Source organism: Haliotis cracherodii, unplaced genomic scaffold (genome assembly GCF_022045235.1).
Source record: "Haliotis cracherodii isolate W230 unplaced genomic scaffold, xgHalCrac1.p SCAF_12, whole genome shotgun sequence".
NCBI lineage: Eukaryota > Metazoa > Mollusca > Gastropoda > Lepetellida > Haliotidae > Haliotis > Haliotis cracherodii.
This window is the reverse complement of record NW_027266267.1, coordinates 14,610,109-14,662,279: the sequence shown is the minus strand read 5'-3', so window position 1 is coordinate 14,662,279 and position 52,171 is coordinate 14,610,109. Positions and strand designations below refer to the sequence as shown.

Here is a 52,171-nt window from a genome sequence, read left to right as displayed (position 1 = left end):
AAAATTTTGAGTACCTGTATAGCAAACAGAATTAATATGACACTTAAAACTCTAAAGTTACATAATAAGCCTGGGTTACTATTACTTATAGACTTTGAAAAAACCTTTTGATACTGTTTCAAAACGTGGCTTTGGACCTATTATGAGAAAATGGATATCCATACTCATCTTTAATGATTTATCTTGTATCATACAAAATGGAGACTAATGATTCGTGATAATAATAGGTATCAAACTGAATAATGTGGAACATAAACTTGGACAATATGCTGATGATACAGAAATATTTCTAGATGTGACAGATGAAAGTTTAAGTATGGCTATTGACACCCTCAATGATTTTTATAAGATGTCTGGATAATAATATTGATATAAAAAAAGCAATATAGATCGGCTCAATGACAGGCTGTAACATCAAATGATGTCAAGATCTGAAACTAGACTGGCACAGTGGGGACGGTGAAATATTTGGAATAAAGCGTAATTATAATTTAAATAATCTGTTGTTAATCAATACAAAAAGAGATTTGAAATTATTTATCAAATTTGAGAGAATTGGAGGAAAAGAAAGTTAACATTGATAGTTGACTGTTGTCAAAACCTTGGCCCTGTCAAACTTAGTACATATATTGTCCTCTCTTCCAAACCCTCACAAAAAAGGCATAAAATAAAACAAACAATATTAATATCGAAGGCGGAGTGAGAATGATATAGAGGTAAGATTTTATACACATTCTTTAAAACTGTCAGTTCTACAAAAAAAACATCTTCGAAACAAAAACTGTAATAAGCCAAGCATCTTTCCACAAAAATACATATTCCTACATGGGGCCAATATTGAAAACTGTATACACTTCGTTAACCCTTACTGGAGAGACGTTTTGGCTGCACAGGGAACATTGTATAGAAGACACAAAAGTAACTCCACAAACATTGGAGGAGTACTATCAGAACCCCTGTGATGTAAACGTCACTGATTTCATTACAAGAAATTGTTTTGTTAAAGGGAATTTAAATGAACTTAAAAGAAAACACCAAATTTAAGTCACAATTATTGACTATTACCAGGTTCTATCAAACATACCAAAAACCTTGAAAGATACAATTAGAAATAATCACATTATGTAACAGAATCAACATCTTTGATGGACTAACTTGCAGCGCCTAAAGGCTCCAGATATTTTGATGATATAAGACTATAACTACAGCAAATTGCGAAAAGTATGTGGAAAATGGGATACCATTCTTGACTTAGATATTTCATGAAAGGACATTTTTATCAGAATCAGAAAATGTACAAAAGATGCAACATTTCTTTATTTTTAATATAAAATGAATTCATCGATCATCTATACAAAGAACGAACTGTTAAGAATGAGAATCCCAAATAAGCATGGCAAATGTAGCTTGCTAGTTTTCGTCACTTCTTAACATCATGATGTACACCTGTAGTCAACTAAAATTTGCCGTCTACTGTATAGGTATGTAACCTAAACCTTATATTAAATGTCATACTATTTTATGTAAAAATATGTCACATCATATACAGAATTGAATAACAAAAATAAAAACAAAACCCCCAAATTATTTGTTGGTCATTCATAAACCCATGCTCATAATAAAGCCGGAAAATACCATGCTTTTTGCAGAGATTTCTATTGTGTGATTGGTGGGTGCTACCACTAGAGCTGGAGATGCGTACCCTTTTCGCGAACACCTTGTGTCATCACTGATATGTAGTGATCCATTCATATGATTTCATATGTAACCTGTGTCAGCAGTAAATCGAAACTGATTATTCTCTGGCGTTGGCGTTTTATATTTAAAAATATGGAAAGAGCTTGGTCGCTTTACTTATTATATGGCGTTGACACTCCCAGGAATCTTATCAGGTCGAATTGAGTATCACAAGTCGCATGGTGTAATAGTAGTTGGATTCAACCCTGCTTTTAACAGTATTCCAGTTATATCACGGCGTGTCAGCTTAATGTGGGAGGAAAGCCCGAAGTGATGCAGGTCTTAGACGTTTACCACTTCGGTTACAAACCTAGAAACATAATCGGGGCGAACTGGGATACGAACCAACAATCATAGGTTTCTGGTGTGTCCAAGGGACGCAACTCTGCACAGCGAATCGCGGCGCCTTAGACGACTGGGCCACCAGTGCCCCCAGTTGTTACACGAGTACGTTGTAAATATATATATATAAAAGTAGAGATTTATTTATTATATGATTACCTGCAGTATTCCTAATAGCAGTAGTCGTGACAGCGCAAGTAGCAACAGCAGTGGCAGTAGGGCTCTCAGCAATGGCAGCAGTAGCAGGACAGACAGTATTAATGAGCTCGGTAGGCATATAGTGCACACATTTGAGAAGCTTTGCTCTTGTGAGTATCAATTTTGAGCCTGTTGGACATGCCATCACATTGCTTTTGTGCTGAAAGTGGAATATCTTTAATATTCAGCATAAAATTAATAATTGTTGGTCGTGTATAATGTCATTAGTGTATTCGTGGACAGTTAACATATCTTGATGCTCTTTCATCATAAAAGCACAATGTTTCAAATGAATAGTTGAATACGTATATTCATTACTCGCTACCCTGCACAAGAGATGCGCTGTTCAAAGGATGACTCACACCATTGTGACGCAAAAGGAAATCATTGGACTACCAGTTTGCGTTTATTGTAAGCGCTTGTTTATTGCCTGACGCAACATCACGCAAATTATGGCGCAAATCACGTTCAGAAAAATAGGTTTAAAACACCTTCATAATTTGTCAGGCCTCTTTGTTTCCTCATATTAATCATACACCTTCTTCCCAAATTCGATACGAAATTTATACACTTATAATACAGACTAAGTTACGTTGATGGGTAAATTGTGTCTAACGAGTGTGACATACCAGGCTATCCGTGAGACAGGAATCAGTGTATGTAATACTGTTGTTTACGAGGTATCGAGTGCTGCATTTGGGCAAAAAGGTAATACCCTCTTCAACAACACCAGAAGGCCACGTATACAACTTTATGAAAATTTTCAGAAACTGAATTAGGATTCAGTAGCTTTTCTTGGAAAGGATTCTCACCTATCAACATATGCCTGAAATATTGCCGATGTGACTATAAACCATAACTCACTCACTCACTCACTCACTCACCTATCAACATAGTTAGGATAAATGTTTTAACAAATTGCAAACAAAAGGTGCGTTTAGCAACACACCTGCATGACAATAAGAATGTCATCATCCACCTCAGCATTGTCACCATCTAGGTGGCAGATGAGTTCAGAAGCGGAGAACCTGAAAGATGGACAACTACCGATTTGTCGACACAGTTCCTCACACATCTTCGGACCAAATGGACTCCTACCAAAGACGATCGTCCTTCCCATGAATCCCAATCCAAAAACATTTGCAAGAATTGCAAAATGTATGCATTTGCAGGCATAGTTCTTCATTCTAAAGTTATAAATGTTGTTTTGTGCTACTGCAGACTTCAGAACGAACTGATCCCGAGTACGTTCATCACTGAGCTACAGTAGTGTATGGCTCTTATATATTATTTATGCCTTGACTGTAGATAGTGAGCGTAATGCCTCGAGAATTGATGAAATCACTGTGGGAAAATTCTGCTACTCCGCGCGATATAACGAGTCTTTGACGTACGTACGTGGTCATCGGGAGCGACAGATCTAAAAAAGGTATTTAAAGCACATTACCTTTCTTCAAGGCAGGAAGACTATTACAGAATAGAATAAGCTTTTCTTTCTTTTCAACTTATTTAAAGCACATTACTTTTTTCAAAACTGTCCAATGAACATGTTGTCCTTCAGTTTTTCCGGTATTTAATATCGATTTTAATATGTTACAGCACACACCATGCACTAACTTCAATATCTTAACTATGATGCTGAAATATCGCCTTAACCATTGATCCGTGTGGTTGTCTGGTACATATTTAGACAATATCTTAATTACACCAATAAAGTAAACGCTTCAGTTAATTTGTTTTATTATGGAAGGGCCTTTATTTGCTCGCACACGCACTTCTCAATGCAAAAGTTGAACGAGTTCTTATCACTTATTTGCACCTTGTCCCCCTGACTGTTAATCAAAATGCTAGCTATGATTCAACACAAGATAAAACTGATATTTATGACATATATTAGGTAGCAAGGAAATAAAAAACAACATTAATCGTGTTAAAAGAAGATGTTACAACATTGGTCCGTTTTGTCTCTCACAAATAGTACGTTTTTCCAGTGCATTCTGGTAGTCTCCTTAAAGTTGTCGCCACTGGCGTACTTAGATGATGATTTAAATTACGAATTAACAACATTCAGTTCTCTATAAATGTTTCCTATACTAATGTTGATATTGATGCACATTTATTTGAAAGATAAGGACTGCTTAAGTAGGTATGAAGAACAACATACTTTGATAGTATAACAGTAGTAGAAATAGTGGACATATGATGAAGACAAGTATAAATAACACCAGAGGATGTAGTTTCATAAGCTGATTATTTGGATTAATTGTGGATTTATCACTAGTATAACTGTAGTTAACTAAACCCAGATATCAACACTAGCGACAATAACAATAAAAGCGACAACACAAGCCAATCCTATTTTATTAAAATTAACCCATTGCACTGATCCAAAAGGAGAATAACATAACATGTACTGTCCCTGCTAAAATGGCACCTCGGGAAAAAATGAAGTAACTCAAACGAAAAAAAACATCCAATGGTCTATTGTTTCACATACACTGAATCATATCTGTACTGTCAAGTAAAGATCATATGTAACCAGTCAATGCAAACATTGTCACCTTCTGGGATCTTTGTGCCAACTATTCAAAACAGGTGTTAGGTAGATTTATAAATGAAAATCCATACTAACACGAGCTGAGAAGTCGAATGCTAAAATTGAACTTGTTGGTTTCATCTTGAACCCCTGAGATCTTTTTGTCAATTAGTTAGAAGAGTTATTAAGAAAAAAATATTAATGAAATCCTAGCCTAGTAACCTGAGCTGAGAAGTCCAAGGTCAATTGTTGGTTCCATCTTAATCAGTTTCTAATGTCGTCTTGCCAGATATACAAAAGCGATGCTGGGACAAATGATGTATGTAACCCAAGTCTGGTAAAATGAGCTTAGAAACCCACTGGTCGTTATATATGTCAGACACTAGGATATGTTAATCATCTGCATCATATCACAGAACTTATTAGTAAAAAGACAATGTTTGTTCTGTCTTCATCACAATCTGACTCCAGGGTACAACCGACTGTGGTCTTGTTCTGTCTCTGCAGAAGACACATTGATGTCACTATTCTCTGTATCAGTTAATGTTTTGGTCTGATCCATCATCTCTTTGACGTGTTCTTCATGGTGACCTGATGGCGGCGTGGTTATTCTGCACTCTGTGACACTGCTGCTGTCAATACCTCCTTTACAACAGCTATGTACCTCCTCATCTTGAGCTAATAAATATAAACCACAAATGTTAAAAAAACATGTTCTCCGAAGCTTTGATTATTCACCAGAATCATACCATTCTCTACATCATGGATACGATATGTGGTACATTACTTTGCCAACTGTAATAAGGTCAAAACTATGAACAGGAAACACGATTGATGACTTCAGTTCGATAAAGATATCTCCATATTCCTTACTCCATCACGTTTTCTTGAATGGTCTTTTTGCGGTATTTATACTGCTATTTAAACTCTTACAAATATAGTTGATATAGTTCATGGAATTAGAAAATATTCTCACCATTGATCGCATCATTTTCGTTTGAGTCAAGGGTGAATTCTAGGGGATCTAAGCTTGAGTCTGTGGAAAGGGAAAGGTCAACTGCGAGGGAACAATTGAGATCCCTGAGGCAGTATAGTCTATGTAGTTCTGTTCTCAAACACTTGTTCTCCTGCTGCTGACGCTGTGTAACCACCTACAACAATCACAGGGAAGTATGACTATGTGACTCGGTTGGTTGTGTCTTTTGCACTACAGCTAAATAATATATAAAAACAGTACACATAACACCTAAATAGTCCATCTTCAATCTGATCATCAAATCCGTTATAAAAGTAAGGGAACAACATTATGAGCGAGGCCAATACATCGTGATTACCTACTTGTAACTGTAACAGACACGTCGTCATTCGTGCTGTCATTTCCTTGAGTTGCTCCCTCGGGTTGGATACAGGAATTGTTGGACGTTCTTCCGTGTCTGTAAATATATAGCATATTAAACCAGAACACATTCATGTCAACAATCACTGCAATTGTTGTGTCGATGAAATTGACTTCCTCATATTGATGCAAACGTCTTTGACGTATAAGACATGGTTACAATTACTGAAAAACATGTGATTCTTGCATTCTTGATACATGGGTACTTGCTCTACAACATAATACCTGACTGGACAATCATGGAGAATGTTAGACCAACATACAATGAGGTGTTTGTGGAGTGGATGATGGGGATGCCATTGGGGCCTGGTTACTGTTTGAGTTAAACACAAGTTGCGTCAGCTGAGAATTTATTTCCTGTGCGGCTTTTATCAGAAAAAGGCTGCTGCTTTTGTTGTCGTCATGGTCACCGCCCATCCCAGTGTCAACCTGATAAGAACAAAAATCCCGTGTCACACAGTGTGAAAAATGACAAGGAAGGCAAAACTAATTGACTATTTCTTAAATATAGGTGTCAAAGAAGTGCTGTGCATTACACGATACAATAACTAAGGAGGCATTCATTCGGATTGTCCTTAATCGATCCATGTAATGTTGAAAGGGATGGTTGATGGAACCTTTTTCTCACAGGACTCTCCGAGACATTTTTAGAGCATTATTAAACATACAGGTCTGCTTTAACAATACCATACATTTGACCACACATGTTTCATATATGAATGTATTTTTATTTAATCTTTGTGTCTATGTTGGATATTGTGGCGAATACTTATTACCACTATCTATAGACCTGTTCCCTCAACGACTAACCTCAGCAGTAACTTTGTCGTCGGTCTTGCCTTCATTTTGTTTTTCTGCGAACGTTTTTGTTGGGCGTTCTACTTTTGCTTGAAGTATATCTGTTTTGAATAAACAAAGTAGCAAACAGTCACTCTCTAAAGGACTTCTTCAGTTCTGCATGAAAGGGAAATGGCAGCAATACGTGTCTGATTATTTTTTATAATTTTAATAGCTCTTGATTCTGGTTTTCATAACCATGTATACAAAATGAATGTTGTTTGAGGACCGATACTCACTGTCTTGGTTCAATGACACACCCAGTCATTGTGACAATGAACATGGCAGTTACGATAAATGAAGTTCTATATACTGTTAGCCACGATTTAAACAGCTGTATACAAAGGACCAAATTATCCTGTAGGATAATGGACAGCATTTGTTCTTGTTTTACCTCATATGGTTTCATTGATATATTTGGCCATTAACATTGAATCGATAGGTTCAATACCTATCCATTTATTGAAAGGCAGTTCTGAGTAGGTTTTGAGGAGAGAGGCACCTACCTAGTGGGGTGAGGACTTTGTCTCCTTTTCCCATGACAGGATGTGATGTGAGTTCTTCATGATGCTGTATCATGGACATGGCTGCTGTCACCGAGCTAATGCGGGTCGGCAGTTTCCCTGGAGCTGACATTCCCTTTCTCTCCCTCGTTATGTTTGCCCAATGACTGATGTCCTTAATCCACCTAAACACACCATACTTGATGCAGCATTGTCTACGTTAGTTACACGACATTGTGATCACATGTTTATATCAGGCTTCAAACCTTATTGACTACAATATCGAATATTTAAGAGTTGTTCCTTTACAGGCTTTGTTATATTTCGGCACAGAATGATTTATTATATTTCGGGGACAGGTGGTATATATGCTTACACTATTTGTTGTGTATATGATATCATTATTACAATTAACAATCACAAAAAAACCTTTGGTTTATCAAACCACCTGAATGACGATGTCTAGCACATCGCCTGAATGGCTGACTTTTTATTAGTTGCAGATTATAAACATTAACATGAGCTATTTCTCGACTTCATTCATATATATATCTGGTTGGTTGGTTGGTTGGTTTGTTGTTTAACGCCGCACTCAGCAATATTCCAGCTATATGACGGCGGTCTGTAAATAATCGAGTCTGGACCAGACAATCCAGTGATTAATATCATGAGCATCGATCCACGCAATTGGGATCGATGACATGCATCGACCAAGTCAGCGAGCCTGACCACCCGATCCCGTTAGTCGCCTTTTACGACAAGCATAGTCACCTTTTACGGCAAGCATGGGCTGCTGAAGACCTATTCTACCCTGGAATCTTCACGGGTCTATATATATCTGTAACTGTATTGGTAAACAATAGCTGTCGAGATTTATGCTGTAGTCTATCTTTCTGATAATAATTAAAAACAAGTACGAACCTATCCCTTTCTGACTGTGTAGGGGAAACAAACGTGTACATTTCAGGGACATCATCCTCATCATTGATAACAAAAAACATGGTATTGTCTGAAAATAAAATGTTAATTAGGCCCTCTCAGACGATGCTAATATAAGCTGTATTATATCACAATATTAGCTATGTACAAAAGGTGCAGTGTTATCAAGTAATGAATTAAACTGGACACAACATGAAGGAAAATATTATTACAACATGTGAGAATACTATGTACTTGCTTGCAGAAGAACATATACATTACAGTTTTTCCTGTACCTACCTGCAGCATTGCTTCTAGCAAGCACGTTCTCCAGATTCAGAAGTGGGCGGTATTTTCCCTTGCTTCCTGTTGCTAATATTTTAGTGAATGAACAGAGAGACGCCTTGTCATCTTGGGTCTGCAGCAGTAACATCTTGTCCTCTAACAGCACAACAAGTATCTCCACACTGCACATTGGCTGCATCCTCATCAACAACACTCCATCGAACACAAGTTTGTGCTGAGTGACATCCAACTCCTGAAACAGATGTCTTACCATCACATTGTGAGGCCTGGTTGATTGGCATGTTCTCCACACGTGATTTAGGGGTGCGTTTTGTGATATTAAGCCTTCTACATGCTGCACTGGATGCCTCATGAAACGCATTGTGTATAGAAGGGGACGTTTATGATGTATACCATGACAATGAATCATGATGGTATGAAAAGTAATAGAATATTTTGACCACAGTGACAACGCAATTAGAGACACTGGTCCTGAGAGAGAGAGAGAGAGAGAGAGAGAGAGAGAGAGAGAGAGAGAGAGAGAGAGAGAGAGAGAGAGAGAGAGAGAGAGAGAGAGAGAGAGAGAATTCATGGATGTCAACTTCTTTGAATAATCTCTGCTACCATCTGTCTGTCGCATTATCCCGCATTATCTTCCATTTGTTATTACATGTGCACATATATGTTCCCTGCATAGTAGCATTCATTCACCTGAAGGAGTAAACATATACGTTTACCGAAACGTTTTGTTCTTCATAATAAAGACGATGACATCCATACATTCTCTGTCTTATGTCTACCACTTCTAAATGTCATTACTCCAAAATGTTGTGTTCCTCATAATAAAGATGTTGACATCAATAAATTCTCTCTCATATGTATATCACTCCTAATGCTATTCAAAGACGTGACCCTGATATCAAATGCACGAACAACGTTTCAATGTTGTAATTTCAGGAGGAGTGATTTATCATCATGATCTTCAAGGATATCCAGTCGAATTTTCTGAATTCAATGCAGCAACACAGTACCAAAGAGAGCCATGTATTGCTTTTGTTCTTTTGCTTTGCAATGCTACAATTTAAAGGTTGCCTCTGTGCTCTCAGTGTTACATTCACCAAGTTGCATTGGCAATATATGGTGTTAGCTTGGGTTACATTCCATTCCTGAGGAAAATTATCACATTATTGTTCGAAAAGAACATAGTACCTTAACCTTATGCGTGCTGCATGTTATTATTATTATAATGTCAACACTCTTATACACCAGACACACTGCAACGTACCCTTGTGTGGTTGCAAATGGTACACATCATTAACATGCTCATAGCTGGTGTTCGTCAAGATAACTTTGGGTATCTTTTGTACTTTTCATGAGACCGAAAACAGCATCAAAACAATCGGTAAAGTTTTAAGCAGAACCATTTCAATGTGTGAGGTCATGTATATTTAAGTGGGAAATAAACCTTTGCTGCAGTAATCTATATTAAACAGTAAATGTAGATGACTGCATCTGACGAATGAAAAACATGCAAATATTGTTGGTCATATTCTTACCAATGGTTTAAAAAATATATGAGTTTTAGTATTATATGTTTTAGATTTACTGACTTATCGTTTAGTCGGGACTGTTTGGTAAATGAAAAATAATGAAAGTCTTGCCTTAAGTTCCTTATAGGACGGATGATGCGTGTTGATCTGCCTCTGAATACACGACAATCGGTAGTCATTCTCACACGTATGCACAGCCTGGTCCACATAAGCTAATATTTCTTTGCTTTTCACATGAACCTTTTCAAGCAGACCTTTCTCAAGTGCGTCTGTAAAAAAACAGAAGAGAATCATGTTTAAATAAAAACAGAGGTGTTGTGCAATAGCCATAAAAATAATATGCTCTTCTTAGGATGCCCAAAGCTGGTTCAAGAAATCCTGTCATCTCACTTTTCCGATGAACCTATTAAATAGAGAGAGTACCCTGATATTTTTCCAGCTCTGATGATCTTGTGAGTACCTCTTGAGCAATATTTGAGTGCATGGATCATCAGAGGGTATTTGGCCATCTAGCGCTCATCTCATGCACTCTTTGAGTGTGTGCTCGAGGGTGTCACCACAGTTCCTCCCCCATTAAGATAACACGCCAAAGTATAACAGGAATATTGTTAAAGCGGCGTTGAACCCAACTCACTCACTCACTTACCTTTTGAGTGTTTGTATCAGTAGGGGTTATTTGGTGATATGGCGTGTACCTCTGTTGCACTCCTTGAGTGTATGTACCAGAAGAGGGTATTTGATTACATGGTGTGTACCTCTGGTGCACTCCTTGAGCGTATGTACCAGAAGAGGGTATTTGGTTCTATGGCGTGTACCTCTAGTGCACTCCTTGAATGTATGTACCAGAAGAGGGTATTTGGTTACATGGTGTGTACCTCTGGTGCACTCCTTGAGCGTATGTACCAGAAGAGGGTATTTGGTTCTATGGCGTGTACCTCTAGTGCACTCCTTGAGTGTATGTATCAGTAGAAGGTATTTGTTTATATGGTGTGTACCTCTGGTGCACTCCTTGAGTGTATGTATCAGTAGAGGGTATTTGATTACATGGTGTGTACCTCTGTTGCACTCCTTGAGTGTATGTATCAGTAGAGGGTATTTGTTTACATGGTGTGTACCTCTGGTGCACTCCTTGAGTGTATGTATCAGAAGAGGGTATTTGTTTACATGGTGTGTACCTCTGGTGCACTCCTTGAGTGTATGTACCAGAAGAGGGTATTTGGTTACATGGTGTGTACCTCTGGTGCACTCCTTGAGCGTATGTACCAGAAGAGGGTATTTGGTTCTATGGCGTGTACCTCTAGTGCACTCCTTGAGTGTATGTATCAGAAGAGGGTATTTGTTTATATGGTGTGTACCTCTGTTGCACTCCTTGAGTGTATGTATCAGTAGAGGGTATTTGGTTACGTGGTGTGTACCTCTGGTGCACTCCTTGAGTGTACGTATCAGTAGAGGGTATTTGGTTACATGGTGTGTACCTCTGTTGCACTCCTTGAGCGTATGTACCAGAAGAGGGTATTTGGTTCTATGGCGTGTACCTCTAGTGCACTCCTTGAGTGTATGTATCAGTAGAAGGTATTTGTTTATATGGTGTGTACCTCTGGTGCACTCCTTGAGTGTATGTATCAGTAGAGGGTATTTGGTTACGTGGTGTGTACCTCTGTTGCACTCCTTGAGTGTATGTATCAGTAGAGGGTATTTGTTTACATGGTGTGTACCTCTGGTGCACTCCTTGAGTGTATGTATCAGTAGAGGGTATTTGTTTACATGGTGTGTACCTCTGGTGCACTCCTTGAGTGTATATATCAGTAGAGGGTATTTGGCTAACCGCTGAAACTCTACTGCCAAAAATTCCTCGAGTTTCCGATGCTGACAAAGTGAGTAGCTTTCTGCATCCTGTAATAAAACAAGTGCTTTAAAGTGTAACGTTTTATGAACAATAAAACATTGTTAATGACGTAAATAAATTGACATCCTCAACTTTTTAAATTATTTAAATAATTTACGTCATGTTTGCATTGTTATTATTTAACTCAAATTTTAGTTTCTACCACATACACATGTAATTAACATATGAACATAATCTCATAATGTTTGATATTTGTATGTTGAAAGTATCCTTACTTTCAGAAACGTTGATAGGGCATATTGTGTTCTTAGTTCCTTCAAAACGTCTTTAATCTGAAACTGGTTCCTGCAGTACTTGGCGCATTCTTGCCGGAATGTCTGCCCGTTGTCACCATCAAACTACAATGCAGATGTTTTAACCAGACTGTTATATAAAGTACACAGTGACATCCATTCGTAAACATCACCAGATTTTGCATATGACGACAATGACAAGACTTCAACAAAATATACACAGGTGGACTGACCCACTCAAGCTATGATGTAGACTCCCAAATCATAAAACAACACATTTGTCAAGAAATGTGAGTAATATCAGTGTTTGCAACAGTTACTAATACGCCTTGTTTAAAAGAAAAGAAAAAAAGGTGTTTAAAATGTCACTGGACCATTGCTGATTATGTGTAATGCATGGTCCATACGATCGTATTTAATCATAAGCGCAGTGGAATGCAATGAATTGTATATGCTGGACTTGTTAATCTATTGGCCTGTACTTGGATTTGATTTTAAATATGCTCAGGAATTAGGTTTCATGATAAAAGACTAGAAAATAGCTGCAAAGGTTACAAAATACAGTCAAAGTTGGTGACAGGGTAAGTGTACCATTTAGATTGATGCATAGTCTCTAATCTCACCATCCACAAGAAAATGTCCGCTATCCTGTGTATAATCGGTGTTTCCTTCCGGCGCCTCTGTAGTCTCATGTTTAGCTGGCCTGACGACGCATAATCAAAATGAATACTTTACAATGACAAAATATCCAAACATTTATTATTTTTCATGAAAATGTCTGAGAGCAAAGATTTCTTTTTCTGAGACAGGTACCGGGAAGAATGAGACAATGAACATTCTAAGGCAATACAAACAGCTTTGGCACACAGCTGAGAACACACAGACCCGCTAACTTAATAATATACTCAACAACAAAAGTTCCTGTGACATTGAATAAGATTTAATGCAAAGTTGTTTTTTTACCAAATCTGAAACAATTTCGGTTTGCAACAGATAAAAGACTCCTGTACGATGCAAGCAACACATCTTCATCTCATGGAATGGACCAGGCGTCGCACAAAGTCCTGTGGGATATCTCTCTATATCTACTGGAGCATGTTGCGAAGTTCCTGGAGTGTCTGTGGAACACGTGGTTGACGTCGAAGGCGCCGATCAATCTCACCCCACATGTGCTCGATTGGTGAGAGATTAGGGGAGCGAGATGGCCAGGGGATGACATTCACGTTGTTTTGTTGAAGAGAATCCTGAACAAGTCGAGCAATATAAGGCCGGGCCTTGTCATGTTGATAGGTAATGCCTGGGCCATGACGACGCAAAAACGGTAGAACAACAGGGTCGATGATCTCGTCGCGGTAGCGCTGTCCATTGAGATTTCCCTCTACCACCATCAAACGGGTCCTCTGTGTTGCTGTAATCCTACCCCTTACCATAACGCTGCCGCCCCCGTACCGATCTTTTTCCATGCCACAATGATTGATGTAACGTTTACCTTGACGTCAGTACACTCGAATCCGTTCATCGCTGTGACTGAGGTGAAAACGAGACTCGTCAGTGAATAGAACTTGTCCCCACTGCCTGGCCGTCCAGCGTAGACGCTGTCTGCACCATTGTAGACATGCTTGACGGTGATTTCCTGTCAAAATGGGACGTCTGGCGGGACAGTCCCTGCCTATCTTAGGCGACGACGTACGGTTTGTGAAGATATTCGTCAAAGGCCAGTGATGCCTCTTGCAGTCACTGTCGCTGGCTGGAATCGATTTCGGAGGTGTGTTGTTCGAATCCAGTTGTCTTGTCGATTATTGGTTACGCGTGGCCTGCCACTCTGAGGATGGTCTCTGACTGCATTCGTCTGTTGCCAACGTTGCCATAAACACCAAATGGTGTTTCTGTGGACGTTAAATTGTCTTGCAACATCACGTTGACTCGATCCTGCTACAAACATTCCAATGGCTAGCAGACGCTCATTTTCGGACAGGCGTGGCATTTGGAAATGTTGAATAATTGCGTAATTTTGTTGTTTTTCTGAGTGGTTGTTGTCAGCACGATGCTAAACAATGCATATGGAATCCTGTTAACGCACGTTTTTATACCTATTCTTGGGTAGTGAAATGCATGGGGTTTGCATAAAAGTCAACTTGTGCATGGAATGCATGTTTTCCTGTAGCAGTAGCGTTTTTGTGACTTGATTCCATACATGTACTACAATATTGAAAACCAAACTCTACTTGTTAAAAAAATACATTAAAATATTGGTGTCACAGGAACTTTTGTTGTTGGGTAAATAAGGTGTGTTGCATAATGCATATCGCTTGCAAGCGATGTACAGTCTTACAACGGAGGACTATCTTCTAGCCGATTGCAATCACACCAATCGCTGGCTGAGGCCTCTTCAGACTCAAATCAAAATGGCGGCTGACGGATTAATGAAGAGTAAGCAAAATAGCTGCGATCCAGATCCAATGGGGACGTAGGTTTAAAGATAACTCACTGTGTAAAGATATCACCTCATCGAGATTAGGAAACAAGGTCCGTGTCAGTTGAATGGGGCAGAGATTTTTAGTCACCATTGGTTGGTGAAACAGTAAGTCTAATATCATAAGTTGTCGGACGTGAGACCTTTCTGTGTGCAACAACTCTGTAAGAGATACATATTTGTAAATCAACGTACATAGCGTAAATGAAATGATATTATCAACAGTGTATGACCCTAAATCTTTGCTTCCAATTTCAAGATTTATATTAAAAATGGTACGGTTCGAATACCTAAACATTAAGCTGACTACAAAAATAAAAACGACGTTAAATAACTAAAATACTGAAAGAGTTGATTCCCTCCCTCTCTCACGGACACACTCACTCATTGTACAGTAACTGCAATTTTACCCCGGTCAAAGCATAACGTCATAAATCAATAGTTTAATTCTACAGATTTATAATATTATTGTTTTACTTCATGTAATTAACACTACCGTTCAACACTTGCTGGCGCTTCATGTCCTGTGGTGTGAGCGCCGTGATGGTATCTCCGAGAACATCTTCCAGTAGAGGAAGGTCCGGCCCAAATGTCGGATCTGGGTCTGCTGGAGTCTCTGTAAGGCCGACGAACCTTCAATAACACATAGCACCGGGTTAAATTTGTGTCTGTTGTATGGTCACTTAATCTACCGACCTGTCTGTTGATCTGTCTAAATGGTTGACTCTCGGTTAAAGGCAACTGAATCATCCGTCACATTAACCTTGCTATCATCCCGTTGCACAATTTCACCTCCTGTACGGGACCACACTAAAAATGGCGTTGAGGGTCTATGTTCATCTGCAACCAGCAGGTGAGGGTATGGATTGGATGTACGAGTCCTTTAATAAAGAACCCTGTTTCTTTTGTTGAGTGTCTTTAAATATATTACTTCAGACGGCACGTGAAGTGTGTAATGGGACCTTAAAATATTATCATGTGACATTTTTGGCTGCATCTCTTGCAAGATTTCTTCCATACGTAAAAAAACCGTTTCGACTATGAAACGGTAAAAAGTCATCTGTGGCTTGATTGGTTTGTGTAACATATACAGACTGACTGAAGGTGTAAGAAACGAATTTGCAACCACGAGACCCCATTCCATCTTTCAAATGTTGTAAAATTGTGCCGAAAAGAGCATGTTATTGATTTTCAGATCTCACATGTCTCCAAAGATCTGCCATCGGCAGTTGTGTATTATACGATTTGTTCTAATGTTTTTGAAAACAGCTCCAATTATATTTTTTATAAATATAAAACAACAACATGCAGAAGTATTCTTTGAGTACATTTCTTGTTCTCATATAAAATCACTAACTTAAGACATTTTCAATTGAAAATCAAAGATATGATAAATTCAACTGGGAGGTAAAGTTTCTTTTCTTCCTCAGTTCATCTGAAGTTAGATTTCATGGTCCATCATATATTTCGATTTTGTGAAAGAGAGAAGACACCACAGATTACAGGACGAACACGGGTATCTCCTATACAATGTCGGTTGGTTTGGGATAGTAAAATAGACATAGAACATCTTTGTTGTAGTTGTTGTTTATTGAGCGTTTAGATATAAAGCTCATAGTATTCGCGTATGCACATAGATATTGACAGGCCATCGCTGTATAAATGAAGCATTACCTCTAGGGACTTTTCATGAGGACTTAATGAGTTTTAAGAATATGTAAAAACAGCAACAACGCCTCAGGCGGCGTGGTATGACGAGGTTAAGTATGATGCAGCGGGGAAACAACTGATCATCAGTTGCAATTGCTAGCGTCGAAACATGAAACACATGTTGATAATCAACACCATTGACTTGCCATTTGGTTGATGCTGATTTGCTCCGTGAATGTTTGAGAGATTTGCTTAATAGATGACGATCCATGACAAAGCCTTTCACGGTACCTCTTGCTTGCTCATCTTCATTCTGAAACAAAGTATAGTGAAGTGACTATTGAACTCTTCACATGGAATTTTATTTGTATCGAACAATCTTGTTGCAGTTCAGTCTGATGCTCGATAGGGATGTGGCAACTAGGTCCATTGTTTGTGGAACGTTGATGACCTGTTTTCATAGAACCAGTCAGTAGTGCCAAGATACTGAAATCAATCCTGTATGTCTTGCTGCAGTTTGCTCATTGTCAACAAGGATGTCCCCAAGATGTATGTTTCGTCCCTAAAGGGTTTAGATAACCAAGTGATCTGAACTGCCGCAATTTGTTGAGGCCCTTTGTTCTCCCAGGATCTGCCATTGGTATGAATCACATATTTCGCTCCTTCGGGATCCTCGATCATGTGTTTCAACAAACTTTATGATCTGATTCATTTTCGTCCTAGATTAATAAGACACGCCGTATTGTTCACTTTGGTTTTGAACCCTATTCACAAACACATTCGTACAGTTCAGGCACAGCTATATCAGATGCGATACAGTCAATATAGCAGCATGGTATCACCACATATATTGGGGCATAACACCGGGCTGAAGGCGAGGCATACATTTCGGTGTGGGATGGTGTAGCTGATCAAACAAGCATCACATCATCCATCAAGCTCATATAACTGGTAGGCATAGTACGTGCCCATTGTTCCATCTACTTCATGTGTCATGATGTGGTAGGTGTGTACGGAAACAAGGCAATATAAATATGTCTTCAGGCGTGATGTACAGTCTATGGTTTCGTGTAAGGAGACAAAAAGTAGGTATTACTTGTCAAAAATCATTCTTTCAGTATCATACTACCATTTCCTTTTGCAACATAAAATCACAGAGTACAAGTCACACATCAGGCGAAGGTTAGCGACGTTGGTTGCAGAGAGTAGATGCATGGGTGAGGGTGTTCGTCAAGCCTGACTTTGTGTTCGTCAAGCCTGAATTTGTGTTCGTCAAGCCTGACTTTGTGTTCGTCAAGCCTGACTTTGTTCGAAATACGAGGGGTGACTGGAACGTCCCGAGCCTTAATCCGAATTTGCATGTAATAAATACAATACTTTCCATACATACATGCTGTATTTGAACCAAAAACACAAGCATGGTTGTATATTTTTCCAGGCATCAAAGTTACTCGGTATTCTCTGTAGGTGGAAATGGACAATACAAACTACTGGGCTGTAATCATGTAGAGGGGGTATTCAGAGGAATGAACTGGGGATGTCACTGATCAGAAAGGCTCAGGTTCATCATATCTCGAGATAATTTATGTCGAGACGAAACAACAGTCAAAGCAGTGGAAACATCTGACGTCTCCTCCATCAGCTGGCAAGGTGGCTTCAGTTATCGGAATTCTACGGATGAACTATCTCCCAGAAGGTGAGACCATTAATGGTCAATATAATGCTCTGCCTCGGGTGAAGCGTGAAAATATCAAGGTTAAATATCGTGGAAAATTCACAAAAGGTGTGTTGTTCAAACAGGACAGTGCACTTGTGCTCAAGTCTGTTGGTTGAATGGTTGCAATGATGAAAGTGACTTTAAACTCTTACTTGAAGAAAGCATTATGCAAATGATTATGACGTCCTTGCTTCATCTTCTTTCATAGTTTTATGTTCATTGGTAGAAATCATAAGTAAACAAAATAAACAGGATATCTACTAAAACCTCCTTTAATCAGTGACATTTTAAGAAAACAATATTGGTCTTAATCAAAATTTGTCACCCAATTAAGTTTATTTTTGTATCATTATTTGTGCTAAATGGTGATAGTAAACAGATAAAATGAACTGAGAGCTCACATTGTCTCGCTTATAAGTCTTTCACATAATCAGATTCACTTAAGGATGTCTGTCAAATTATAGAAGGAAGGGTATCAGTGTGCATATAGGGCAAACACTCATGGTATTAACAGTCTTTCATAAAAGTATAATTAATAGTATTTATCTTTTTAAAATATGTTAACGACATATGTAGAAAACGTTCATCGGTAACAAAACACCATTTTTTCTTTATATTGATGTGCACATGTTTTAAAATCGATAAGTAACACTTGATACGTGCATTTACGTATTGCTATAAATTTGTAAATTGCAGCGACATTCTAGTGATGACATCAAACAGTGCTATGACGACACACAAGGTTAAATGCAGTTAAAGAATGTTTCCACTCTTCTCTCACACACTTTTCCCGAAAGCATTACGCGACCGTCTTCACTTTCTTTTGGGTCTATTTCGCCGAATATTTGACGATTCGACTTTGAGCCTGTGATTGCATGTATGGAGGCTTCATCGCGTATTATAGGTAACAAACTGGCTTTAAGTAGGTCGTCAAAGGACTCCCGATACACGACATTTCGAGTTTCGCCTTGAACACAAAACCGCACAGGCAGACAACCTTAATCTTGTCGTTTGTCATACATGCACCAGTTATGAATAGTGCAAAACAGCAAAGCAATGAAAACATCATACTCTATGAAGGTCAGTATTTCACCATGCACGTTGCAATACGCTTTGGCAATTTACATAAAGGTTTCTTCTAAACAAGTTTACAGTGGGAAAGGTTTAAGACTTCAGATTTGACTGTGTGGGAGTTCATTGGTGTATGGACCCTCTCAGAGTGAAGTCAAACTGTAACACCGAGGCTTGCGACGACAACTATCTGGCCCTCATCTCTATCACTTGCACACTGTTACGTGTCGATTCCCAAATTTAAACAATATGTTAACCCAGAAATCAATACGTAAAAGAGTTTAGTGTGAAACCAACAACCAACAAACAAATGGTATAAATCAACAAATGTATTTCAAATTTAACTAGGTTTACAAATCAATAGAAATTACTGCACGGCAATTACAATGGCAGTGCACAAAAGAATGGTTATACAATATTCAATGGCAGTATCACATGCAAAATATGATGATAGTGGTGACATCAAAATGTTCAGTAATAATAATGTTCACCTATCCGGAACAGTTGTCAAGCTGCCGAGATAAGCCAAGGCTGGGAATCTGGGGAATAAGTGATTTTCACACAAAAGATGGCCCTGTGAAGATGACAGGGACACACCCGCTCCACTAATATAACCCAAACATTTTCTAGAATAGTCTCTATCGCTCCACATCAATCTACGCTGTTCCAAAAGTTTACACATAATTCGAGCATATAAAAAAGTAACTTCCTCACCACTTCTTACATTAACTAGTACAGTAAACTACGGTTATAACGAACACGCTTATAACGAACTGACGGATATTACGAACTTACTTTTTTGGTCCCGACTATCTGCCGTAGTTATACTATAAATATGCTTATAACGAACTACGGTTATAACGAACTAAAATTAGTAGTCCCTTTGAGTTCGTTATAACCGTACTTTACTGTACTACATTCCAATCATTGTCCAAATACAAGTAATGAGCTCGAGCTTCTACTGAATCTAAGACAATGCAATACAATTACAACCGTTGTTTAACAGTAAATTACACTCCCATATAGCAATACCCCACGAAAGCCACTGCTCTTTGCCCATAGTCTAGAACAGCGACTGTGTATGGCTCTGACAAAATGGACGTTTTAGACTCCGAGTTCACCGATACCTACAGAACTGTTGGGTAGTGTTCGCGTTGTGCGACATCAAACACTGTTGGTGTTTATGACCTGCCACGAAATGGGATAGACGTGCCAGCTAGTATCTGAGCATGACGGATGAAAAGAATTGCCTATTTCTATGTATTCATACGTTGTACGCCATTGTAATTAGACATCAGGATTTGAAAGCACTTGCATGTCACAGAAATGAAAATGCATTGTAAAGCTGAGGTTCACCTAGGCAGCATGTTACGTCATGCCAATGTCATATTCAAGGAACCCCTGCTTGAGGGCGAAGAGCACGGGTGTGGTGCTGACAAAGCATGGATAAAAAAAGGTAATCTGGGATTCGAAGCAACCATCAAGAGTTCCTAGCACCTATGGGATACAACTCTGCACAGCACCACTGTGCTTACCGTACGCCTCCAAGTGAAAATTGATACTGTCCCGAATGTGCTGGAACAAGCTTCTCCGTAGGTCTCTGTGTTATTTCAGAGTATTTGGTTACTTGTACGATACACGGGTAAATTTGATAATACTTACATTTTGTGTCATTAGAGCAATCGTCCATGTGAATAACCAGGCTGAATATGGGGATTTACTCCTCAGTCCCGAGTTAAACTGTCTCTAGTATACTTGACGTGCATGACATGCGTAACGAGGCCAGCTACAAGTATGTTACAAAGATATATCCTATGCTTAAATGCCTGTATGATTGTAAACCGTCGTACAGTGAGCCCAGGCGGGGCAGGTGAACACGTTTGTTGGGCTATTGCGCGGTCATTGTGTCTATTCGAATGCATTTATAACATTGCTTTTAAGCTGAACGGCATGGCATACTTCGGTCTGTGTGTTGTCCTCACAGCTACATATAAAGCCTTTATGCATATGGTGATAGAAAGAAGACCAGAGACATTGAATGGAAATCGTCCTTTGATCGTCCATTTGGGAAGTACTCTCAGGTGGTTGTATCGAGTCGTGAGAAATATCTCTAGGTGTTGTGATATGATCCAGGAAAGATGGTCAGTTGATAATTTCGAGTCCTGGGAAAGATCTATATGTGTTGTGCTAGGATCTAAATAAGTTCAATTGATAATATCGAATCGTGGGAAAGATCTATATGTGTTATGCTAGGATTTAGGAAACATGTTCAGTTGATAGTATCGAGTCGTGGGAAATATCTCTAGGTGTTGTGATATGATCCAGGAAAGATGATCAGTTGATAATATCGAGTCGTGGGAAAGATCTATATGTGTTATGCTAGGTTCTAGGAAACATGTTCAGTTGATGATATCGAGTCGTGGGAAAGATCTATATGTGTTATGCTAGGATCTAGGAAACATGTTCAGTTGATGATATCGAGTCGTGAGGAAGATCTATATGTGCTATGCTAGGATCTAGGAAACATGTTCAGTTGATAATTTCGGGTCGGTGGAAAGATCTATATGTGTTATGCTAGGATTTAGGAAACATGTTCAGTCGATAATATCGAGTTGTGGGAAAGATCTATATGTGATATGCTAGGATCTAGGAAACATGTTCAGTTGATAATTTCGAGTCGTGGGAAAGATCTATATGTGTTATGCTAGGATTTAGGAAACATGTTCAGTTGATGATATCGAGTCGTGAGGAAGATCTATATGTGCTATGCTAGGATCTAGGAAACATGTTCAGTTGATAATTTCGGGTCGTGGGAAAGATCTATATGTGTTATGCTAGGATTTAGGAAACATGATCAGTCGATAATATCGAGTCGTGGGAAAGATCTATATGTGATATGCTAGGATCTAGGAAACATGTTCAGTTGATAATATCGAGTCGTGGGAAAGATCTATATGTGTTATGCTAGGATTTAGGAAACATGTTCAGTTGATAATATCGAGTCGTGGGAAAGATCTATATGTGTTATGCTAGGATGTAGGAATAGGTTCAGTGGATAATTTCGAGTCATGGGAAAGATCTATATGTGTTATGATTTGATCAGGGAAAGATCCTCAATATTCATATTTGGTTGTGTGGTAGATGTCAAGGGGATAGGATCATTGTAACATACTTTATGATCAGGGAATGATCTTCAGTTGATCACATGGAGGGCTTGGTGAGATCACTCGCTGTTTATTTTTAGATAGGATCTAGCGCATATCTCCAGGTGATCTTATTTAGTCGTGAGAAAGACTACCAGGCCATTACAATATAATCAAACAAAGATCTTGAAGCGATTGCATAAAGTCTGCCTGTTGTTAATACATTGGTGAATCGTTCGGACATGCCTCAGACATTCATCGTCATCAAACAAGATGCTAACTTGTCAAGCAGTGGATTGTAAACTTTGTTATCATATCATCTCAGTACGGACCAGACAAACCAGTTGTTAGAATTATGAGCAAAGACCCACGCCTTTGGTGTACGATGACTGGCTATCAACCAAGTCACCAAGCCTGACAACCTGATCCGACGATGACTGGCTATCAACCAAGTCACCAAGTCTGACCACCTGGTCCGACGATGACTGGCTATCAACCAAGTCACCGAGCCTGACCACCTGGTCCGACGATGACTGGCTATCAACCAAGTCACCAAGTCTGACCACCTGGTCCGACGATGACTGGCTATCAACCAAGTCACCAAGCCAGACCACCTGGTCCGACGATGACTGGCTATCAACCAAGTCACCAGGTCTGACCACCTGATCCGACGAGCCGCTTCTTCGACCAGCAAGGGCTGTTGTGGACCTATTCTAACCTGGAATCCCCACGGGATGTTCGAGTACAATAACTATCGTGGGTTATCAGAGGCTGTCGTGTGAGTGAGTAAATGTGATATGGTTGGAATATTGCTCACTGTGTGGTAAAGCAATACTCGCTCACTCACGATTGCAGTTTGGGGGTTTAACATATGACATGTACTTATAGACAACGCCATGTTCATGAACAAAGAATTTAATACCAAGTTTTTATAAGTTTTCAAATGACATGAAGTCATATACGTCCCTTTTTTTCGTGGGTGAATGTGCTTGCACAGTATCTCAGTACGATGTGTACGAAACAAGGGACATTATGATCAGAGCATAAAGCCTGTCTACTTCAAGATTATGTAATTAATACCTAAGAAGAAAAGACAAAGTGTTTCGGGAATCATTAATTGCAAAAATGTTATACATACATCATACAACATTTGATCTCAGGGTGGTAATTCAGGGTGTGGGGGTGAGGTGGGGTGGGGGAGTGTGGGCTTGTGGGTGGGTGTTGGTGAGGTATGGGTAGGTCTGAATCAAACAGCTTTTAGCAATAATTCAGTAATATCCAGGCGGGGGACAACAGAATGGGCTTCACACATTGTAGGTTTACGGGGAATCTAACCCAGATCCTCGGCGTGACGAGCGAACGCATAAATCATAAACAACTCAACTTAAAAATAGTAAATATATGCAGTGTTTGGTTTCAGCTGATTCATGAAAAACTCGGATCGGGAGTGCGCGTGAGAGAGTTTGATAGAAACAGTAAACAAGGGTGAAAGAGATACCGGCTGTAGCACGATGAGCTTGAAGGGCGGCAAACGTATTACCTAGCATATGCCGTGTGACTTCCACAAATGATAAATGAAATAATTTATTTTTAAAACAAGGATCCATGTGCATGTGCAGTTGATATTTTTTAACTTGCTAATTGTATCGTACAGTAATGTATTTAGAAATCAGGTTCACTGTTTACAGGCTAAAAGCCAAGGATATCGTGCCTCATAGCGAGTATTTCATCAACCTTTCAGAGAACTGTTTTTGAGGTAAAATGTTCGATATTTCAGTTGCAATGTCAAATCATTCATAAAAAATCGTAACAAAAAAGTCAATATATTTTTAACGTATAAATCAAACAAACGACGGCAATATAACAATCGCGTGCAACAACACTTGCCAGCGCACCAACATCACAATCGGAAGTCCGGGTAAAACCGACTGAGATCCCCCGGCGACTCCTCTGAAGACACATTGGTGCCACTGTTCTCACTGTCTGGTAACGTCTTGCTTTGTTCCTGGACCACTAGGTCCTCAGCATATACCCCTCCTGGCAACACAACACCTTCCAGTGTCTGTATCGAGTCCATGTCTGTGTCCCCAGGGTCCTCCAGACGGATGGCAGAGGTGGAGATGGTTGACAAGGAACAGGATCTCTCTGTCGATATATCGTCAATAGGATCGGTTGTTGAAGCAGCCTCTACACTGGAGTTTTCAACACTGTCCTCCCTGTTGGTTTTGTTAGGTCTGGGTGATCCCAACTCTTCACTGAGCGGAATCATGTCATCAGATATTTCCACATCAAGGTCCATGTCATGTTCAGTCTTGCTTCCGGCAGTTCCCTGCTCTACATCGCTATTGGGTTCCTGTTCTCGTTCTTGCTCTTCCCCACTGTCTCCGTCTGATGCTTCTGAAACGACCAAACACATAGTGTCTTAAGGGTTGAGCGTACACGGTATGTGTATAAAGTGTTAAGGTATCCAGGATGGTTAGAACTTGCCTCAATGATCATTCATTCATTGGTTGGTTGGTTGGTTGGTTGGTTGGTTGGTTTGTTGTTTAACGCCGCACTCAGGAATATTCCAACTATATGACGGCGCTCTGTAATTAATCCAGTCTGGACCAGACAATCCAGTGATTAATATCATGAGCATCTATCCACGCAATTGGGATCGATGACATGCATCAACCAATTCAGCGAGTCTGACCACCCGATCCCGTTAGTCGCCTTTTACGACAAGCATAGTCACCCTTTACGGCAAGCATGGGTTGCGGAAGACCTATTCTAACCCGGAATCTTCACGGGTCTCATTAATAGAGAGATCACTACATGAGTGTAGGTGACAAGTATCATCCAAGGGCATGCGAATATGTGTATATCCGGCTCAAGAAAAGTACTTATTCTGAACTTAGTAAAACTGCTTATATGCACCCTTGTGATCATTATCACTTTCTAATAAACTGCTGTGAAGACGTGGAGGCCATATTATCGAAAACGTTCTTAGTATTTGATCAAAAACGATAGAAAGTCAGTATCCACTGTTATCACATATTACATCGACTATACTGTCTACAGATCAACACATATAGCATGTTTCTACGTTAGGTCAACAAAACTCAGTAATACGTGATAACATTAATCACACGTCTGCTTTTTCTCATTGATATTGAACCTATGAGTGAGTGAGTGAGTGAGTGAGTATGTTTTACGCCGCTTTTAGCCGATATCACGGCCGGGGACACCAGAAATGGGCTTCACACATTGTACCCATGTCGGGAATCGAACCCGGGTCTTCGGCGTGATGAGCGAACGCTTTAATCACTAGGCTACCCGACCGCCCCTTGAACCTATGAATAATACCAATATTTCTTCTCTCTGGAATAGGTTAACAACACATTGACAGGCATCATGTACCCAAGCAGTATCTGGCTCCTCACCATCTACAGAAGGTTGCATTGCTGCATCTCTGTCGGAGTCCACTCTCATCTCCATGGAAACGTCCGGTGTGAGTTGCGTCGAGCGACTGACACTTTCGAGTTTCTCATGGGTCTCACTCAACTCCCGCCTCAGTCTCTTCTTTTGGTGAGTTTGATTTTCTAGAACGAGCTATAACAACACAATGTATGTATCTGAGTTAGTGGGGAGTAGATTGAATGGCATGAAGGAGTGGGCGTGTGATCAGTGGTGTGGAAGAGCTAGTGGGGGTAGAGGGTGTGTGTGTGAGTGAGGGAAGGTGTGATCAGTGGTGTGGAAGATCTAGTGTGGGTAGTGAGAGTGAGAGAGTGAGGGAAGGTGTGATCAGTAGTGTGGAAGAGCTAGTGTGGGTAGTGAGAGTGTGAGAACGAGGGAAGGTGTGATCAGTGGTGTGGAAGAGCTAGTGTGGGTAGTGAGAGTGAGAGAGTGAGGGAAGGTGTGATCAGTAGTGTGGAAGAGCTAGTGTGGGTAGTGAGAGTGTGAGAACGAGGGAAGGTGTGATCAGTGGTGTGGAAGAGCTAGTGTTGGTAGTGAGAGTGAGAGAGTGAGGGAAGGTGTGATCAGTGGTGTGGAAGAGCTAGTGGGGGTAGAGGGTGTGCTTGAGAGTGAGGGAAGGTGTGATCAGTGGTGTGGAAGAGCAAGTGTGGGTAGGGAGAGTGAGAGAATGAGAGAAGGTGTGATCAGTAGTGTGAAAGAGCTAGTGTGGGTAGTGAGAGTGAGAGAGTGAGAGAGTGAGAGAAGGTGTGATCAGTGGTGTGGAAGAGCTAGTGTGGGTAGTGAGAGAGAGAGAGTGGGGGAAGGTGTGATCAGTGGTGTGGAAGAGCTAGTGTGGGTAGAGAGAGTGAGAGAGTGAGAGAAGGTGTGATCAGTAGTGTGGAAGAGCTAGTGTGGGTAGTGAGAGTGAGAGAGTGAGGGAAGGTGTGATCAGTAGTGTGGAAGAGCTAGTGTGGGTAGAGAGAGTGAGAGAGTGAGAGAAGGTGTGATCAGTGGTGTGGAAGAGCTAGTGTGGGTAGTGAGAGTGAGAGAGTGAGGGAAGGTGTGATCAGTGGTGTGGAAGAGCTAGTGTGGGTAGTGAGAGTGAGAGAGTGAGGGAAGGTGTGATCAGTGGTGTGGAAGAGCTAGTGTTGGTAGGGAGAGAGAGAGAGTGGGGGAAGGTGTGATCAGTAGTGTGAAAGAGCTAGTGTGGGTAGTGAGAGTGAGAGAGTGAGGGAAGGTGTGATCAGTAGTGTGGAAGAGCTAGTGTGGGTAGTGAGAGTGAGAGAGTGAGGGAAGGTGTTATCAGTGGTGTGGAAGAGCAAGTGTGGGTAGGGAGAGTGAGAGAGTGAGGGAAGGTGTGATCAGTAGTGTGGAAGAGCTAGTGTGGGTAGGGAGAGTGAGAGAGTGAGGGAAGGTGTGATCAGTGGTGTGGAAGAGCTAGTGTGGGTAGTGAGAGTGAGAGAGTGAGGGAAGGTGTGATCAGTGGTGTGGAAGAGCAAGTGTGGGTAGGGAGAGTGAGAGAGTGAGAGAAGGTGTGATCAGTAGTGTGAAAGAGCTAGTGTGGGTAGTGAGAGTGAGAGAGTGAGAGAGTGAGAGAAGGTGTGATCAGTAGTGTGGAAGAGCTAGTGTGGGTAGAGAGAGTGAGAGAGTGAGAGAAGGTGTGATCAGTAGTGTGGAAGAGCTAGTGTGGGTAGTGAGAGTGAGAGAGTGAGAGAAGGTGTGATCAGTAGTGTGAAAGAGCTAGTGTGGGTAGTGAGAGTGAGAGAGTGAGAGAGTGAGAGAAGGTGTGATCAGTAGTGTGGAAGAGCTAGTGTGGGTAGAGAGAGTGAGAGAGTGAGAGAAGGTGTGATCAGTAGTGTGGAAGAGCTAGTGTGGGTAGTGAGAGTGAGAGAGTGAGGGAAGGTGTGATCAGTAGTGTGGAAGAGCTAGTGTGGGTAGAGAGAGTGAGAGAGTGAGGGAAGGTGTGATCAGTAGTGTGGAAGAGCTAGTGTGGGTAGAGAGAGTGAGAGAGTGAGAGAAGGTGTGATCAGTAGTGTGGAAGAGCTAGTGTGGGTAGTGAGAGTGAGAGAGTGAGGGAAGGTGTGATCAGTAGTGTGGAAGAGCTAGTGTTGGTAGTGAGAGTGAGAGAGTGAGGGAAGGTGTGATCAGTGGTGTGGAAGAGCTAGTGTGGGTAGGGAGAGTGAGAGAGTGAGGGAAGGTGTGATCAGTGGTGTGGAAGAGCTAGTGTGGGTAGGGAGAGTGAGAGAGTGAGGGAAGGTGTGATCAGTGGTGTGGAAGAGCTAGTGTGGGTAGTGAGAGTGAGAGAGTGAGGGAAGGTGTGATCAGTGGTGTGGAAGAGCTAGTGTGGGTAGGGAGAGTGAGAGAGTGAGGGAAGGTGTGATCAGTAGTGTGGAAGAGCTAGTGTGGGTAGTGAGAGTGAGAGAGTGAGGGAAGGTGTGATCAGTGGTGTGGAAGAGCTAGTGTGGGTAGTGAGAGTGAGAGAGTGAGGGAAGGTGTGATCAGTGGTGTGGAAAAGCTTGTGGGGGTAGTGAGAGTGTGAGAAGGTGTTATCAGTGGTGTGGAAGAGTTAGTAGGGCTAGAGGGAGTGTGAGAAGGTGTGATCAGTGGTGTATAAGAGCTACAGGGGGTAGGGGGGATGTTAGAGTGAGAGAAGGTGGAGGAAAGAGCTAAGGGATGTGTATGATATTGGTAAGTTGCCAATACATAGTATATACGCTATACTACAAATATGTTATAGAAATCATCAAAACATCAATCCCATTTCGATTTAGATTCACAATACCCTAGACTAGTCAGATACTGGTGAGAACACACAGGATACGTACATGTAACTTGGTTATACAATGATTCATCTTTGACGTCACTTCCTGTAGTTGTTCGACGGGAATAGGGAGTGTAACTTTGTGCTGTTCTGTCCTCGCAGACCATGCTACAACACAACACAGCATTATATCAACACATCGCTACAACACAACATAGCATTGTAACAACACATCGCTACAACACAGCATAGCATTGTAACAACGCATCGCTACAACATAACATAGCATGGTATCAACACATCGCGTCACACAGCATAGCATTGTAACAACACATCGCTACAACACAACATAGCATTGTATCAACACATCGCTACAACATAACATAGCATTGTAACAACGCATCGCTACAACACAGCATAGCATTGTAACAACGCATCGCTACAACATAACATAGCATTATATCAACACATCGCTACAACACAACATAGCATTGTAACAACACATCGCTACAACACAACATAGCATTGTAACAACGCATCGCTACAACACAACACAGCATTATATCAACACATCGCTACAACACAACACAGCATTGTAACAACACATCGCTACAACACAGCATAGCATTGTAACAACACATCGCTACAACATAACATAGCATTGTAACAACACATCGCTACAACATAACATAGCATTGTAACAACACATCGCTACAACACAGCATAGCATTGTAACAACACATCGCTACAACATAACATAGCATTGTAACAACACATCGCTACAACATAACATAGCATTGTAACAACACATCGCTACAACATAACATAGCATTGTAACAACGCATCGCTACAACATAACATAGCATTGTAACAACACATCGCTGTCACACAACAAAGCATTGTAACAACACATCGCTACAACACAACACAGCATTGTAACAACACATCGCGTCACACAACATAGCATTGTAACAACACATCGCTACAACATAACATAGCATTGTAACAACACATCGCTACAACATAACATAGCATTGTAACAACACATCGCTACAACATAACATAGCATTGTAACAACACATCGCTACAACATAACATAGCATTGTAACAACGCATCGCTACAACATAACATAGCATTGTAACAACACATCGCTGTCACACAACAAAGCATTGTAACAACACATCGCTACAACACAGCATAGCATTGTAACAACACATCGCTACAACAGAACATAGCATTGTATCAACACATCGCGTCACACAACATAGCATTGTATCAACACATCGCGTCACACAACACAGCATTGTAACAACATATCGTGTCACACAACATAGCATTGTAACAACACATCGCTACAACAGAACATAGCATGGCATCAACACATCGCTACAACACAACATAGCATGGTATCAACACATCGCGTCACACAACACAGCATTGTAACAACACATCGTGTCACACAACACAGCATTGTAACAGCACATCGCGTCACACAACATAACAGCGTAACAACACATCGCGTCACACAGCATAGCATTGTAACAAACACATCGCACACAGACAACATAACATTGTAACAACACACCGCGTCACACAACATAGCATTGTAACAACATATCGCGTCACACAACATAGCATTGTAACAACACATCGCTACAACAGAACATAGCATGGCATCAACACATCGCTACAACACAACATAGCATGGTATCAACACATCGCGTCACACAACACAGCATTGTAACAACACATCGTGTCACACAACACAGCATTGTAACAGCACATCGCGTCACACAACATAACAGCGTAACAACACATCGCGTCACACAGCATAGCATTGTAACAAACACATCGCACACAGACAACATAACATTGTAACAACACATCGCGTACACACAACATAGCATTGTAACAACACATCGCTGTCACACAACATAGCATTGTAACAACACATCGCTGTCACACAACATGTCAGTGTAACAACACATCTCGTACACACAGAGGCATTTCTCTGACTTTTACGCTTAGATGTCTTAAATGCCATTCGAGGTTATCAATTGTAAAATTATCCACGATTACCCGCTGGGTTTACAGGAAGTCAATAATGTATCGTCAACATACATTGAGATGTTTCTGGAGCAGATAAACACTTTGTATTTATCACAAGTTGCGTCAGCTGAGAATTTATTTCCTCTGCTTCTTTTATCAGGAAAAGGCTGCTGCTATGGTGGTCGTCATGGTTACCGCCCATCACAGTGTCAACCTGATGAGAACAAGAATCGATGTTTGAGTACCTTTTCTTCAAATATTTCTACCTTTCTCCTAAGAAAGAGAAGTAAATCTTACATAAACCAAAAACATGAACGATATGTTTGTGTTCCTGTTCACACAACTTCAGAAGAGTCGCGTACTTTTAACAGGGTCATACCTTAATATCTGCTAATATGTTCTTCCGTTCTTCCAGCGAAGCCTCCAAAGTGTGGTCATTCCTGTGGAGTTTCTCTGTCAACAGGAAGTACATGGCACACATTTAGAGACTTAGCGAGTGAATAGCTTTTGGTTATAATGCTTTTATCCACGAATATCATAGTTCGGGAGACCACAATTGGGCTTGACACATTGTACCCAAGTAGGGAATCGATGGTAAAATTAATAATGTAATAATTAACGTATTAATAATAACGTAAAACTCTAAGGCATGGATATCAGATATCAGTTTTTTATTCTCATGCTAGTGTAGCAGGGCGTGGAGTCATTCCACAGATGACATCCTTGTCAGCTTGCTGACGGGGTTAACCTCTTTGGTCATGTGGACAAGGCGTCCGACCTCGGATCAGAAGGTCCGTGGTTCGAATCCGATAACGGGACTCGGACATTTTATGGCCTCTACACTAGCACTAGTGTACATCAACAGAGATTCTGCTGCACGTACACCCTAGAGAATTTCCAGGGTACATAACTGCCTAGAAGAGAGGGTGGTGAGGGCCAGTGTTGTGACTGTTTTTTCTGATATATACTTGATCATATTGCCATGAGATGTGGCTGACTGCCATCTTACTCGCTTAGCTTACACATCGACATTGTAAACATGGGACCAGGGCCCCGTTCCACAAAGCGATCTTAGCACTAAGGTGATCGTAAGTCCCATACTCTAACATAGGTTTACGATCTTCGTAGCGCTAAGATCGCTTTGAGGAACGGGGCCCTGAACATGACATTCTGCACAAAATATGAGTCCGTCCATCTTCAAACGTAGCACCTCTTCCCATCCAAGCCCATCCCCTCAAATTGCAATGGCATAATGGTATATACATAGGTCATCATGCAATAAAGCTGTGTTAGTGAAGAGGCACCTACGCATGGGGGTGAGAACCTGCTCATCCTGCCCCGCATCAGGACCTGATACGTGTACTTCATGTGGCTGAATCAGCGAATCAGCTGTGTCCGAGTCGGTCTGCGTCGGTTTGTCTGCTGGAGATATGGGACTGGAACAAGGTATTCTCAAACAGTATTTACTGTTTATTTTTTACATTAAACAAAGGTGCAGTGTCATTTAAAGCCATTTATGAAACCATCTAGGAGATTTTTTCAGTGTGGCAGTAGGATAATCATTTCTTTAGTCTTCAATCGTTGTAAAAGCAAGAGATAATGTATTCATAAATAAGAAACATCGGGCGTTTTCAGAAACATGAATTACTCTGATTTGCTTGAGTTTTCTTGTGATGTACTTGGTTCTCTTTTTCCACGGGGCGGCGTTGCTGCTGAACGAGCTACAGAGCCATTGAGACACTTTACCCATCTGTAATACAGTGAACAGAAACCATACCCATCTGAGACACAGTATACATAAACTAATCCCACCTGAAACACAGTATACATACACTAAACCTATCTGAAACACAGTATACATAAACTAAACCCATCTGAAAAACGGTATACATAAACTAAACCCATCTGAAACACAGTATACATAAACTAAACCCATCTGAAACACAGTATACATAAACTAAACCCACCCGAAGCACAGTATACATAACTAAACCCATCCGAAACACAGTATACATAAACTAAACCCATCCAAAACACAGTATACATAAACTAAACCCATCCGAAACACAGTATACATAAACTAAACCCATCCGAAACACAGTATACATAAACTAAACCCATCCAAAACACAGTATACATAAACTAGACCTATCTGAAACACAGTATACATAAACTAAACCCATCTGAAACACAGTATACATACACTAAACCTATCTGAAACACAGTATACATAAACTAAACCCATCTGAAACACAGTATACATAAACTAAACCCATCTGAAACACAGTATACATAAACTAGACCTATCTGAAACACAGTATACATAACTAAACCCATCCGAAACACAGTATACATAAACTAAACCCATCTGAAACACAATGCGAAGTACAGACCGATTGAGACACCTAATCCATCTGAAATACAGTGTACCCATTTGAAATACAGTGTACATAAATTGTACCCATCTGAAACATGATATCTTCCAACTTTTGTATTGATAATCTTACCAACACCAAGTGTCCATTCTGTATTGACATAGAGTATTCTTTGCTTGCTGATAACATACACATTACTTTCATGCGACAGTGAAATAAACATGATGACAATGATACCTTAGCGCCATTCAACACCTCCTGAGTAACGTAGAGAGTGGACTAACACTGTACTCGCCTGTCTCTCTCCACCTGGGAGTTGGCCACGAACTGGTACATCTCTGGCTTGTAGGCCTGGCTATTTATCACCATGAATGCTTTCTTATCTGAAATCAATGTGTAACAACTCAGTTCCTAGCAATACTTATTGTGTCTCTTTATTCTTTTAGTTTCATGGAACTGAATACCGTACATGACAATTATTACAATATATTATTTGTTCTTTCGATTTGATGACTAATCAATGATACGTATCTTTACCTCGAAATGAAGTACATGACGACATTCGACAATCCACACCCGAACTCACACTAACACACAAACACACAACACCGGCGTCCACTATCCATCAGCCATTGTCGACACCAACCACTTACTAATCACATCGACTGACTACTTACTATCGTCTGTCACATCTATAGTCATAACCAATCCACAAACCACAAATACAGACTACCAGATCCAAACCTATACACACAGCCTGATTCAGACTCACAACCATATCCAATCAAAGAACTACATTCCTTTTCCAAATCATCAATACTATCAGAAACACCAGCACAATCACCACCACACACGTACCTACACCGACATCCTCATCTTTATCTCTGCTTCTACACCCTCATTCCTGCAACACACATCCGCACCATTCGCTATCCCTCAGACTCACATCCATCAACTACAGTCATAGCCACACAACACTGCATGATCACCCCACACTAACCTCCTTCCAAGTCTATGGCATGCCCCTAGCAAACACCACCCCTCAAACCTAACGCACCTGCTGCATCTTCTCTGGCTATGAGCTTCTGAAGCTGAAGAAGGGGGCTGTGGGTTTTGTATGTTTCTTTATCGTTAAAGTTGCACAAGACCAGTTTATCATCCTGCTTCTGTAGCAGCACCATGATGTGTTCCAGCAGCACCACATGCACGTCCATAGTCCGATGTGACCGCAACTTCATCGACAAAATTCCGTCATACACCAATGTGTTGCGCTTCACATCCAAATCCTGAAACATGAACACGTGAGAAGCATGTTTTTACAATGTGGAGAAATTTGAGTATCTGAGCGTAGAGTTCAGATGATTAATAACAAGCAATTCCCTGTACACAGTGAAAGCATTCCTAGATGTCAGAGAAGAACACATGTACTAGTGCTTGCAGAATTGTATAAAAAACATGTTAAGTTAAGGGTATGCTTGGTTAAACTGAATGGAGAATTAATACGTATATTAGCAGGTGTGTTGGGAGCAGAAAAGAAGGCTGAAATGCTCCTCTCTGCATTTGTGACATATACGTATAGATCTAGGACATACAGACACATCAGCGGAATATCCCAAATGCAGCTTACCTACTGATATGGGATTGATCGGGAAAGGCACGATGAAGTTTCTAAACTCAATAACGTGACACATTTCCAGAATGTATTTCTTTCTTTAGTAAAGCCAGATCTGAATTATATTTATACCCTAACAGTATACCGATTGCTACTGGACAGACTTTACCTACCCTAACCTCTGTAAACAGATAGATACAAGAAACACTCTACCTACCCTTACCTCTGTAAACAGATAGATACAAGAAACACTCTACCTACCCTCACCTCTCTAAACAGATAGATACAAGAAACACTCTACCTACCCTTACCTCTGTAAACAGATAGATACAAGAAACACTCTACCTACCCTCACCTCTCTAAACAGATAGATGCAAGAAACACTCTACCTACCCTTACCTCTGTAAACAGATAGATACAAGAAACACTCTACCTACCCTCACCTCTGTAAACAGATAGATACAAGATACACTCTACCTACCCTCACCTCTGTAAACAGATAGGTAGTGGCCAAATTCTACCTTCCCTCGCCTCTGTAAACAGATAGATACTGGCCACACACTACATACCCGCAACTCTGTAAACATATAGATACAGGACACACTCTTCCAACCCACACCTCTGTGAACTGGTCGCACACTACCTTCCCTGACGTCCGTATACAGAGAGCTTCTTGGTGGGCTGCACCTACCCTGACTTCTGCATACAGATAGCTTCTTGGTGAGTTATCTATTGATGACTTGTCCAGCATGTCCAGTATAGCTGAAAACCTGTAGTGGTTTTCATATTCCGCCACAGTATGTTTCACAAATGTCAAAATGTTTTTGCTTTCCTGTAGGGCTTGGTCGAGCTGACGGAGTTCTTCGGAATCTGCATAAGAAAACAGTCAGGTACCATGAGAATTAATATTAATTTGCAGCAGATATAACAAAGTGCGTGCACCCGCATTCTTCGCTCCAAGGAGCGAATAAAACCACCATTGAGAGCACGATGTGACCAATGAAGTTTTTGTAGAAGTGACTTTAACGTCAAAAGAGCTTCACCCATGAAGGAAAACATGCAGTCAGGGTGGCAATATTAAACAGAGAATCAAATTTTGCAATTTATTCAAAGGGCTCTACAATCAGTATACGCAATAAAGCCCATACCATCAGTATACTTCACGATGTCCTTTACAGACATATGGAATACGTTATTTAGCCAATACCATCAGTATACTTCACGATGTCCTTTACAGACATATGGAATACATTATTCAGTCAATACCATCAGTATACTTCACGATGTCCTCTACAGACATAGGGACTACGTTATTCAGCCCATACCCTCAGTATACTAACACAATGTCCTCTACAGACATAGGGAATACATTATTCAGCCCATACCATCAGTATACTTCACAATGTCCTTTATAGACATAGGGAATACGTTATTTAGCCCATACCATCAGTATACTTCAGGATGTCCTCTACAGACATAGGGATCACGTTATTTAGCCAATACCATCAGTATACTTCATGATGTCCTCTACAGACATAGGGACTACGTTATTCAGCCCATACCATCAGTATACTAACACAATGTCCTCTACAGACACAGGGACTACGTTATTCAGCCAATACCATCAGTATACTTCATGATGTCCTCTACAGACATAGGGATCACGTTATTTAGCCCATACCATCAGTATACTTCACGATGTCCTCTATAAACAATGGGTATTTTGCCAAGCGCTGCATCTCGGCTGACATCATGTCTTTCAGTTTCATGTGTCGGCATATGGGACTACTCTCTGCTTTCTGAAACACGGAAAAAAGGTCACAAACGTAAATATACAGAAGCTCAACTGGCGATGAAAGAAAACTTATTCAAATTAAACGGCAGATCGTATCATGACAGAAAATTATTATTATTATCTCAATATGTGCAGTTAAAACACTTGGCATTCAAAACAAGGACATACAACAGTCGATATATGCACAACAACCCTGAAGCACATTTCTAACAAGTCCAAGAATCATCATGTATTCCTTCTGAAATTTCAAATAACTCTATACCTACACTGACAAGTTGTGTAAGGGATTGTCTGTACATCTATACACGTACACTGACAAGTTGGGTAAGGAGGTGTCAGTACAGCTCTATACCTACACTGATAAGTTGTGTAAGGAGGTGTCAGTACAGCTCTATACCTACACTGACAAGTTGTGTAAGGAGGTTTCAGTACAGCTCTATACCTACACTAACAAGTTGTGTAAGGAGGTGTCAGTACAGCTCTATACATACACTGATAAGTTGTGTAAGATGTGGGTCTTTACATTTCTTCACATTCCAAAGCGATTGAGACTGCTTGCGGCAAAACTTCGCACATGCTTCTCTATACAGCCTCCCCTTGTCGCCGTCAAACTGTAGCAGAAACAAGATGTGAAAGTTGGCTTTGACACCATTTTGAACATTATATCAGTTTCATTATAGGGTGTTTGCTAAACGTCTGTGGATATTTACAACTTTGGAGAAAGTCACGAGCACTGTCCTGCAGGCTCACAATCAGAGTGGACCTTGGATTAATGTATCCCGGCACGGTGAAGGGACACCCGCGCTCTCTGTGACGTCATCAGTGTGTGGTCCATTTATTGCTAATTCAACATTCAACATTCATTAAAGTCTTGATCATGGTGACAAAAAGGTGGTAGAGAATACACTTGGCATTGAAGGGACCGGTTTAAATACACATAAAGAGGAATTTAAAGGACATACTTCACTTGCAAAAAAGGACGTGAATAAGCTAGTTTCTTATACGGTTTCTACCAATTAGAGCTTACCAAGGACAGCAACACGTCAGCAACGTGCTGTATAACGGGGGACTCATCTCGGCGCGCGTGCAGCTGTTTGTTGAACTCCCCTGGTGACATCAAATGACATGGGTTAAAACATGTATATCCTTGATTAACATAGGGTCCATTAGTTTGTGTGTTGTCAGCAATTTTTCGGATACATCATTGTAAAGAGCTTGGCTTGACTGATTCAGCATAGAAGTTGGCCTTCTTGGGCCCACTGACCAACACTACTGGTTTGACCTTAATATTGACTGGGTGAGTAGTCTACTGCCTATAGACTACTTCTACTGTCTATAACCAGGTTTTTTCTAGAGCCAGTTGACTTACTAAATAAGTTCAACGTGCAGATCCGGGTTTGAATATGTCTTCAACAAGCCATGCGTTCCGTAAGAAGTGACTATGCTTGTCGTAAGAGGCGACAAACGGGATGGGTGGTCAGGCTCGCTAACAAGGTTGATGCATGTCATCGTATCCCATTTGGGTGGATCGATGCTCGTGATGTTAATCACAGCATTGTCTGGTCCAGACGCAGTTATTTACAGACTGCCATCATATAGCTGGAATATTGCTGAGTGCGGCGTTAAAAAACCCAAAATCAAACAAACCAAAAAATCAACGGACAAACTAAATAAATTAAATTGCTCAAAGCAATCCTAGGACCACGACTTTTGGAAGCAACAAATATCAGAGCTGCGATCTTCTAAGTGCCAAGACCACTCCAAAGAATGGAGCCTATGACGTTCTGTACAAAGTGATCTTTGCTCTACCACTGTATATAAGTGCAACAGAGTCATGCTGCAGTGTTAGCACCACGAACGCTTCATGTTATGGGGGACCGCCTCCGTGGTCTAGTGGTAGAGCGTCCGCCCGGAGAGCGGAAGGTCCGGGGTTTCATCCCCGGCCGCTTCATACCAATAGACGTTAAACGATGGTACTCGGTGTTACCCTGTCTTGCGCTCGGCATTAAGGGGTTAAAGCAAGGACTGGTCGGCTCGGAGTCAGTATACTGTGTCTGAGTGGGGTATTCATGTTAAACTGCGGCATGGTATCTCAGTGGACTAGCACTATAAATGGGCATCAGTCCGGACTAGTCCAAGCAGCCACAAACACACACACACACACGTGCATGCACGTCGCTATATAAGTGCAATAATCTTGGAAGCAACGTTAAACCCAATTTCACCTCACCTCACCTCATGTTATCGGGCCAGGGTGAGACATGGTTCTGTTATGTAGGAACGCACGCTATCGTGGCAGCTGATGTGTGAAAATAGGACCTAAGCTGGTAGTTTGTCGAACTCACTGTGTAAACACAACATCTGATCCAGCTCCGGAAACAAGCGTTGTGCCACCTGTTGATATTCAGACAACATGGGCTTGCGGAACATCTCGTCCAGTACCTTTAGTACCCGCACGTGTAGTCTCTCCGTGTGCAGCAGCTCTGTAATATGTAGCCATCAAATCGTTTACATAAAAATGAAAATATGAATCTGTAGAGCGTACTTCGAACCCTTAATCTGATCAAAAACTATTATATAAGGAACTTTGAAGAAACCCGACAAAGAAGCCGAATGTCGGGTCTGAACAGGTGGACATGAACATTGATAGTTCGTGTGTGTGTGTGTCTGATTTTGAAGAGAATTGTTTCCATGTCCATAGGAACCACATTTCGTGATGTTCCCAGCACAATAACATAGATGAAAGACTGAATGTACGCCACAGTCATCACTATTCCAGCTATGCCCAGGCGGCCTGTAATCGTCATTTTGATCAGGTCTATTTGCGCCCTTTTATATTCATAAGGAAGCTATGTATTCTCCCCCTCGTTTAAAATTATGCATTTAGACATGTTTATTAGTCGTCCTAGGGTCTTACCAGTCAGTGTTTCCTGGCGATTCCGCTCCTGTTGTTTCAGAGCCTTGGCAGCTCTGGCTCCCAGTAGATCCTTCAGTACAGGAAGACCTGGCTCCACATCCAGCTCCGGGTCTGATGACAGCAGTGCATAGTGCTCAGTCTCCACGGGGCTGGGTGGGGGCTCTGTGTTGTTACGTAGTTTCAACCTTCAATATTGCATCACATAATTATCATCTTTATTTTCGCCCTCCTCATTTTGCAAAGCTACATTCAGTATTTGGTGGCTTATTGCAAAATACACACACATTCTGTTCAGTCATAGCTAATATTGTGATATAATACAGCTTATATTAGCATCGTCTGAGAGGGCCTAATTAACATTTTATTTTCAGACAATACCATGTTTTTTGTTATCAATGATGAGGATGATGTCCCTGAAATGTACACGTTTGTTTCCCCTACACAGTCAGAAAGGGATAGGTTCGTACTTGTTTTTAATTATTATCAGAAAGAAAGACTACAGCATAAATCTCGACAGCTATTGTTTACCAATACAGTTACAGATATATATAGACCCGTAAAGATCCAGGGTAGAATAGGTCTACAGCAACCCATGCTTGCCGTAAAAGGTGTCTATGCTTGTCGTAAAAGCGACTAACGGGATCGGGTGGTCAGGCTCGCTGACTTGGTTGATACATGTCATCGATCCCAATTGCGTGGATCGATGCTCATGATATCAATCACTGGATTGTCTGGTGCAGACTCGATTATTTACATACCGCCGTCATATAGCTGGAATATTGCTGAGTGCGGCGTTAAACAACAAACCAACCAACCATCTGTTCAGTCATGCAGTTGCTTCCAGGGTAGATAAGGTCCCCACTATACCATTCTTGTTTTGGGAGCCGAGTAATGAGAATACGTGTGGCTTTAATGTATCTAATTATGTGTCACTCTCCGCTGACGACCATGAGAAAAAACAAGGTTGTTGCTCAGTCGTCCTCGTTATATAGGCCGCGGTATAGCGGGGGGAATAATGTTGACGGACATTTATCCATTTACAACGAAATCTTTTCTGTCGGACATTAGTGACAGGTGGACATTGATTTTTAAAAAGAAAACCCATTCACTTTGTATTCCTTGTTTGTTTAACAGGGTCTTCCTTCCCGTTGTATTCAAACCTACAGGCAACATATTCACATTGCTATAATAGCCTTCTATCTTTGTTTTCAGTATCGGTTATATTCAACAAAGGTCGGATGGACTTACCGAGAGATGGACCTGGACCAGGTGAAGCTGAGAGACAGCCTGTGATACTTACCATCACAACTGGACGAGGGGAAGCTGAGAGAAGGTCTGTGAGATTTACCATCACAACCGGACGAGGTAAAGCTGAGAGACGGTCTGTGAGACTTACCGAGAGATGGACCTGGACCAGGTTAAGCTGAGAGAAGGCCTGTGAGACTTACCGTCACAACCGGACGAGGTAAAGCTGAGAGAAGGTCTGTGATACTTACCGTCACAACCCGACGAGGTAAAGCTGAGAGAAGGCCTGTGAGACTTACCGTCACAACCGGACGAGGTAAAGCTGAGAGAAGGCCTGTGAGACTTACCGTCACAACCGGACGAGGTAAAGCTGAGAGAAGGTCTGTGATACTTACCGTCACAACCCGACGAGGTAAAGCTGAGAGAAAGCCTGTGAGACTTACCGTCACAACCGGACGAGGTAAAGCTGAGAGAAGGCCTGTGAGACTTACCGTCACAACCGGACGAGGTAAAGCTGAGAGACAGTCTGTGATACTTACCGTCACAACCGGACGAGGTAAAGCTGAGAGACAGTCTGTGATACTTACCGCCACAACCGGACGAGGTAAAGCTGAGAGACAGTCTGTGAGACTTACCATCACAACCCGACGAGGTAAAGCTGAGAGACAGTCTGTGAGACTTACCGTCACAACCGGACGAGGTGAAGCTGAGAGACAGTCTGTGATATTTACCGTCACAACCGGACGAGGTAAAGCTGAGAGAAGGCCTGTGAGACTTACCGTTACAACCGGACGAGATAAAGCTGAGAGAAGGCCTGTGAGACTTACCGTCACAACCGGACGAGGTGAAGCTGAGAGGCAGTCTGTGATACTTACCATCACAACTGGACGAGGTAAAGCTGAGAGAAGGTCTGTGATACTTGCCGTCACAACTGGACGAGGTAAAGCTGAGAGAAGGTCTGTGATACTTGCCGTCACAACTGGACGAGGTAAAGCTGAGAGAAGGTCTGTGAGACTTACCGTCACAACTGGATGAGGTAAAGCTGAGAGAAGGTCTGTGATACTTGTCGTCACAACTGGACGAGGTAAAGCTGAGAGACAGTCTGTGAGACTTACCATCACAACCGGACGAGGTAAAGTTGAGAGACAGTCTGTGAGACTTACCATCACAACTGGACGAGGTAAAGCTGAGAGACAGTCTGTGAGACTTACCATCACAACTGGACGAGGTAAAGCTGAGAGACAGTCTGTGAGACTTACAATCACAACTGGACGAGGTAAAGCTGAGAGACAGTCTGTGAGATTTACCATCACAACTGGACGAGGTAAAGCTGAGAGACAGTCTGTGAGATTTACCATCACAACTGGACGAGGTAAAGCTGAGAGACAGTCTGTGAGACTTACCGTCACAACTGGATGAGGTGAAGCTGAGAGACAGTCTGTGAGACTTACCGTCACAACTGGATGAGGTGAAGCTGAGAGACAGTCTGTGAGACTTACCGAGAGATGAAACTAGACGGGGTGAAGCTGAGAGAAGGTCTGGGAGACTTACCGAGAGATGAAACTAGACGGGGTGAAGCTGAGTGACGGCCTGTGAGACTTCTTTCCCTGGTCATCCATCACACGGTCACAAGAGGCTGGTCACCTTGTCCGGCAAATCTCCTGGAAAAAGAGCATGCTGCAAGCGTAAGTAAAATAACATCCATAACAATAGTTGTGAAATAATTCCCGATAAGCATAGCAGTGTCTTTTTCGTTTTCCAAATGTCGTTCCTCTCGTCAGTGAGGAATAGACACGTGGATACGTGACGTCTGGTGGTGGTTAATGCACCATGTTCTGCTTAGCATCGTACAAATCGTAACATAGAAACAGACAGTTGTAGTAAGAGAATTATAGTATTACTAACATACACTTACACTAACAGTCAATTACAGTAACAGACAGTTATAGTAACCGTCAATTATTGTAACAGAGAGTTATACTTACAGACAATTACAGTAGTGAGTGAGTGAGTTGGGTTTAACGCCGCTTTTAACAGTATTCCAGTTATATTACGGCGTGTCAGCTTAATGTGGGAGGAAAGCCCGAAGTGATGCAGGTCTCAGACGTTTACCACTTCGGTGAAGCCCACGAGCACGGGTATGGTGCTGACAAACCTAGAAACATAATCGGGGCGAACCGGGATTCGAACCCACAATCATAGGTTCTGGCGTGCCCAAGGGACGCAACTCTGCACAGCGAATCGCGGTAACAGTCCACTATAGTAACATACAATTATAGTAACAGACAATTATCGTAACCGTCCACTATGGTAACAGACAATTATAGTAACCGTCCATTATAGTAACAGACATTTATAGTAACAGTTCGTTATAGAAACAGACAAAAGAGAAACAGTCCATTATAGAAACAGACAATTATAATAACAGACAATCATAGGGTGTTGTGGACGCCTCGTGATTGAAAGTGTTCCATTCCCCACATGGTATTGTGTACGAGTCCCCTGCCCTCAATACTTGGGTATTAACTCACTCAAGTAGACAGGCTCAAGGTTCGGACATGATAATGTACTCGAGAGTGAATTTGTTTTAGCCGCTTTAAAGAGTTTTTCAGTTGGGTTTGCCTAATCGCAGGTCGTACACATATACACCACGGTGTGGAAACCTGCGAGTACGGGTATGGTGCTGACAAACCAAGCGTCAAACTCAGAACGCATCAGGAATTAGAACGCACGATCAGCGGATTCTCGCACCGCTAAGGGATGCAACTCTGCATAACGAATTTCTTGAATACGACGACTGGGACACACATGCCCTCTCAAAAAGAACAAGGTTAAGGCAAGCAGAAAAGAACTTTAAAGCTGGGAGAAGAAATGCCCAGTATATGATATGGACGACTTGTCTTCATCGCGTGTAGTCATAAGATACTCGTAGGTAACCTGAGATCCGAGTGATCTTCTAGACATGGCTGTGTCTATAAAGCTTTGCACATATTTTGTACAGGTTTAACAGTTTGGCCCAAATCCCCACTGCTTGACGAGATGCGTTTAAGCACACCCATAATTAATATATACGGCATTGTTGGGGTGATGAAAACAACACGTGTTTAATGATTCACTTGAAACCATCTGACATTTACAGTGTATAGGAAGCGATATTAGAAATAGTTAAGGGACATTGTCCCGATGTGAGATGACAAGTCGCCATAGTCATTGTCGTCATCAAAATAATCGATCTGTCGTAGTTATGTAATACGGAGTGGCACCACGGGTGACGTGCGCTTGATGTGGTCCAGTGGCATGATTGGGTGTCACAACGACCTGTAGTTCAATGCGAGTTGGGATCAGGTAAACCGGTGGTTGATAGCATGAACATCAAGCCACGTCATCGGGGGCACACACATTCAAGAGTAGTATCGATCCACGCTAGAGATCTCCCATTAATGTACAGTATAATCAATATTCTCTGTGATAGTTGGGGGCGGTGGAGCAGCCTAGTGGTTAAAGCGTTGGCTCGTCACGCCGAAGATCCGGGTTCGATTCCCCACATGGGTGCAATGTGTGAACCCCATTTTCTGGTGTCCCCCGACGTGATATTGCTGGAATATAGCTTAAAACGGCGTAAATCCATACTCACTCACTCACTGACAATAGTGATTGTACACATAGCAGACATGAAGTTCTGGAAAGTATAGTCTCCGTCATATTAAAGAATAAGCTGGTGTCTCCATTACCTATCTCTCAAGCAAGTTTTCATTCTAGGTTATAATCAAACCTGACAGAAATGACTATATAAAAATAGAGAAACAGTAATTTCACCTGAAAAGATTTCAGAATAAACGTATTTAAAAAACACACACTATTTCACGAGCTCCGGTATGATATGTATGATCCCGCGTATTCTTCACCTCTCTTGATCGGGGAACGTGTTACTTCCGTGTGTACATGTTTTATGATTAATATCACTGAGTGTTCAGTGCGTTGCAGCATGTAGGCGGTTGCAGCATGTAGGCGGTTGGGTTGAGTCACGTCGTCCAGGACATAGATGTACCGACACTGTGTGGAGCAGGATTAATTGATGTGTTCTGGTGAGAGCTCCCCTGCATCATCATAGATGTACTGACACTGTGTGGAGTAGGTTTAATTGATGTGTTCTCGTGGGAGCTCCCCTGTACCCATAGATGTACTGACACTGTGTGGAGTAGGATTAATTGATGTGTTCTGGTGAGAGCTCCCCTGCATACCCATAGATGTACCGACACTGTGTGGAGCAGGATTAATTGATGTGTTCTGGTGAGAGCTCCCCTGCACATCCATAGATGCACTGACACTGTGTGGAGTAGGATTAATTGATGTGTTCTCGTGAGAGCTCCCCTGTACCCATAGATGTTCTGACACTGTGTGGAGCAGGATTAATTGATGTGTTCTCGTGAGAGCTCCCCTGCACCCATAGATGTTCTGACACTGTGTGGAGCAGGATTGATTGATGTGTTCTGGTGAGAGCTCCCCTGTACCCATAGATGTACTGACACTGTGTGGAGCAGGATTAATTGATGTGTTTTGGTGAGAGCTCCCCTGTACCCATAGATGTACTGACACTGTGTGGAGCAGGATTAATTGGTGTGTTCTGGTGAGAGCTCCCCTGCACACCCATAGATGTACCGACACTGTGTGGAGCAGGATTAATTGATGTGTTCTGATGAGGGCTCCCCTGCACATCCATAGATGTACTGACACTGTGTGGAGTAGGATTAATTGATGAGTTCTGGTGAGAGCTCCCCTGCATCCCCATAGATGTACTGACACTGTGTGGAGCAGGATTAATTGTTGTGTTCTGATGAGGGCTCCCCTGCACACCCATAGATGTACTGACACTGTGTGGAGCAGGATTAATTGATGTGTTCTGATGAGAGCTCCCCTGCATACCCATAGATGTACTGACACTGTGTGGAGCAGGATTAATTGATGTGTTCTGGTGGGAACTCCCCTGTACCCATAGATGTACGGACACTGTGTGGAGTAGGATCAGTTGATGTGTTCTCGTAGGAACTTCCCTGTACCCATAGATGTACTGACACTGTGTGGAGCAGGATTGATTGATGTGTTCTGGTGGGAACTCCCCTGCATCCCCATAGATGTACTGACACTGTGTGGAGTAGGATTAATTTATGTGTTTTGGTGAGAGCTCCCCTGCATCCCCATAGATATACGGACACTGTGTGGAGTAGGATCAATTGATGTGTTCACGTGGAAACTCCCCATTCGTCACCACTCGCCCCTTTCCGTAACCTGCAAGAAGACTCGTCCCCCTATCGATGAATGTTATGTGCGAAAATACGACAAACCAATCAGAATGCGCGTATGATTTCAAGTTCTACGTCAAAGAATCCCTCTGAAACAATTTTTGATTTAACATGTGTCTTACATCTAAAAATATACCCAAGACACAGTTAAACGTGGTCAATCATACTGTATAATTCCGCATGTCCCGATGTGCTTTAAATTGTATCTAAAATATATATAATATATGGGGAAAGATATGTGAACCATTACGCAACGAGTTGACAATTGTTTTAGGTATGCCCGTTTGCGCTAAGACGGAACCCGGTCGCAAAAAATGGCCATGAGAGGGGCACGAGTCGCTATTCGGCTTGTCCCGGAATAACACGAGTTGGTCACGAATGGGGAACTCCCCTGTACCCATAGATGTACTGACACTGTGTGGAACTGGATTAATATCTTTTCCTCGGAATTCGCGAGCTCCCATGAACCGAAATAAGGAGTCGGTGGTCTGTTACCTAGCTCATTGCGTGTCATCGTACCCCGACCACGTGCTAACAATCAACACTCGCGCCATCAACCATTGGTTTGTCATGCCACTGACTGAGGCTTTAAAAGACTTATTCGCTCATTCCTGTTGTAAGATTAATAACTTATTGCTAAATATAGAAGCCACCTCGTGTATCAGTGGAATAATGCGTTGTTTGCACTACTTTACCTGACACACGTGTTTTGTTTGAACTGTGTCCGCGGCTCGGTGTAAATAATGTATGTAGGTCGTGAACAAAACGCGGACATGACACGAGGGGCTGACACATGTGGACATGAATTATCCCGGATAAAGTAGGAGCGGTAGAGTGGCGGGTGGAGTAGCGGTTGTGTATAGGGGTGGATGGAGAGGCAGTTGTGTATAGGGTGGATAGAGTGGCGGTTGTGTATAGGGTGGATAGAGTGGCGGTTGTGTATAGGGGTGGATGGAGTGGTGGTTGTGTATGGGTAGATGGAGTGGTGGTTTTGTGGGGCTGGGTGGAGTGGCGGTTGTGTGGGGGTGGATGGGGTGGTGGTTGTGTGGGGGTAAGTGGAGAGGCGGTTGTTTAGGTGGGTTGTTGGTGGAGTGGCGGTTGTGTCGGGGTGGGTGGAGAGGCGGTTGTGTGGGGGTGAGTGGAGTGGCGGTTGTGTCGGGGTGGGTGGAGCGGCGGTTGTGTGGGGGTGAGTGGAGTGGCGGTTGTGTAGGGGTGAGTGGAGTGGCGGTTGTGTCGGGGTGGGTGGAGCGGCGGTTGTGTGGGGATGAGTGAAGGGGCGGTTGTGTCGGGGTGGGTGGAGCAGCGGTTGTGTGGGGGTGAGTGGAGCGGCGGTTGTGTGGGGGTGAGTGGAGCGGCGGTTGTGTGGGGGTGAGTGGAGCGGCGGTTGTGTGGGGGTGAGTGGAGTGGCGGTTGTGTGGGGGCGAGTGGAGTGGCGGTTGTGTGGGGGTGAGTGGAGTGGCAGTTGGGTGGGGGCGAGTGGAATGGCGGTTGTGTAGGGATGAGTGGAGTGGCAGTTGTGTAGGGATGAGTGGAGTGGCAGTTGTGTGGGGGCGAGTGGAGTGGCAGTTGTGTGGGGGTGAGTGGAGTGGCAGTTGTGTAGGGATGAGTGGAGTGGCAGTTGTGTAGGGATGAGTGGAGTGGCAGTTGTGTGGGGGTGAGTGGAGTGGCAGTTGTGTGGGGGTGAGTGGAGTGGCAGTTGTGTAGGGATGAGTGGAGTGGCAGTTGTGTAGGGATGAGTGGAGTGGCGGTTGTGTAGGGATGAGTGGAGTGGCAGTTGTGTAGGGATGAGTGGAGTGGCAGTTGTGTGGGGGTGAGTGGAGTGGCAGTTGTGTAGGGATGAGTGGAGTGGCAGTTGTGTAGGGATGAGTGGAGTGGCGGTTGTGTAGGGATGAGTGGAGTGGCAGTTGTGTAGGGATGAGTGGAGTGGCAGTTGGGTGGGGGTGAGTGGAGTGGCTGTTGTGTGGGGGTGAGTGGAGTGGCAGTTGTGTAGGGATGAGTGGAGTGGCAGTTGTGTGGGGGCGAGTGGAGTGGCAGTTGTGTAGGGATGAGTGGAGTGGCAGTTGTGTGGGGGTGAGTGGAGTGGCAGTTGTGTGGGGGTGAGTGGAGTGGCAGTTGTGTAGGGATGAGTGGAGTGGCAGTTGTGTGGGGGTGAGTGGAGTGGCAGTTGTGTAGGGATGAGTGGAGTGGCAGTTGTGTGGGGGTGAGTGGAGTGGCAGTTGTGTGGGGGTGAGTGGAGTGGCAGTTGTGTAGGGATGAGTGGAGTGGCAGTTGTGTGGGGATGAGTGGAGTGGCAGTTGTGTAGGGATGAGTGGAGTGGCAGTTGTGTGGGGGCGAGTGGAGTGGCAGTTGTGTGGGGGTGAGTGGAGTGGCAGTTGTGTGGGGGTGAGTGGAGTGGCAGTTGTGTGGGAGTGAGTGGAGTGGCAGTTGTGTGGGGATGAGTGGAGTGGCAGTTGTGTGGGGGTGAGTGGAGTGGCAGTTGTGTGGGGGTGAGTGGAGTGGCAGTTGTGTGGGGGTGAGTGGAGTGGCAGTTGTGTAGGGATGAGTGGAGTGGCAGTTGTGTGGGGGCGAGTGGAGTGGCAGTTGTGTGGGGGTGAGTGGAGTGGCGGTTGTGTAGGGATGAGTGGAGTGGCAGTTGTGTAGGGATGAGTGGAGTGGCAGTTGTGTGGGGGCGAGTGGAGTGGCAGTTGTGTGGGGGTGAGTGGAGTGGCAGTTGTGTGGGGGTGAGTGGAGTGGCAGTTGTGTGGGGGTGAGTGGAGTGGCAGTTGTGTGGGGGTGAGTGGAGTGGCGGTTGTGTGGGGGTGAGTTGAGTACCAGTTGTGTGGGGGTGAGTGGAGTGGCAGTTGTGTGGGGATGAGTGGAGTGGCAGTTGTGTGGGGGTGAGTGGAGTGGCAGTTGTGTGGGGGTGAGTGGAGTGGCGGTTGTGTGGGGGTGAGTTGAGTACCAGTTGTGTGGGGGTGAGTGGAGTGGCAGTTGTGTGGGGATGAGTGGAGTGGCGGTTGTGTGGGGATGAGTGGAGTGGCAGTTGTGTGGGGATGAGTGGAGTGGCGGTTGTGTGGGGGTGGGTGGAGTGGCAGTTGTGTAGGGATGAGTGGAGTGGCAGTTGTGTGGGGGTGAGTGGAGTGGCAGTTGTGTGGGTCGGGTGCAGTGGTGTTGTATTGGGGTGGGTGGAGTGGCGGTTGTTCGGGGTGGTCGGTGGAACGGGAGTTATGTGGGGTGGTGGGTCCTAACACATAACGCTGTGAGTGAGTAAACGTTTAAGGTTGCAGGCAGCAATATTCCAACTGAATCTCGGCGGCATCTCAACAGGTGGGTCTGTACCAGACAAACCAGTGACTGAAATCATGAGCAGCGATCCCCGCAATGGGCGATGATGACACGCAATCAGAGCCAGTTTAGCTGGCTTTTACCACAGGCATGGGGTACTAGGAACCTAGTCTACCCCGGAATCCTAACACGGCGCAACTAGGACGAGCGCCAGGGGAACCCACCGACTTCCCCGAGTTTAGCCCATTATCAAGTCAGCGAGGACAGGGGCGGCCTCCAGCAGGCGTCCCATAGCTGAACAATCATATCAACAGTTATAGCCTGCTGCCATTGAGGTCATATCCCAGCCTTCCTTAAAGGTCAACGATCAAATCACATAATCACCACTTTACCCCAGTTACAACTCCATAACTGATCAGTACGAATCTTCCGAATCACTTGAAGCTGAAAAGCACAGCAAAACTAACATGGCGAATAATGTCAATATAATATGCCTATCTAGGGTGTACTCATGGTTACATTCGTACTTACTGTTACATTGTAGTATGGATATGTCTCTCGAATCAACACGGTGGCTATGCATGAATATCCCGCATACCCGATGTCACGCCGACATGTGTGCCCTGTCAGAGTGGCTTGATCCGTGACGTAATAGCTGCGTATAGCCGAACACTGGGATCCTGTAGGCTGTCAAGGGAATTTAACATGCGCGACTCAGAAACTCCCAGCGTGACGCTGTGAATGGGTAGGGCGGGTAGCGATAGTCACATGCCGTATAGGCCTATTTAACACATAAAGTGTCTACCTATAAATCATCGCCGTGTTGACACCTCTATATAGAAACGCAGAGTGAACCAGTATGTGTTGATCTGCTGCATTGTCCTATTAACATACATTGACGGTGGTGTTGTGGTTGTCACCGTGGCCGGACGTAGTGTTGCAGTGTGTGTGTGTGTGTCGGTGATAACAGGATCTTGTTTTCCTGTTACATCTCCACATCATTCAGTGGCTTTAGATAGTCCTGTACACTCGGGACACGCCTTTCATCTATATTCCCAGACAAATGTTTTGAAATTCTATTGATATCCCCTCTATCACTCAACAGTTTATTTATGTTTACCCCAATCTGTTACTTCCTTCCCAAATGTCCTGGTTTACAGGAAATAGATAGAAAGTCACGAAACCTTATCTCCATTATGTACGTGGGGTTGGACTCAGAAGAATAGCCAGTCCAGATTTGAAACAGATCAGTCCAACAACAATGTCATGTTCTAAATTTAATTATTTATGTAAATTTAACAATACAGATAGCCTTTATTTCATGATTACACACGGGGGCACGGGTGGCCCATTCGTCTAGGGACCCGCGATTCGCTGTGCAGAGTTGCGTCCCTTGGGTACGCCAGAAACCTATGAATGTGGGTTCGAATCCCGGTTCGCCCCGTTATGTTTCTAGGTTTGTCAGCACCATACCCGTACTCGTGGGTTTCACCGAAGTGGTAAACGTCTGAGACCTGCATCACTTCGGGCTTTCCTCCCACATTAAGCTGACACGCCGCGATATAACTGGAATACTGTTAAAAGCGGCGTTAAACCAAACTCACTCACTCATTATTACACACAACAAATCTCTACCTCCGCGTCATACCTGACTTTCATTGGGAACATGATTCACAATATGTTTCAGGTCTAGGACCCGGACGTTGCACGTACCTTGGAGAAACTGAGAGCGCACGTGTGTAATACATGCATCTGCATGTACTGATGTGCATACAATTTTACTTAGCAGACAAACAATGACTTGAATCAAACCATGACTTGTGTTACTCCTCTGTGCTCGCTACTACAACTGACCACTCAGACTTCATTGCGTTGAAGATGTTAGAAAACCTTCAAACATTTCGGGACTACTTATGTTATTTTCAGTCAATACTTTATGATATGATTTATTATTTATTATATAGTTAGATTTATATGGTAAGGGAAAGGTCTAAACGTCATCGCAATACCTCCGAACATAGCCATCTTCAAATGTCCATTGTGAGTTGTGTATAACGCTGCTTTAAACGATATATAAGTTGTTATACGGCGTTTGTTATATACAATTTAGTGCACCCCACCCACAAAACTCACGCACAGGCACGCACACACACACATATTCACGCGCCCTCCATGGAAGCGGTGTTGGACCCAACTTCGTACACGTGCTGCACGCTTAGCTTAATTTCCATGCGCGGTTGCGATAGGCGTCGCTGGGTAGGTTCAAATTCGTTTTCATCACAGGGAACGGGGTTGAAACAGACAGTTATTATTTACCGATGTTAGATATCTTTGAATTAAAGTACAAAGCTATTCAAATACTCACATTCGGTCTTAAGGGGTGCAGTTAGTCTAGTGGGAAGGAGGTCGACAGCAACACGTCGGTTTATTGTCCTCGAGGGTCAATTTCCACCCATGATCGCTCCGAGATTCCTGCTCGTATTTGAACCTTTCCTCATGCCTCCAGCTCCACGTTCCACGCGGGGTTCTCAGGGTGGCTCGGGGGTCTATTTAGACGGTATTCGCGACTCGGCATTGTGGTGAGGTGAGGTGAGGTGAGGTGAGGTGGGGTTTAACGTCGCGTTCAAGATTATTGCACTTATATAGCGACGTGCATGTAGTGTGTGTGTTTGTGTGGCTGCTTGTACTAGTCCGGACTGATGCCGATTTATAGTGCTAGTTCACTGAGATACCATGCCGCAGATAAACATGAATACCCCACTCAGACACAGTATACTGACTCCGAGCCGACCAGTCCTTGTTTTAGCCCCTTAATGCCGAGCGCCAGACAGGGTAACAACAAGTACCATCTTTTAACGTCTTTTGGTATGACGCGGCAGTGTGGTACGCGGACAGAACAATCGTATTTGGTACGCTGAT

General features: G+C 42.6%; 3 protein-coding genes across 6 annotated transcripts; all 3 read right to left on the bottom strand.

Annotated features, from left to right (window-relative positions):
- Positions 1 to 4,645: 4,645 nt before the first annotated feature.
- On the bottom strand, positions 4,646 to 21,781 carry LOC139457574 (rho guanine nucleotide exchange factor 1-like). Of its 3 annotated transcripts, XM_071238947.1 has the most exons (15): positions 21,015 to 21,781; positions 15,411 to 15,547; positions 14,930 to 15,076; positions 13,065 to 13,144; positions 12,424 to 12,546; positions 12,078 to 12,195; positions 10,414 to 10,571; positions 8,768 to 9,005; positions 8,471 to 8,558; positions 7,553 to 7,734; positions 7,020 to 7,108; positions 6,473 to 6,638; positions 6,152 to 6,246; positions 5,790 to 5,964; positions 4,646 to 5,491 (listed from the first exon to the last, which is right to left on the bottom strand). In XM_071238947.1, coding segments are annotated over exons 1-15 (2,022 nt in total). In that variant the 5' UTR covers positions 21,017 to 21,781; the 3' UTR covers positions 4,646 to 5,267. The 3 variants fall into 3 exon arrangements, with proteins under 3 accessions (XP_071095048.1, XP_071095051.1, XP_071095049.1); XM_071238948.1 differs by lacking the exon at positions 4,646 to 5,491 and having other exon boundaries at positions 5,826 to 5,964; positions 6,148 to 6,246; XM_071238950.1 differs by lacking the exons at positions 14,930 to 15,076; positions 15,411 to 15,547; positions 21,015 to 21,781 and having other exon boundaries at positions 13,033 to 13,078.
- Positions 21,782 to 23,164: 1,383 nt separating this feature from the next.
- On the bottom strand, positions 23,165 to 50,166 carry LOC139458194 (rho guanine nucleotide exchange factor 11-like). Of its 2 annotated transcripts, XM_071239528.1 has the most exons (17): positions 49,784 to 50,166; positions 42,240 to 42,349; positions 39,444 to 39,628; positions 38,872 to 39,009; positions 37,554 to 37,633; positions 37,018 to 37,137; positions 36,413 to 36,530; positions 35,423 to 35,601; positions 34,177 to 34,405; positions 33,415 to 33,502; positions 32,393 to 32,494; positions 32,053 to 32,180; positions 31,124 to 31,197; positions 30,817 to 30,958; positions 28,759 to 28,862; positions 25,921 to 26,089; positions 23,165 to 24,892 (listed from the first exon to the last, which is right to left on the bottom strand). In XM_071239528.1, exons 2-17 carry the CDS (start codon positions 42,305 to 42,307, stop codon positions 24,396 to 24,398), a joined length of 2,421 nt encoding a protein of 806 aa, XP_071095629.1. In that variant the 5' UTR covers positions 42,308 to 42,349; positions 49,784 to 50,166; the 3' UTR covers positions 23,165 to 24,395. The 2 variants fall into 2 exon arrangements, with proteins under 2 accessions (XP_071095629.1, XP_071095630.1); XM_071239529.1 differs by lacking the exon at positions 25,921 to 26,089 and having other exon boundaries at positions 24,736 to 24,892.
- On the bottom strand, positions 46,795 to 51,277 carry LOC139457065 (uncharacterized). The gene is made up of 2 exons (XM_071238507.1): positions 51,262 to 51,277; positions 46,795 to 49,211 (listed from the first exon to the last, which is right to left on the bottom strand). The coding sequence occupies exons 1-2, from the start codon at positions 51,275 to 51,277 to the stop codon at positions 46,795 to 46,797; spliced, it is 2,433 nt and encodes an 810-aa protein (XP_071094608.1).
- Positions 51,278 to 52,171: the final 894 nt, after the last annotated feature.

Coding starts and splice junctions, on each gene's coding strand:
- LOC139457574 (XM_071238947.1), bottom strand. Junction 12,196..12,423: donor CCCTATCAACGTTTCTGAAA/GTAAGGATACTT, acceptor GTTTTATTACAG/GATGCAGAAAGCTACTCACT. Junction 7,109..7,552: donor CAAAGTCCTCACCCCACTAG/GTAGGTGCCTCT, acceptor TATTCAAAACAG/ATATACTTCAAGCAAAAGTA.
- LOC139458194 (XM_071239528.1), bottom strand. CDS start 42,307: ATGGATGACCAGGGAAAGAAGTCTCACAGGCCGTCACTCAGCTTCACC. Junction 36,531..37,017: donor ATCTTACACAACTTATCAGT/GTATGTATAGAG, acceptor TCCGTGTTTCAG/AAAGCAGAGAGTAGTCCCAT. Junction 32,181..32,392: donor GAAAACTCAAGCAAATCAGA/GTAATTCATGTT, acceptor ACCTTGTTCCAG/TCCCATATCTCCAGCAGACA.